A 72,089-nucleotide genomic window follows, 5' to 3' on the forward strand; every position below is an offset into this window, starting at 1 on the left:
ATATAATCAAGAAAATTAGACTTGATAATGCTGGTGAATTTACTTCCCAAACTTTCAATGATTATTGTATGTCATTGTGAATCACTTTTGAGCATCATGTTGCTCATGTACATACACAAAATAGATTAGCCGAATCATTGATTAAACGTCTACAGCTGATTGCTAGACCAATGATTATGAAAACAAAACTCCCTGTTTCTATATGGAGACATGCAATTTTACATGTTGCTGCATTAATTCGCATCAGACCAAGTGCATATCATAAATACTCCCCATTGCAGCTTGCCTTTGGTAAAGAACCAAACATTTCTCATCTGAGAATTTTTGGATGTATAATATATGTGCCTATTGCACCGCCTCAAAGAACAAAAATGGGACCTCAAAGAAAGATCGGAATTTATGTTGGTTATGATAGCCCATCAATCATTTGATATCTTGAGCCTCAGACAGGCGACTTGTTTACAGCACGTTTTGCTGATTGTCATTTTAATGAGGAAATCTTCCCAATGTTAAGGGGAGAAAAGAAACATATCGAAAAAGAAATTACATGGTATTCATCATCATTGTTACATCTGGATCCAAGAACTAAACAATGTGAAAAGGATGCACAGCAAATTGTGCACATGCAAAGAATAGCAAATCAAATACCAGATGCATTTGCAGACACAAAAAGGGTAACTAAATCATATATACATGCTGTAAATGCTCTTGCTCAAATTGAAATTCTAAATAAACAAATTGAAGACACTCATGATGTCATTAAACGCCTGAAGAGTTGAAGGTCAATCGATTCTAAAGATAAAAATCCTTGAAAAAGAAAAAGCACAGAGAAACACGATGATCACAAAATAGAGGATGATATTCCGGCATAAATACATGATGATGAAAATGTTCCATCAGAACCACAAACTGATGAGAATCGTGAAATCTCTATCAATTATATTAATAATGGAAAAATATGGAATCGAAAAGATATAAAAGAAATTGATGAGATATTTTCTTACAATGTGGCATTTGATATCATAAATAACAATGAAAAACATGAACCAAAATCTTTTGGTGAATGTAAAAATCGACATGACTGGATAAAATGGAAAGATGTCATCTAAGTTGAATTGGATTCGGTAATAAACGCAACGTTTTTGGGCCTATATTCCTTACACTTGAAGGTGTAAAACCTGTTGGGTACAAATGGGTCTTTATTCGAAAGCGAAATGAGAAAAATGAAATAGTAAGATATAAAGCTCGACTTGTTGCACAAGGTTTTTCTCAAAGGTCTGAAATTGATTATGAAGAAATGTATTCTCCTGTTATAGATGCAATTACGTTTCGATATTTGATTAGTTTGGCGGTATCTGAAAATTATATATATATATATATGAAAATCCCTGACGGATTTAAGATGCATGAAGCACAAAGTTCAAAACCCAGAGAATGTTATTCTGTGAAATTGCAAAGATCATTATATGGGTTAAAGCAATCCGGTCGAATGTGTTATAATCGGCTAAGTGAACATTTAATGAAAAAGAGATATATAAACAATTGTTACGAGTATTTGATCCACACAAGGCCATTCTCAAACCGAATATGTATTTACTCGTGGAGGCACTGCAATTTCTTGGCGTTCACAGAAACAAATACTCGTAACAACTTCATCAAATCATGCCGAGATTATTGCACTACATGAAGCAAGTCGTGAATGTGTGTGACTAAAATCAATGACCGAACATATCCAAATCTCATGCGGATTATCATTTGACAAGAAGCTTGTGATACTATATGAAGATAATGATGCATGTGTTGCTCAAATGAAAGAAGGATACATAAAAAGCGACAGAACTAAACATATTCCCTCTAAGTTCTTCGCATTCATACAAGAGCTTGAGAAGAATAAAGATATTGATTTTCGTTACATTTAATCAAGTAAAAATTCATAAGATCTCTTCACAAAGGCACTTCCTATGACAATAGTCAGAAAACATATATATAACATTGGGATGCGGAAGCTACGAAATTTGTGAAGAATCGTTCGTGTTAACATGAGAGGGAGTTTACGTGACTGCACTTTTTTTCCTTACTATGATTTTTATCCCAAAAAGTTTTTCCTAGTAAGATTTTTAACGAAGAAGTATAAAAACACGTAATTAAGACAATCATTTTATCATGATCATCATCACAAGGAGGAGTGTTGAAAATAAAAAAGTTGAATGTTGAAAATAAGAGTTGTAAATATTGAAAATTAGTTTGTGATGATATATTTATTTTTGGATTATTTCCAAAGAAATTCTATAAATAGATCTCTAAATATATGAAGAAAATCACAATTGAGTAATGAAAAATTTTTATAAAATACTTAATTTAATATATTTTGAAAATTTGATATTTTTATTTTTTATCGTAAATTTTTACTCTTAAAACAATAACCTAATTGATAACATTTTCTTTTTTTTTAAAATTTAATAACTATTTATATACAAAAAAAATATTTTAAATATTAAAGATATGACTAACATTTATTTTAATATAATAATTATTTGTTAACGAAAACATCACTTTTTTATTTAAAATTTATATATTCTTTTCTCGTTTTCCTTTTTTGGTTGGTTTTTATTACAAAAAAACTGAACCATACAAGATACACCAAATACTCATATCAATTAGCTTTTTAATACACTACATTAATGATTTTTTTATGTCTTGATTTGAAGAAAATATTATTTATTATACCAAATAACAACAAAAGCGACAACTTTTTTTNAACAGCTCGAGCACTTGGCATTAAAGACTACTAAAAAAATTAATGTTTTTGGGAAAAAATATTTAATTTTAATACCACTCTATAAGTAGAGATTTATTAAATATAATACTATTAAAAAGTATAGTTATAACAATTAATACTACTCACGAATTTTTATCTGTGAAACGTGTCAACCCTACCAATATTCACAATAAAAAGTAATACTCTTAGCATAAAATGTAATACTTTTTCATGGATGACCCAAATAAGAGATCTGTCTCATAAAATACGACCCGTGAAACCGTCTCACACAAGTTTTTGTCTAAAATAATATATATTTTTTGTTATAGATTTCTTGGGCATGTAGTAAGAAAAGCATTCATTAATTAATTCAAGAATATATACTATCAGGTCTCGTTCGATACAGTATATCGGATTTTCCAAAAAATACAGTATATCATACAAAAAATATTTTGGTATCGAAAAATGAATGTTGATGTCGTACCGAAATTTCGGTATGTCATAAATATCATACCGTTCTTACCCAAAAAATTCGGTATAGCGAAATTTCGGTACAATATCAGTACAATAATGTCTATACCGAAAGTAAAAAAATTAAAAAGAAGTCCAATCAATATAGGCATATGATAAGCCCAAATCTTATAGAGATTTAGGGATTTTATTTGTGCTTATCTAGACTTTTTATCTCTAATTATGTGCTTAATTGAATTAATAATTGTAGATTTGAATAAAAGAAGAAAAATGATTAAATTTGGATATAAAATAAATTTACAAGACTTCAAAGGAAAAAATACCAAAAGAAAAGAAATAAAATATTTTATATTTTATTCCTTGATAATATTGAAGTTTTGGAAAAAATCTATGTAGATTTTGATAAAGATAAAATCTCACATTTGAAAATAAAATCTACAATTTATCTACATTTGTTATCTTGACATGGGTTTAAAAGATTTGAAGGATGAGACCCATTGAGAAGAATAAAAGGAGGCAGAAGCGTACAGAAGAGACGAGGCGCAAACAGAAAAAAAATCAGCGCGAAAGTGAACAACAGAGGAGAGAGAGGCGGAGGAGAAAAACGTACAGAAAAGGAGGTAGAGGAGAGAGAAAGAAAATATAATACTACAGTGAATACATCAACAGAGAGGAAGGAAGACAGAAGGCAGAAGCAGGAGGAATTCCTCAACACACGCAAAAAAAATCACTGAGAATTCATTTCACTCATTCTTTATTTTGTTTTCTTCTACGCACTTAAACATGAATTTTCACTTTTGTTTTGAAGTTATGGAATAATTTTATTTAGACTAAGACCACAATAGGGTCAAACAATGCTTTATTGATAGTCGGTTTCTTTTCAATATATTATTTTTCTTGATTTTAATTATTGATTGATGTTAGTTTAATATTTCTTGTTAATAGCCTGGTCAACTATTTACATGTCTGTTGATTAATCACGAATCGGAAGATGATTGGTTAAATATATCAACAAAGACGTCATCAACACATGGTTAAACTGACTAGAAATAGTATTCGGTTTCAGTGTGCGGTTTTAGGTGAAAACTGAAATTCCACGAAGATTTAATGCATTTAGATCTAATTAAATTCAACTAGAAATAATTGGACTGTTAGATTTAAATAGGTTTATTAACTCGAGAAATCGTTTAATAAATAATTTTGAGGATTTCACCGTGATTATCAAGAATTAAATAATTAATTGGATTTTAACACGTGTCAACATATTAGAATTTTGTACCGTTGTGTGTCTTAGTTATTTATTTGAATTTGAATCCCTCCAGCTTGATATTTGAATCTCTCGGTTTTAATTGATATTATTTTATTTAATATTTTAGATTAATAATCCACATATCATCTTTTTATTTATTTTGTCTAGCTTAAGTTAAGTGATAAAAATTCTAGTAATTAAATATTAGTCTCTGTGAGATCGATACTTGGACTCATCATCCATTTACTATAACTTGACCTAGTCCGCTTGCTAGATTTATTCTCAACCGAAATCGTCGGTCAGCATGTAAGTTGGTGGCATTGCGAGGTTATGGATGTTGTGGGAAGTAGCGATTGCCCATGCTAATCCTATATATTTGCTTTTTTATTTATATTACTGTCTTATAAATATATTTATTTATATTACTGTCTTATAAATATAACGTTTGAACTGTTGTATATTTTGAAAAATTTTAACTGAATTATTATCTTATGTTATATAGTCTTTGATACGATGAAAAATTGATAAATCGATAGTTGAAATGTACTAACCAATTCGACGTCATAATCAAAATGTTACGTGACTTACGTTTATATTTATTTATCGTTAAAATTATTCAAACTATATATACTGTTTCAACTAACTACAATCTTTTATGTATCAACTGACAATCTTTCTCATAAATATTGAGCGAGCGAGTAGGCCATTTTTTTCCCTTTGGACAAGTAGGACAGTTCCTTTACACAAGGGATATAAGGTTTCATTCAATAATCCATGAATTTCTTTTTACGCATAATATTTTCTATTATTGTTATAGGACCTAGCGTTTGTCGTTTTATCAAAAATTATAATTTGTGGTAATGGTGCAAATCGTATCTTTTAAATTGTATAGCAACTCAAGCGTCATTGTTCGATCGCTCTACCCACAAGGACAAGTATTGCACACCAACAATCTCTCTTTCAAAAATTACACGCTTTGCTATCAATAAGAATTGAAATCATGATATTGGCTTTGATATCAATAGTAGAATCGAGCGTTTGTCGTTTTAACAAAAGATATAGCTAGTGGTAATAGTACAACTCAATTCTTTTAAACTACAAAACAACATAAGCGTAATAGTTCGATCACTTTATCCGACAGTGATAATTATTGTATCTCAATAATTATTATTATTTAATAAAAAAAAAATCTTGATGGGCATTAATGGTGAATATAATTGGGGATGAGCTGGATGAAATCTTGGTAAATTCGAGGACCCCGTATCTTGTTGTTAAATTGTGAATCAGATTCACTTGTGCTTGCTTCCAAAACGTCCTTTAACTAAGAGACACCAAGTATAGTAGAGGTGTTTTTGCATGCATTCTCTATCTTAGGTTTTATTATTGATAGGTCTTCTAAGTGGCGGAGTCAGAAATATAGTTTTCTCCGAACTGAAATTTTAAAATCTAAAATTTTTTAATATTTTAAATTGATCTACCCGAACTAATATCATATTATTCCAAAATTATACAAAATTTACGTATATATTTTAAAAAAAACAAATTGAGCCACCCGGGCTAGGAGCATGTGGCTCCGCCCCTGGGTCTTCTTCTACAAGTATGAGCCAAAAACTATTTGGTGTCATGGATTTCTTTAGAGACCATCTCAAAATTCTCAATTATTTCTTTGGTACCAAATGTTGTCGACGATATCGACCAAATCTTTCGCTCTCTTGTTTCCTACAATATTTACGTCATCTTCGATTTCATTTTCGAAAAATAAGCTTTAAAATTAAAATAAATTTTGATTTACATCCCTCCGAGGACGACCCAATTATTATATCATGTTTTAAAATTTGGCATGTTCAAAAAATGTATATGTAGTGTAAATTGCTATAAATTTAATGGAAAGTTTAATCTACAACTCGACCTTAGGGTTCCCCATATCTTCCACCTACTAAAAAAAAATGACCAATTTTGTTTCACATTAATTATTAGTATAGTACATCGCCACATTTCAAGAAAGATATGAAATACACGTAGTTGATCCATCTTTATTATATACACACACACACACACAAAGTCAACATATTTTCAGTCTAAAGATTTCAAATTCTATAAGAAGATCGAGTGAGAAAATGATCCATGCAATTTTTCGATCATTGAAATGATAATTCTTTCGTTCTCTCATTGTGGATCCATCCTTAAAGAATTACTCCGAAGGGAGTTTTCATAGTCTATCTAGGGATTCAACAAATTGAACATCATCGATTTTAAACTTGATTCGGTATATTTTGAGAAAATTATAATCTTGATCTTCTTGTTTTTTCTTTTGTAGTTTTTGTTTCTATATTGTAAAATTTTGGTTTTGGTTCTATACATTTTAAATTTCTAACAATTTTATTATTTTTTAATCGAAAATATTGATAATATAAAACTGCACACGTGAACGACGTCTTAACAACAAATCAACATCACGTTGACTTCACATAAATTTTATGTCAGAATAATAATCGAAATTGCAAAACACATATATAAAATAACACTAAACTGATATTCGTCAACATCAAAAATTCAAATAGGAAGCAAGCAAATAGCAAATCTAATCAAAGAGTTGTGTTTGGGATTGATAGAGGTCACATGTGTGGGTGACATCGAGTAGTCTAAATCAACAGAGCTGTTCTTCAAGACTCTATTATTGAAATTCTTGCTACATAAAACAAGCTGGCCCACTTACTTCTTGTAGAAATAAATTCATTTGATATGTGACAATATAATTTTATTTAACGATTTATGATTTGGACCATGCTTTAATAGCAAATCTAAGGTTAGCTACCATTTATCCCCACATTTGTTAAACCAAAATGAAAAGGGAGTTTAGCATTATTTATAGTATATATACAATATAGATATTCCATATTTTATTGGGCATTTAAATGGAGTTTTAAATGAATTAATTTGATTATAGTATGTTATCATATTGGCATCACACTTTGCCTTTTTTTAATAAAGTCATTAAAGAAAGAAACCCTTTTGTTTAAAGAACAAGAACATATAATCATCTAGATTAACTTGGAGGAATCCATGTCTTATCATAAGATATTGGACTTTATATCAATACATCTATGGTCCTTGCATCATAATTGGCTTATGAAAAGTATGCAAAGTTCGAAAATATTTGTCGGAATTTATTTGAGTTTTAGATAGGTCGTATTTAGATCTGATATATGATGACTGTATTGAATTTGAAATCTAAGTACCATGATTTCATTTAAAATTCGTTATCAAATATATTTACCTAAATAATCAAATGGATCTGCTCATGAATTTGGAATCGATAACAGCCTTATAAATATTTCTCCTGATATAGATTAGATAGATAATTTTGATAATCATCATCTATTATCAGTCTCTTTTTAAGGAAATCCAAATTGCCTTCTAATAGGATAATCAGAATCATTGCTCTCTCAAGCTTGCTTCTGACCGAGTTCAAGCCGAGTTCAAATGATAGACTACTCAAGTTCGAATCAAGTCGAGCTCGGATATACATAAGTGTACAACATAAAACTTGTTATTTAAAGTGCTAAGAATCATTGCTCTCTCAAGCTTTGCTTCTGACCGAGTTCAAGCCGAGTTCAAATGATAGACTACTCAAGTTCGAATCAAGTCGAGCTCGGATATACATAAGTGTACGACATAAAACTTGTTATCTAAAGTGCTGACATCCTTATACACTATTTGGTACATATGATCAAATAATTGGGAATGATCATATGATAGTTTTTTAGCGATTATTTTATATTAAGATTGATTCAACGATTAATTATTCTATTTTATTTGTTATTCTTGAAATCAAATGATTTATCATTCTTAAAGCACCTCGTAAATTACTAGTTTTAGCGATTACTTTATATTAAGATTTGATTTTAGCTTTCCACATTTTCAAGAAATTACGAAGTGTGAGGTTCGGTGTGATCCAATTTGGGCCCAAGAATAACGATTTGTTAAAGATGTTGTTAAAGATAAGGCAAGTATGTAGTCTATGGCCCATTGTTTCTGAAATTGATGGGATGGCCCAAATCATTTTTAGACGAAAGCGTAAGATGGAAAGAGGAAATTGAAAATTGACAAGCGTTGAAAATAAGAATGTTGAAAATAAGAAAGTTGAATGTTGAAAATAAGAGTTGTAAATATTGAAAATTAGTGTGTGATAATGTATATAATGATGTATTTATTTTTGGATTATTTCCAAAAAAATTCTATAAATAGGTCTCTCAATGTATGAAGAAAATCACAATTGAGTAGAGAGAAAATATTATAAAGTGTGTAGTTTAATATATTTTGAGATTTTGATATTTTTATTTTTTACCGTAAATTTTTACTTTTAACACGTTACCAGCACGATACTCGAAGGTTCGGCTCTCCATATTTTTCCAAGCTCCAAAACACAAGAAAAAGATAATAATATTCCAAAGTAAGAATATTTATTTTACTGTTTATTTATTTTTATTATATATATTTAATGTATAATATCATGTTATTATATAAAAGGTATCTTTGATACCTTATTATAATAACGTGATGTGATTACACTGCTTATATAATTTTATTTTGTTACTGTTTAATTATTGTATATAAATACTTGAATAATATTATGTTATTATATAAAAGAAATCTATGACACCTCATTATAATAACGCGATGTGATTATTTCACTATTTATATATTTTTATTGTGTTATATAATAATTATATATATATTTGTATAATGTCACAGTATTATATAAAAGAAGTCCCTGACACCTCATTATAATATTGTAATATGATATACATAATCATTTATACATGATTAACATTATATACATCGTTAACATTATATACATCATATTATTACCATAAAATTTACAAACACATACATTATTTTTTTTTATTTTGTAACGGTCATAAAACGGCTAGTTTTTACCTTATAAATATGACTTCACAAATACATTCAATCACTCCAAACTTATTCTTCCTCCCTAAAAAATTTTCTTCATCAAAATTTTCGAAGAAGAAGGCTCTTTCAAGGTTATTTTGTATAATTATTATGGTTATTATCGGAGAATATCCGCAACGCGTTTTTTCTTTATTTTTAAGCATGCTTGTACTTATAATTTATCTGTTACTTTGTATTGTCATTTTAATAAATTTATAACTTGACTAATAAAATGTATTGTTATTTTTATAATACCATCATGTCAAATTTGGCAAAGCTTGAATTTGTTGCACTCGATATTACGAAAAAAAATTATATGCCATGGACTCTCGATGTAGAAATGCATCTTGAGTAATTGGGTCAAAGCGAGACCATTAAAGAAAATAGTATATCTTCATCACAAGAAAAAAGCAAAAGCTATAATTTTTTTGCATCGAGATCTTGATGAAGGTTTAAAATGTGAATATCTCATCGAAAAAGATCACATGACTCTGTGGAAAGGATTAAAAGAAAGATTTGAATATATAAGATAAATTATACTTCCGACCGCCCGTGATGAATAGAATATGTTAAGATTCCAAGATTTTAAGAAAGTCAGTTATTACAATTTGGCGATGTATCGAATAATCTCGCAATTAAAATTTTGTGGACATGAGGTTACGGAATCAGAAATGTTTGAAAAAACATTTTCCACGTTCACATCAAATATAACTCTACATCAACAATATGGAGTGCGTGGATTTACGAGATATTCTAAACTTATCGTCTGTCTTCTTGTGGCGGAAAAGAACAACGAGCTGCTAATGAGAAATCATCAGTCCCGACCCACTGGATCAACAGCATTTCCAGAAGTAAATGCTGTAAATAAAAATGAATTTAAACCTGGAAATCAAAATCAAATTTAGAGACAAGGTTTTGGTCGTGGTCGTGGTCGCGTCCGTGGTTTTGAAAACAATCGAGATAGTTACTTCTATAACTCATCTCAAAAGGCGTCACGTACCACCCACTGAAAAGACATCATGAGAACATGACGATTTGAAAGTTCTTGTTTCAGATGTGGCACTCCAGGAAATTGGTCTCGTATTGGTCGAGCCCCCGAGCACATTTGCAAGCTCTATAAAGAATCGATAAAGGGGAAAGAAAAAGTGACCAACTTCCCTAAACGCAGTGACCGTTTGCGTGATTCAACTCATTTTGATGCTATAGATTTTCTAAATGATTTCTCTAGAAATGATAAACATGCTGGTGGAATAGAAATAAAAAAATATTGATGATACAGATTTTCTCAACGATTTCTCAGAAAATGAACAATATATTGATGGAATATAAATGTAAAATAATTTAATTTTCATGTACTCATATGTAATTTTTTTCACTGCATGTTTTTTGAAGTTCAAATATGGAAACTGCTGTGAACAAAGCTAAACAAGGAACTAATCCCATGAAAGTTTGCATACCTAATAGTGATACAACACACACTATTCTCCAAGATAAAAGATATTTCTTGGAACTAAAACCAACAAAAACAATTATGAATACAATATCTAGTCCTGTAGACTTGATAAAAATTTGTGGTAAAGAACATTTTTTTTTACCAAATGGTACAAAATTTCTGATAAATGATGATTTATATTAACCATAATCGAAAAGAAATTTGTTGATTTTTAATGACATATATTCCCATGGGTATGATACTCAGACAATAAATGAAGAAAATGAGAAATATATGTGTCTTACCACATATAAATCAGGAAATAAATATGTAGTTGAAAAACTATCAATGCTCCCTACTGGATTAAATTATACATATATAAGTCCAATTGAATCAAACATGGTAGTTGAGAATTCTTCAATACTGATCAATTGACATAATCGATTAGGACATCCTGGTTCAACAATGATGTGAAAAATTATAGAAAGTACACATGGTCATCCGCTGAAAGACCTGAAGATTTTTCAAAATAATAAGTTTCAATGCAAAGCATGTTCTGTTGGAAAACTTATTATAAGACCATCACCAGCTAAAATCCAAATTGAATCACCCATGTTTTTGAACGTATTCAGGGTGATATTTGTGGACCAATTCATTCATCATGTGGACCATTTAGATATTTTATGGTATTGATCGATGCCTCCAGCACATGGTCATATGTATGTTTATTATCAACTCGGAATGTGGCATTTGCAAGATTACTTGCTCAAATAATAAAATTGCGGAATCAATTTCCTGATCATATAATCAAGAAAATTAGACTTGATAATGCTGGTGAATTTACTTCCCAAACTTTCAATGATTATTGTATGTCATTGTGAATCACTTTTGAGCATCATGTTGCTCATGTACATACACAAAATAGATTAGCCGAATCATTGATTAAACGTCTACAGCTGATTGCTAGACCAATGATTATGAAAACAAAACTCCCTGTTTCTATATGGAGACATGCAATTTTACATGTTGCTGCATTAATTCGCATCAGACCAAGTGCATATCATAAATACTCCCCATTGCAGCTTGCCTTTGGTAAAGAACCAAACATTTCTCATCTGAGAATTTTTGGATGTATAATATATGTGCCTATTGCACCGCCTCAAAGAACAAAAATGGGACCTCAAAGAAAGATCGGAATTTATGTTGGTTATGATAGCCCATCAATCATTTGATATCTTGAGCCTCAGACAGGCGACTTGTTTACAGCACGTTTTGCTGATTGTCATTTTAATGAGGAAATCTTCCCAATGTTAAGGGGAGAAAAGAAACATATCGAAAAAGAAATTACATGGTATTCATCATCATTGTTACATCTGGATCCAAGAACTAAACAATGTGAAAAGGATGCACAGCAAATTGTGCACATGCAAAGAATAGCAAATCAAATACCAGATGCATTTGCAGACACAAAAAGGGTAACTAAATCATATATACATGCTGTAAATGCTCTTGCTCAAATTGAAATTCTAAATAAACAAATTGAAGACACTCATGATGTCATTAAACGCCTGAAGAGTTGAAGGTCAATCGATTCTAAAGATAAAAATCCTTGAAAAAGAAAAAGCACAGAGAAACACGATGATCACAAAATAGAGGATGATATTCCGGCATAAATACATGATGATGAAAATGTTCCATCAGAACCACAAACTGATGAGAATCGTGAAATCTCTATCAATTATATTAATAATGGAAAAATATGGAATCGAAAAGATATAAAAGAAATTGATGAGATATTTTCTTACAATGTGGCATTTGATATCATAAATAACAATGAAAAACATGAACCAAAATCTTTTGGTGAATGTAAAAATCGACATGACTGGATAAAATGGAAAGATGTCATCTAAGTTGAATTGGATTCGGTAATAAACGCAACGTTTTTGGGCCTATATTCCTTACACTTGAAGGTGTAAAACCTGTTGGGTACAAATGGGTCTTTATTCGAAAGCGAAATGAGAAAAATGAAATAGTAAGATATAAAGCTCGACTTGTTGCACAAGGTTTTTCTCAAAGGTCTGGAATTGATTATGAAGAAATGTATTCTCCTGTTATAGATGCAATTACGTTTCGATATTTGATTAGTTTAGCGGTATCTGAAAATTATATATATATATATGAAAATCCCTGACGGATTTAAGATGCATGAAGCACAAAGTTCAAAACCCAGAGAATGCTATTCTGTGAAATTGCAAAGATCATTATATGGGTTAAAACAATCCGGTTGAATGTGTTATAATCGGCTAAGTGAACATTTAATGAAAAAGAGATATATAAACAATTGTTACGAGTATTTGATCCACACAAGGCCATTCTCAAACCGAATATGTATTTACTCGTGGAGGCACTGCAATTTCTTGGCGTTCACAGAAACACATACTCGTAACAACTTCATCAAATCATGCCGAGATTATTGCACTACATGAAGCAAGTCGTGAATGTGTGTGACTAAAATCAATGACCGAACATATCCAAATCTCATGCGGATTATCATTTGACTAGAAGCTTGTGATACTATATGAAGATAATGATGCATGTGTTGCTCAAATGAAAGAAGGATACATAAAAAGCGACAGAACTAAACATATTCCCTCTAAGTTCTTCGCATTCATACAAGAGCTTGAGAAGAATAAAGATATTGATTTTCGTTACATTTAATCAAGTAAAAATTCATAAGATCTCTTCACAAAGGCACTTCCTATGACAATAGTCAGAAAACATATATATAACATTGGGATGCGGAAGCTACGAAATTTGTGAAGAATCGTTCGTGTTAACATGAGAGGGAGTTTACGTGACTGCACTTTTTTTCCTTACTATGATTTTTATCCCAAAAAGTTTTTCCTAGTAAGATTTTTAACGAAGAAGTATAAAAACACGTAATTAAGACAATCATTTTATCATGATCATCATCACAAGGAGGAGTGTTGAAAATAAAAAAGTTGAATGTTGAAAATAAGAGTTGTAAATATTGAAAATTAGTTTGTGATGATATATTTATTTTTGGATTATTTCCAAAGAAATTCTATAAATAGATCTCTAAATATATGAAGAAAATCACAATTGAGTAATGAAAAATTTTTATAAAATACTTAATTTAATATATTTTGAAAATTTGATATTTTTATTTTTTATCGTAAATTTTTACTCTTAAAACAATAACCTAATTGATAACATTTTCTTTTTTTTTAAAATTTAATAACTATTTATATACAAAAAAAAATATTTTAAATATTAAAGATATGACTAACATTTATTTTAATATAATAATTATTTGTTAACGAAAACATCACTTTTTTATTTAAAATTTATATATTCTTTTCTCGTTTTCCTTTTTTGGTTGGTTTTTATTACAAAAAAACTGAACCATACAAGATACACCAAATACTCATATCAATTAGCTTTTTAATACACTACATTAATGATTTTTTTATGTCTTGATTTGAAGAAAATATTATTTATTATACCAAATAACAACAAAAGCGACAACTTTTTTTAAAAAAAAAAGAAAAAAAGGAAATTGGTTATTATCTTCTTTGAATTTCATATTTGACAAACCAATCATAAAATTCACCTAAATCTAAAGGGTATGAAAATAAATAAATTTGAAACAACCATAAAAAATTAGAAAGTTGGTTTCGGAAATACGAAATCTAAAGTTCGAGTTACATCCTATTCCAAGCATTTCGCAAAGTAGGAGACAGAATTTTGAACATTAGAACTAGAAAATCTGCAGCTAATCCATTCGAATTCATCTAACAAATTTAACAAAGAGACTACAGTACCCTTGAATGCTGGGTTTTGTCAAGTCTTGGCGCACTCAATGACATGGTCCTTGAACTGTTGAAGCTCTTCCAGAACTTCGTCCTTGGGTCGGTATAATAAATCTATCATTCGCCACAGCTACGATAAAACAACATAAAACCATAAAACACAAAACCAACCGCAGGTCAGCGAAAAACTGCAGCATCGGAAAAGAAATTGAAACATCACCTGCAAGGTACCACCACCACCAGAGAATTCCCCATCATCCGATACACTAACAATTGTCCATGGATCATTGGCGTTCCAGTGGAAGTCAACAACCTTGTCCCTGGAATGACGATAACGGCTTTAGCGGAAATCCATCATTGAAACAAAATTTCATTTTCTCTATGACATAAATTGTACAATATCAAACAGCCCACTTACTATAACACTACAATCATTAGATTATCGGTTATGCATACGACAATTTTGGGGAAAATATAGCCAAAAAACAGAATGCAGACTTTTTTTCCAAGTATCTTGCTTATATTAAATAGGACAAGTTTGATTTTCAACATCCTGCAGGCATCTGCATATAGCCATGGTATCGAGTCTAACGGTTTTTCTTTTATCAATTTATTCTCCAACCACAATCACATTCGTCCTTGATTACTAGGATGTACCACCTTAAATTGAAAAGTTTACCGATCGTCTTCTAACACTTAAATTTAGTTTCTCACACAATGTTTATGCTATTACACAGCTAGATACTACCCCCAAATTTAGACCAAACAAAGTCATCCGAGAGGAACATTTTTAAAAGCGCTTCCAAATAATTTGAAAATAAGATCCGGTGAGATTGTAAACAATACTTCACATCCATTGTAGCAAAGCATAAAATAATTATTATTGAGAAAAAAGGTTGCCAAAATACTTCACATATTGTTGCAACGCATTAACAGAAGAAATTGGGGGAAAGGGTCATGGAACTAATTTACATTATAATACATGGAAATAAATATACATCTACCATATAAATATAACTGCAAAATGATTGACAGGTTCAATTTTCATTTTCTAAGAAGAGAAAGGGTCTAACCTGTGTCCAGCATGTTGGAAAAACAGCCCTGATGGGGTATTAGGAGATTTGGACGCAGCGTCTTCCTGGTTACCAACCTGCAGCAACATTAATAAAAAAATATAAAAAGAGCCCGTAAAGATCCATCTGTGAGCAGATTTGTGTGCTCCAGGCTGCAGGGCAGGTAGGAAGTTGATCTAATAATGGTGCTTCGCGGTCAATAATATACTTACATCAACATTGTTCACATATAAAAATTATTTTTCTAAAGATAGTGCCCAAAATCCTTTGAATAGAAGTTTAGACCACATTGAATTTAACAAAGAGCATGAGCTTCGTCACCTTCTCATAGTCCCAAATGTTCAACAATCCATCGTCCGCTGAACTCCCAAAAACTGAGTGCTTGTCAGGTGACCACTAAAATTTGAATTATACATCAGGGATTCAGGGTTAAAAATATATCGATAAACCATGTATTAGATATGCATCATAGAAAAGGTTATTTACAATATGAAAACACAAAAGAAATACCTGGACACAAAGAACAGCAGCAGTATGACCTTCAAATTTATGGACAGGCAATCCAACTCCATCAGAGGTTAAACTACGGCGATCAAACATGCAAACTGTATGATCCGCGGACCTGAAATTATGAGAAAGTGGAATAACAATCTTTTAATGAATCAAGTTGCTAATGACTGGAAATATTGATATTCACAATCATGGGATAGACAAACACATACCCAGTTAATATATAATTTTCATCTTGAGAATTCCAATCTACACAATGAAGATCAGCATTATGTGCCTTCTCAACCTAATAATTCAAGAACGATTCCAGTTGAGTGAAATACTGAAACAAACTCTTAACAGTAGAAATTAGTCAAATTACTATTAAAGGAACACAATTCAAAGGACAAAAAATTAGAGAGAAGAAAAACATGCATCATAACAAAGTGAATTTTCAAATCTTGAACTTCTCTAACCGGTAATTTTCAACCAACATAAAGTTTTCATATTTCACAATTCACACTAAGATCAACATAAGACAACACCAAAGAGCTCTGCCTTCTAGCAAAGTTCAAATACCATGTATGAATAATTGCAAAAAAAAATAAAAAAAATAAAAAAAATAATTGAAGTTGACTGATGAGACATGGACAAACGACGACATTATAAACAAAAAAAAAGATATTAAAATAAGTTCTACTGGATGTAAGATCAAGCCAAATATAAAATCTAGGTAGCAACTATGCTTATAAAAATATAAACATCTAAATGAGGTGGTCTATGGTAATTAAGGAAAGTGAATTAGTTCATTTCTTAGGCTCAGGGAATCCAGACCATTCAAGATTGGCGCAGTTCAAATTAAGGAAAACTAGTCATTAAGATGACACCAAATAACCTATTTCCAAAACCTCAAAACATCCTGATGTTGCATGCAGCATGCTCCAACAATCTTGAAGTCTAATATCCAAAAGGAAGTAAAGCAAGTCCAATTAACAAATGAAGAAAAAGATCTGCCTAACCTTAACAACTGGACTGTTACCAATCCTCGCATCCCACAGTATCAAGCAGGAATCATCTCCAACACTACAAAATTGCTGCGAACTTCACAATGCAACAAATATGTCAGGCACACAAGGACAGAACCAGAAGCTGTATTAGGATATTCAGAAAAAAGAGAAGTACGAAGACAAACTTTTCATGGTGGAAAGCAATGGCAAATAAAATAAGTTTAATAGAAAGAAAATCGCCAAGTTATAAGAGAAAATTTATTTTGAAGTTTGAGATTTTGCAGCTGTTTAACTCAACCCAACTATGTTTGCAAGATTAAAATTACATCACCCGTCCAATTCAGGAGATCGATAAATAAAGTAAACCTAGAAAAAAGTTGATGCATTCAACATTATCAATGATCCAAGAACAAGAGTAAGCAACCTTGATGGGCAAAATTGAACGTCCTCAACTGTATCAGTGTGCCCCTGAAAAATTCCACGTGGACCAACGGGAGAATTATCAGCAGCTTTCACAATTGAACTGGTAGATTCAGCAGACTGGGTTAAATCTGTGGCCAGAGATGAAACATGATCCTGAATACTCCACAGTACCACAGTTTTATCCTTCCCTGTTAGAAACCTCATCATCATAAAACTTTACTAAAAAACCTAGACAAAGCTCAGAGGAGAGACATAGATTAAAAAAAGTCAAGTTCAAACCTCCAGAAAGTACGAAAGGTTCAGCAGGGCACATTGCAAGAGCAAATTCTGCATTATCTTGGTGTCCAGACAATACCTAGTGAAAACAATAGTTCATGTTTGATGCTCCTAATCTCAAAAAATGAGCAATAAAAGTCAACTTCAATAACCAAACTGTATGGTCTTGTGCCTACCAATTTTCAAGAGGCTTAAATGGAAAAGGAATAAATGTTCAATCTATGCGTCACTAGGAATTATATAGATGTAAGAGGCTCATCTATTTTGGGAATTACGGAAAAATTAGAGGTAGCTTTTTGCCATAGAGTAGAGGATTATATATTAAGAATATAAACATATCTGGCTTAGTAACACGGTATGTCCCAAGAAAAGCTCAAAAATAAATTTTGTTGTGATTAATTTAATTTCCACCGACAAATTTTCTGGCAATTCAACTTTGTACGTTAAAATTAGCAGAAACATGCAATCACAGAGTTTGAAGTTTTCCACAACTTAAGCAAGAACACAGCACATGGTGTTCTACCAAAAAGCATTAGATGCACAACGCAGAGAGAGAGTAAATAGATTAAAATAAAATTCAAGAAACAAAAAATGCACCAAATCCGGACGAGATTCAGCAGCTCCAAGGACAGCATGTCGATTAGGTTGGGATTCAACATCCCAAATAAGAACCTGATATGAAACAAAAGAACCAACAATTTTTAAATGTTCAAACAAAATATAAAGCATGTTCAAATAAATTAAAAGTAACATAAAACCTTGAACAAACACTTACTTCAGGACAATCAGTGTGCGTTGCTACTATATTTTTATTCTGAGGCAGTTCTCTGATTCTGTTCACCTGATAAGTAACCATTTATGTGAACCGATTGTCAAGGTTGATGATGAACACAATGACAAAAACTTCTATAGTCACCATAAAAACAATCAATGCGATAAAATAATTAAAATCTTCAGAGGTTTTCATGGAATATCATCTTCAAGTGTCAAATAAGATGACATGGACTTCCCATGAAGAGAATCTAAGAACCAGGATTGATCATTATCTCAAAACAATGAATATAAATAAATAAGCATGTCATGCAGGCACATAGTTTTAGGGAATTCAGATAGTTGATACCTCTCCTGGATGTAAGATAGTTTTGTACTTCTTGACGTACGGCGAACGCGCATCTTCATTGAACTAGTAATTCAGAATAAAATAAACCAAATCAACATGAAACCTTACGCTAAAAACATTACAACATAAAACAGTAAATAAAGTACATACATTAGCAATGTGATTTTCTGAAGCAACTCGGGGCTTGACAACCTCACAATTTGCTATAATCAAAGTGTTTGGTTGTGTGTGATCGGTCTGATCAAGACAGAAACAAGGTAGAAGCAATTAGCTCGATGATGTCAAATAAAGGAAAGCAAAGCAAAAGCTGTAAATTTAAAATAGTCACATTCATTCAGCTATTAAAAATGCTCCAGAAATTTCATTGGGAAGGAAAATCAATGCGCCAGTAATTTTTCATTTATTTAGACAACAAAAAACAAATGAAACCATCAAACAAAAAACAAATGAAACCATCAAGCTCCAAAAGTGGAACTTTAAGAATGAGGATGTAGCACCGGCTAGAAAATAAAAACATAAATTACCAATTTTTTTAGCTCCAAATGCCCATGAAGCATTGGAACTCTATGGATTATGCATCCACGGTGAAATAAAATTAATGGTAATCCATATTTTTAGTATTTGATATACATTCTTGTTCAATAGATTGTAAAGTATCTACTGAACTTCATACGATATAATTTTCTTCATATACCTAAACTTTAGAATATTGAGCGTTATTAAGCCTCATCAAGAATAAGAATAATACATTACCCCCACATTAACGGCTATATATATAGTTATTATATAAGACAAACATTTTTTTAATAAGTTTTATTTTTAAATTCCATGAACCAAATCGCTCGTGAGCTATTCGGAGCTCAACTCAGTATAAAGCTCCTTTAAGATCATTCAATAATCTTATCGAGTCGAGCTTCAGAATGTTAGACTCGTGAGCTTGCGAACATTCTCATTCTCGTTTATAAAATCGTGATCCTGTTCGCGAGCTCCAGTTCGGCTCGTTTTTGTGTCTCGCGAGCTTAAGCTCGACTCGTTTATAGTTTAGTTTATGTTTTTTTAGTTGTTAAGTTTGTCGTTTTAGTTATATATGAAAGAATTTAAACTTTTACATTTAGTGTATGCTCGAGCTCGATTATATATTTAACGAGCTCGAATCAAGTTCGAACTCGAGCTCTATTGTAGGCTTAAAGCTCAAAAACGAGCCAAACTCGAGTAAGGCTCGTTCAACATGATATATGTACTAGAACTGAACCGAGCTATTCACGAGCTTAATAATTTCAAAACAAACCAAGCTTGAATCTCATAATAAAAGCTTGAATCGATCTTGAGCCTAGATAAATCTTTAACGAGCCGAGCTCAAGCCTCACACCGTTCGGCTCGGTTTGGTTCATCTGTATCCCTAATAGTATACCACGTATTTAGGAAAAAAAGATTGTACAGTTATAATATAGCCAGCATTCGTCGAAGGAAAAATAGCCAAAAAGATATTACAGGAATAAAATGACATCTTTCTTGGAAAATCTTGTAGAACCACACTAAAAGCAGGCTAAATATTTCCCCCAAACAACTCCAAACTGAACCGTATGCAATTTTTGCAAACAAGTCCACCGCATATACAAGTGACCGCCAACATAAATGTAAGATATAAACCAATCATATGGTCAGATCAGTTGTAACGGTTGACAGTCGTATATAAATTCAGTTCAAACATTCACAGGGTAGAAGGTATCCTTGTCTCTTTCAAAATATTTAGTCTGGGAAACAGCCATTTGTCAACTGCACAATCAATAGCAATTCAACACGATATAACCTTTAACTAAAGGCACCAACAACAAATCAAAGGCATTAGTACTACAAAATTGTCGTGGAACTAATTTTATTTTCAAAAAAAAAAAAAACATTCATGGACAAGATGAGAATGCTTACTTGTTCAGATAGATAAAGACGCTGTTTAGTCTTGTAGTTTCCTTGCTCAAGAACTGGGCCCCAACTGTGACCATGAAAAACCATCGTAGTAAACCATCATTACATTGTTTTCACGTGTAATTGTTAATCATAAATTGGAAAACAATAAGCACAAACTGAACAATACAGCCTACGGACATTACAGATATTCAAGCCAACAAGAAAAAAGTCCACAGTTATAACTTGGGCCCGCATTTCTATCAGATGTAGAGAAATCAAGTTACTGCTTATTGGAGGCAAGAGAATGTGGGAATCACCACACCGCAACCAAATATGAATTCAACATCGCTAGTTGCAAAAAATAAAGTTCCCAAAACCCAATCACATGGTATGAGCACCATATAATCCTTTTGTCCATAGAAAATTCAAAACCATTTCACCAGTTTAACCCCAAGCAACACTAATCATCCACGCACACACTTTTCCACATAGAACCACATCATGAAGTATTCCAAACAACACATACACTCGCTTTTCGATAAACCTTTGACTGCAAACGAAGACCTCACAAAACCCTAACCAAAAGAATAAAACTCCAGAAAGCTATACCGGCAAGAGAGAGACGGCCAAACTAGGTTATGATGCGCGAGCCAGTCGTACAGCACCGGCACCAGCAGCTTCCAGTGCGCGTAGCTCTCTTCGGCGGCGGCATTTCTCTTTTCACCGCCCGAGCCTCTCATTCTCGGCTGAGCCGCCCCTCCTCCACCGCCGGAGTCTTTCTCCTTGTCTCCTTTGGATTTGGTGGAACCCTTGGGCCTCCCACGCTTCTTCGGCTCAGTAGTCGGCGTAGCCTCCATTTGTCCCTCCCTCTCCGGTTTGGTGTTATTTCCACAGTTAGTGAGAATTTAAAAAAGGAGCACGATGAAAAGAGTACGGAGGTGACGTCATCAAGGCTTTGTTTGGCGCATTCCCTCATGAAAGAAATTGGGGGAATAAAAAATTTGACTTAAAAAACTTTTCTTTTTTGTAATTAATTGTTTTTAAGCAAACTTTTACCCAATTACCAAAAATCAACATTTAATCATGTGATTGTTTATATAATTTGAAATTTTTTATTTTTTTTTATGAATAAAACTGAAATAGATTTCAAATCATTTTCATAAAAAAAATTTGAGTAGGTCTCTTGTTAGACGGTCTCACGAATATTTATCTGTGAGACGGGTCAACCCTACCGATATTCAAAATAAAAAGTAATACTCTTAGCATACAAAGTAATACTTTTTCATGAATGAATCAAATAAAACATATGTCTCACAAAATACGACCCGTAAAACCGTCTCACCCAAGTTTTTGCCAAAAAAATTATATTATTTCAATAATAGTAATTGCACAGAATTTCAATAAATTTCAAATACATCTATGATGATTGTCATTTGAAATCTATTATTTAAAATCCTTCCAAAAATAAAAATATTTCTTTAAATAAAATACATTTATCCGAGTTCAATCCAAAAGTTTTCGCAAAATAAGAATTTTTCTTGTTTCTTTTTGGGAAACATATTGCTATTGTAGAGATTGTTAGTTGTCCCACATTGGTTGGATAAATAACTTGAGAATTACATATATGGACTTGGACAATCCTCCCCCCTTGAGCTAGCTTTTGGGGTTGAGTTAGGTCCAAGTCTCAATCTAATTAAAATGGTATCAGAGCTCAGGTTCCACCGATATGTGTTGGACTGTCCATAATTGGGTCATTTGTAAACTTCACGCTCCAGATGTTCATTCATGGGCGTGAGAGGGGTGTGTTAGTTGTCCCACATCGGTTGGATAAATAACCTGGGAGTTACATATATGGACTTGGACAATCCTCCTCCCTTGAGCTAGCTTTTGGGTTTGAGTTAGGTCCTAGTCTCAATCTAATTAACAGAGATCAAGTTATATAATTAATTATTTATGTTTCAGAAATGAGAATAAAAATATATTTGTTCGTCAGATACTGAAAACACAAACTTGATTGAAAAACAATAAAAATCTGATTTCTAAAAAATCGAACAGCAACGAGTTATTGATTTGATTGTTAGTTTTAATTTTCTAAGCTAAAATACGGTGAATTGAAATGAAAAAGATGATGAAATTGAAAGACGAAACACGATGAATAATTTCCAAACATGATTTATATATTTACAAAACCAAGATGAATCAAAATAGACATTAAAAAAAACCGAACAAAGTTGATTAAAAAAATGTTGTGCATTTGTCGTCCGATCTATTTTATCGGGTTTGAGCTAATTTAATTGAACCAAATAATTTAGGTCAAACAAACCATTTTTATAAAATTAATAATAATAATAATTTTCTATAACCATATGTTTGAAAAATAAGGCGTAAAACATGTTACAATTTGAATAAATGTCACTCATATATGCTTTAGTTTTAAATAAGATGATTCTATCTGGACAAGTATTTTAAAAATATTTTTATAGTTTAAAAGTGAAAAAAATTAAAATATTTGTTTGGATAAGATTTTTGTAAAATGTTTTTGAAAAATATTTTTTTTAAAATTGTTCTCCAAGTATAGTTTTTAAGGAAAAATTGAGAGATGTTATTTTATATATTTAAATTAAAACAACAGGAGTTAACAATAATTAAAAGATTTTTATAGAATGATTCTACAAACACATTTTTAATTATAAAATCTTTTTTATTAAATAGTCGTCCAAACATTTTTTTCAAATCTAAAACGTCATTATAAAATAGTTGTCAAGACACGTATTTATTATAAAAACAACCTTTACAACATTTTTATAACAATTTTGTAAAAAACACTTTATAAAAATGTTTTACAACGACTTATTTATATTCTATACGAGTGATAAATATAATTTACTCAAGATAAAAAGAGAAAAAATTGAGTTATTGTGATTATGTTATTTTCTAATAATGTATCATACAAACTTGAAGTTTCATAGTGAAAGAAAAATCTCGATATAATTTTCAAATGGTTAACTGTTGTGAAAAAGTAAAAATTTACGGTAAAAAGTAAAAATCTCAAGCTCTCAAAATTATCGCACTACACACTTTATAATATTTTTCTCTCAACTCAATTGTGATTTTCTTCACAAATTAGAGATCTATTTATAGAAAATGTTTACAAATAATCCAAAAATAAATTACATCATTACCTTCATCATCACACACAAATTTCAATATTCAACACCTAATTTTACCTAATTTTCAACATTCAAATATTCAACATTCAATATTCAAATATTCAATATTAAAATATTAATTTTCAACGCTCTCTCTTGTGATGATGATCATAATGATTGTCTTCATTACGTGTTTTTATACTGCCTCGTTAAAAACCTTACTAGGAAAAACCCATTGGGATAAAAACCATAGTAAGGGAAAAAGAGTGCAGTCACGTAAACTCCCCCTCATGTTGACACGAACAATTCTTCACAGATTTCGTAGATTGCGCATCCCAATATTATATATGTGCTTTCTGAATATTGTCGTAGGAAGTGCCTTTGTGAAGAGATCTGATGAGTTTTCACTTGATTGAATGTGACGAACATCAATATATTTATTCTTCTCAAGCTCCTTGGTGAATGCGAAGAACTTAGGAGGAATATGTTTAGTTCTATCGCTTTTTATGTATCTTTCTTTCATTTGAGCAACACATGCAGCATTATCTTCATATAGTATCACAGGCTTCTCGTCAAATGATAATCCGCATGAGATTTGAATATGTTGGGTCATTGATTTAACCATACACATTCACGGCTTGCTTCATGTAGTGCGATAATCTCGGCATGATTTGATGAAGTTGTTACTAGCGTTTGTTTCTGTGAACGCCAAGAAATTGCAGTACCTCCACGAGTAAATACATATCCAGTTTGGGAACGTGCCTTGTGTGGATCAGATAAGTATCCAGCATCGGCATAACCAATTATACTTGGATTAGCAACTTTTGAATACAAAAGTCCCAAGACTGTCGTTCCTCGTAGATAACGGAATATATGTTTAATTCCGTTCCAATGTCTCTTTGTTGGATATGTGCTAAATCTTGCCAATAAATTTACGGCAAAAGATATATCAGGCCTTGTACAATTTGTAATATACATAAGGGCACCGATAGCACTTAGATATGGTACTTCTGGATCAAGAATATCTTCATCATCTTCACATGGACGGAATGGATCCTTTTCTATGTTTAATGATCTAACAACCATTGGAGTACTTAAAGGATTTGATTTATCCATATTAAAACGTTTAAGGATCTTTTCTGTATAATTTGTGTGGTGAACAAATATTCCACATTCTTTTTGTTCAATTTGTAAACCCAGACAATACTTGGTTTTTCCAAGATCCTTCATTTCAAATTCTTCTTTCAAGTATGACACAACTTCTTGAATTTCCTTATTTGTTCCAATGATGTTTAAATCATCAACATATACAGCAATAATTACGCATCCGGATGTTGTTTTCTTAATGAAAACACAAGGGCATATTGAATTATTTACATATCCCTTTTTCATCAAGTGATCACTTAGCCTATTATACCACATTCTGCCGGATTGCTTCAACCCATATAATGATCTTAGTAATTTCACAGAATAACATTCTCTGGGTTTTGAACTTTGTGCTTCAGGCATCTTAAATCCTTCAGGGATTTTCATATATATATTACTATCAAGTGATCCATATAAGTAGGCTGTAACAACATCCATAAGACGCATTTCTAAATTTTCAGATACTGCCAAGCTAATCAAATACCGAAACGTAATTGCATCCATCACAGGAGAATACGTTTCTTCATAATCAATTCCAGGCCTTTGAGAAAAACCTTGTGCAACAAGTCGAGCTTTATATCTTACTATTTCATTTTTCTCATTTCGCTTTCGAATAAAAACCCATTTGTATCCAACAGGTTTTACACCTTCAGGTGTAAGGACTATAGGTCCAAAAACATTACGTTTATTTAGCGAATCCAATTCAACCTGGATGGCATCTTTCCATTTTATCCAATCCTGCCGATTTTTACATTCACCAAAAGATTTTGGTTCATGATCTTCATTATCATTTATGATGTCGATTGCCACATTATAAGAAAATATATCATCAATTTCTTCTATATCTTTTCGGTTCCATATTTTTCCAGTATTAATATAATTGATAGAGATTTCATGATTCTCGTCAGTTTGTGGTTCTGACAAAACATTTTCATCATCATGTGTTTCTTCAGGAACATCATTCTCTATTTTGTGATCATTATGTGTTTCTTCAGGAACATCATTCTCTATTTTGTGATCATTGTGTTTCTCTATGAATTTTCTTTTTCGAGGATTTTTATCCTTGGAACCAACTGGCCTTCCACGCTTCAGGCGTTTAATGACATCATGACTATCTTCAATTTGTTTCTTCGGAATTTCAATTCGAGCAGGGGCATTTGCAGCATGTATATATGATTTAGTTACCCCTTTTGTGTCTGCAAATGCATCTGGTATTTGATTTGCTATTCTTTGCAAGTGCACAATTTGCTGTACATCTTTTTCACATTGTTTTGTTCTTGGATCCAGATGTAACAATGATGATACATACCATGTAATTTCTTTTTCGGTATGTTTCTGTTCTCCCCCTAACATTGGGAAGATTTCCTCATTAAAATGACAATCAGCAAAACGTGCTGTGAACACGTCGCCTGTCTGTGGTTCAAGATATCGAATGATCGATGGACTATCATAACCAATATAAATTCCAATCTTTCTTTGAGGTCCCATTTTCTTTCGTTGAGGTGGTGCAATAGGCACATACACCATACATCCAAAAATTCTCAGATGAGAAATGTCTGGTTCTTTACCAAATGCAAGCTGCAATGGGGAGTATTTATGATATGCACTTGGTCTGATGCGAATTAATGCAGCAGCATGTAAAATTGCATGTCTCCATATAGAAATAGGGAGCTTTGTTTTCATAATCATTGGTCTAAAAATCATTTGCAGACGTTTAATCAATGATTCAGCCAATCCATTCTGTGTATGTACATGAGCAACATGATGCTCAACAATGATTCCCATAGATATACAATAATCATTGAAAGTCTGTGAAGTAAATTCACCAGCATTATCAAGTCTAATTTTCTTGATTGTCTAATCGGGAAATTGATTCCTCAATTTTATTATTTGAGCAAGTAATCTTGCAAATGTAACATTTCGAGTTGACAATAAATATACATGTGACCATCTGCTGGAGGCATCAATCAATACCATAAAGTATATGAATGGTCCACATGATGGATGAATTGGTCCACAAATATCACCATGAATACATTCAAGAAACATTGGTGATTCAGTTTGGATTTTGGCTGGTGATGGTCTTATAAAAGTTTTCCAAGAAAACATGCTTTACATTGAAACTTATTATTCTGAAAGATCTTCTGGTCTTTCAGCGGATGACCATGTGTATTTTCTATAATTCTTCGCATCATTGTTGAACCGGGATGTCCTAATCGATCATTTCAATTGGTTAATATTGAAGAATTATCAACTATCATGTTTGATTCAATGAGACTTATATGTGTATAATTCAATCCAGTAGGGAGCATTGGTAGTTTTTCAATCACATATTTCTTTTCTGATTTATATGTGGTAAGACACATATATTTCTCATTCCCTTCATTCATTGTTTGAGTATCATATCCATGGGAATATATATCATTAAAACTCAACAAATTTCTTTTCGATTGTGGTGAATACAAAGTATCATTGATCAAAATTTTTGTTATTTTGTACCATTAGGTAACAAAAATTGTGCTTTGCCACATGCTTTAATCAAGTCTACAGGACTTGATATTGTATTCACTATTGTTTTTGTTGGTTTTAGTTCCAAGAAATATCTTTTATTTCGGAGGATAGTGTGCGTTGTACCACTATCAGGTATGCAAACTTCAGCTTGGTTCATAACATTTTCCATATTTGAACTTCAAAAAAATATGCAATGAAATAAAATTACTGACAATAAAATACAATATAATACATATTTAAAAATATAACACACTTTAAAACATTATCATACGAGTACATGGAAAAATATTTTACATATTTATTCCACCAGCAAATTGATCATTATCTGAGAAATCAATCAGAAAATCTCCAGCATCAAAATGAGTTGAACCACTCAAAAGTTCACTGTGTTCAGTAAAGTTGGTCTCCTTTTCTTTCCCCTTTATTGATTCTTTATAAAGTTTACAAAGGTGCTCATGGGCTCGACAAATATGAGACCAATGTCCTGGAGTACCACATCTGAAACAAGAACTTTCAAATCTTTTTGAGTGATTTTCATTAATACTCATATTCTCATGATGCCTTTTCNTCATGAGATCTTTTTCGATGAGATATTCACATTTCAAACTTTCATCAAGAAAAAAAAAAAAAAATATTATAGCTTTTGCTTTTTCTTGTGATGAAGATATACCATTTTCTTTAATAGTCTCGCTTAGACCCAATGACTCAAGATGCATTTCTATATCGAGAGTCCATGACATATAATTTTTTTCCCGTAATGTCGAGTGCAACAAATTCGAGCTTTGTCAAGTTTGACATGGTGGTACTAAAAAAAATTATGATGCATTTTATTAGTTAATTAATATTGCAATACAAAGTAATGGATAAACAACAAATAAAAGCATTCGTAAAAATAAAGAAAACACAAGAGGAGTATGTTCTCCGATAAGTACAAGATTCGTGAGTATTATAATCAAAATAATTAAAAATAACTTTGTGAAAGTCATCTTCTTTTTTTTCAAAAATTTGATGAAGAATAATTTTAGAGAAGAAGAAAAAGTTGGAGTGATTGAATGTGTTTGTGAGATCATATTTATAGGGCAAAAACTAGCCGTTTTGTTACCGTTTATGACCGTTGGTGTACAAGAAAATAAATGTATGTATTTGTATAATTTTATGGTAATAATATGATGTATATAATATTAGTAATGTTTTAAATAATTATGTATATCATATCACAATATTATAATGAGGTGTCATAAGATATTTTATTTAAAAACCTTATAGACTTTTATACTTGTCGTATCCCTTACCGGGAGTGTGGAATGTCGTCTTAACATACTCTCAGGATTTATAACAAGTTTTTGAAAAATTTATTTTATTAACATTATATTATATATTAAATATATACACAATAAAGAAATAAACAGTAAAATAAATATTATTACTTTCGTTACCTTTTTCTTCTGTTTTGGAGCTTGGAAAATATGGAGGACTTTTAGAGCTTCGTGCTGATAACGTGTTGTGAAAAATTAAAAATTTATGGTAAAAAGTAAAAATCTCAAACTCTCAAAATTATCATACTACACACTTTATAATATTTTTCTCTCAACTCAATTGTGATTTTCTTTACAAATGAGAAATCTATTTATAAAAAATCTTTACAAATAATCCAAAAATAAATTACATCATTACCTTCATCATCACACACAAATTTCAATATTCAACACCTAATTTTACCTAATTTTCAACATTCAAATATTCAACATTCAAATATTCAACATTCAATATTCAAATATTCAATATTAAAATATTAATTTTCAACATTAACAAATTATTTTAGCTTTCTTACAAGAACTCTCCGGTATTCTAACAAGAACTTAGATATTGGATTTGATTAATTCAGAAATTCGATTTTAATTAAAAAAATATCGCTCAATTTCAATTTTTTATTTAAAAGATAAGGTAATCAATTTAACCTATATAATAAAATTTTTATATTACCTAAATAATATTCATAATATATTTTTTTTTGTAGACAGTAGACTTCAACATTTTATATTCTAGTTGACTTCATTTAACCTATTTTTTCCCGAAACATGGGTTAATTATATCACTTAACCGATTTTAAATATGTTTAGTTTATTCAGTTTTCGGTTTTATAAAAAAATCTACGTTTCAATTCGATTTTAGAAAACTCGTTTCAATCCGTACCGAACTGACCTTTAAAAAAAATTAAAACGTGCTGTGCTGCAACTTGAAGCAACCTATTGAATTGTATAGAACGTGCTGTAAGTAACAGAGAATTGATATTTTAATTTCTTCTAGTATCAAAATGGGAGGAAATGTGAATTAATTCATAAATATTGGCATTAACATTCACCAACATATGGTTTTTTTTTCTCGCAAGCTCGACGTTCTGAAATCAAACATAGACTCCACTAGAAAGTAGCAAGAACAAAGATCCGAACCCCTGCCCAAGGACGGTAAACTTGATATCAGCAGCGAACGGAAAAGTTAAAAATATAACGGTGATAATAAGATGAGTCTTATAGACGTACCAAGAAGACAGATGCGACAGCACCGGCAGTGAGTTCTTTTGCAAGACTACGGTTCTTCCTCGAGGATGTGGCCTCGTAGCTGCACGTAAATGCCAAATAAGACCATTACTAAGACGAGGTGATCATATAGCTTTGCCATATTTATTAAAGGCACATTGATATCCTGGAGCCTAGGTGCATGTCACAAGGCAAGACATGCGTCTTATATAAACTACTCCACTAAAGTGTTATATTCTAAAATCTGAAATCATGATATTAATTATTTTAGATAGCATGTAACGTTCATCAGTTTCTGTGCAAATATGATGGCCTTCTACGTCACATTTCAACTTGAATTAACAATATGTTCATCATAGAAACTACGAATCGTGGCCTTCAGCCTATGGCAAGCCAAGAAACATGCACTAGAACAATAGGGTTAATCAAAGGACAAAGGAGCACATAATCAAAAGACATTACTTCACTAATGAAATAGCTTTATACACTAGAAAAATAATTGATGATTGAGATTGCTCCTAGATCCCGCGTGCCTACAGGTAATGTTTCATTTTGTCAAGTGACAGATTTCTTCCCAAAAGTAATACAAAAAAATAAAAAGGCGATTTCACAACCTAACCACCACTATTTTTGAAGGTGTGAAAAATAAATCCATCACTTCTTCAGGCCTGTTTTAATATCCGCAAGATCCAGCTCCAATTCAAGGTAGAATACCATCAACACTTGGGACATTTTATTAAGGACTGGAAGGCTACATTCATTTCCAAAGGTTGGAGGATTCTGCTATATGTTTCGATTCTAATGTATTACTGTGTTGGCCTGGGATGGGATCGACATTTATGCCAATGACAACGTAAAAATTGAAACTTGTCCACTCAGAAAAGTTCCTAAACTCAATAATATCACAACTCTCCGCTAATATTCATCGTGGTTTACTTAAATGTTAGCCGAAAGTTTCTACCCATTTAATATATAACAGATAAAAACTATCAAGTGACAACAACCCTCACAAAGCTTAATGAATACAGTCAATGCTTAACATAAAATTGTAATTTATTCAAAAAAAAAAAAGAACAAATCCAGATGCTGTATAACGCCCAAGCTATGGATCTTAAAAGAAAGAGATACTGCGTGAAGTAAGAATGAACAATGAAACCATCAAACAGAATGAATTCTGGTGGTGCATAACACACAAGGTACGAATGTTAAAAGAAAGATAAATTGCATGCAGAAACTATCATGCACCAAAACTATCAACCCCATTAGATCCATAATACTGTCGAGATCATCCACAAGATTAGGCATAATTCCACACAGATACACATGAAGGGTAGACAGTGTCATTATAGCTTCAAAATCATGTAAAATTTTAACAAAATGTAGATTTTGTCACTGCTAACGCGCAAATTTCTCATCAGCCACTGCTATTACGGTGGAATTCTACTATTATCATCAATTATGGAAATTTAACAAGCTCCACACCAAACAGCCCAAAATAAACACTAAATTAGTTTTTTTTAAGAAAAACACAAATAAGCCATTAAAAAAACACTTGTACACTTCTTATTATCATAAACTAAAGAATGCAACTTTTTCTACAAAATCGTACAAGAAGGTGTAGACAAATAAATTTGTGACTGCGATCCCATGCATACAACAGCTATATAAATGATATGCATCAAGCGCATGGATCCCAGACAAAATAAACAGAAAATGCCACCGAAAACAAGCTGTGCTAAAATTCAGATCCAAACCCCGCAACTAATTTTTTTTTTTTTTTAAAAAAACAAACATTCTGTAAAAATTCAAACTCAACCCACCAAATTACAACAGAATACAGAATCAAGTGAATAAACCCTTACATGAAGAAAGAGGCGGTAACAACGAGGCCAATGGCGAGCATAAAAACGGAGAGCGTTGGGTACCAAGCGTCCGGGACGGGGCTTGAGATCGGTTTCGCTGATTGAGCCTTTTTTGAGAAAATCAAATCCAAATTAGCTTCACAACATTCCGAAAAAACATAAAATCAATATAAAAAAAACAGTGGAAATTAATGCTGATGAGTTCAAGATTACCATTTCTTGTTCGGAGGGTTTAAGGCTGCACTACTATTACTAATATTATATTATATGGAAAAGAAATATGTTGACTTTAGAGAGAGTGCTGAAGTCGCTTCTTAATAACGAAAAACGCGCTTCTAAATAGCAATTTTTATAAGCATCCATAATTATTTCAGTTGGATACAAAAATAACTCAAACTAATTTCAGTTTTCTTTGTTTTCATTTGATTGATAACTAGAATAAAATCAGATAATTTAATTCGTGATAAAATTATTAGTTTGATGCTAAGCAAGCATGTGTAGCACAAACATCGAGATTATTGAATTTGAACAAAAACTCGAACATATTCGAGATTAATTTGAACTTAAATTATTTTATTCGATAATTTGCTATTATGTCATGAACTTTAATATTTTTTTAATTTTTTAATATAATATAATTATGTATATTATATATATTAAATAAATTTATTTCGAGCTTTTATTTTTTAGTAGCTTGCGAACATTCTCGAGTACTTTGAGTTGAATTAAAATTCGAGTCTTGATTCGAAATGAATTGAGCAAAAAGTGGACCAAAATTTAACTAATTACTTGCACCAAAACATTCAGAAATCAGGAGCTATAGACATCAGAATGATTCAATGAAACACTAATGAGATCCCGGCCACAGTCGATGGAACATCCTATGCTCGCTCATGCTCCCCCCTGATAGTCGCCTCATCGTCCTCCAAACATGACCAGCTCTGCTTGTTCTCAAAGGCCCGGAGCTCGGATTCCACCTAAAAGATTCTGAATCATCTCTCCCCGCGGGTTTTGTAGATGTACTCAAAAGCTCCGACATGGAAAGATCCTTGTCGGCATCGAGTCTATATTCATAATCAGAAACAGGGGACTGATCGAGTAAAAGATGGGGCAATCTATCCGAGTTACTACTTTTCCTAGCTTCCATATCTATGGACAAGTCTTCTTCTTTCGTCTCATCGCACTCGTTGTACACCAGTTTTAAGGCTTGAACAACTTCTCCCATAAAGGGTCTGTGTGATACCTCTGGTTGGACACACATCGAAGCAATAGCAGCAACTTTCGCTATGCTGTCGAATGGAAAATCGGGCCCCAAGGATGGGTCGATGATCGACTCTAAACCTTCTCGACTAGTTAGGAGTGGGCGGGACCAAGAAACTAGATTTTCTTGACCGGGTGGCTGAGACAAGTCTATGGGTTTTTTCCCCGTGAGGAGCTCTAGAAGGACTACGCCGTAACTGTAAACGTCACTTTTTACAAGAAGATGCCCTGTCATTGCGTACTCAGGAGCTACATACCTGGTATGACGCATAAAGGGCGGTTAAAATTCAAAACATTGATACGAAAACAAAAAAAATGCAAAAAGAAAAAAAAAATGATGTTACAATTTCTCCCCAACAGGACGATGCGTGCTCGCAAGGATATTATGTTTTCCATAAAAATGAGTGCTAAGGAGGTGGGTTCATCATTTCTAATTAAGGATCACATCAGTTTTTTTCAACAAGAGATATAAGAAACGAGTTATACCCGAAGGTTCCCATTACACGGGTCGAAATATGTCTGTTTTCCTCTTCCAATGCAGTACGAGCTAAACCAAAATCAGATACTTTTGGGGTATAATCATCTTCCAGTAAGATGTTGCTGGCCTTGAAATCCCTGTGTATGACTCGGGGGCTTGAATCTTCGTGCAGATATGCTAAAGCTCGAGCAGCTCCAAGGGCAATTCTAAGCCGGGCACTCCAGTCAAGTGGAGCACTTTCCTTGTCAATGCCTGAAAACAAGTATGGGAATAAAATATTCAACATCTAATGGAAAGAAATAGAAATTGACGAGATATCAAAAGTTCATACCATGTAAATGAGATTCCACACTGCCATTTGGTATTAATTCATATATTAAACATCTAGTACGATCCTCAACACATATACCAATAAGCTTGACCAAGTTCCTATGATGAAGCCGGCTGAGCATTTCAACTTCCGCTAAGAATTCACGGCCGCCCTGCTGATCGTATCTCTTGAGTATCTTCATCGCAACTTTGGTCCCATCTTCAAGCATGCCACTGTAAACCATTCCAAAGCCACCTTCGCCAAGTATTCTCTTTTCGTCGAAGTGATCAGTTGCTCTCTCTATATCACTTAAACTAAATGTTTTCGCAGTGGCAGTATAAGCTGCAATACTTGAACTCAAGGACAAAGAAGGAGAACTGGGGCCACTTCCGATCATAGATACTGCCCTGCCTATATCATATGCATTATATATTCTCCTCAGCTAATTTTTTTAAATATTTTTTTAGAAATTCATAGAAAAATTTCAGATGGAATTAGTGTCACTATGATGCTTACAACCACTGATGAATGTATGCCAGAGGAAGGGAAAAAAAAATACTCTACCTGATGATTTTGCGAGGGAACGGATGGTAGTTGGTGGAGTTGGATTAGATAGGTAGCCAAGCTTTCTGTGTTTGAACATGAAAACCCATGCAATAACACAAAATAAGACAAAACTTATGAAGGCAGATACAATGATTGATGCCAGAATGCCTCTTTTTGGTCCATCGTTATGCTGATTTCTCCTTACGTCCACCCCAAAGGGATGCACTGTTCTTGCATTATTGTCATGACCAGGGTATGGGTTACTTCCTACAATCCCAATGGTTGATGGAGGCAAAGGCGGAGAAGGGGGAAGACCTAAGATTTGTAAGGTGGCAACTCAAATGGTAAGGTCAAACCACAAACACGTAACCCATTCAAGAAAACTAGGTCCACATCTTTTCAAAAAAAAAAAAATCTAGGTCCACGTCATTACCTGGATATCGCACATATAGTACATCATAATCACCAAACAGTGACATACTTATAACCACTTGCTTGTGCCAAAATCTTTGAAATATTAAATATGCTGTTGTGTCATCAAATTTTGCTCTGAGAGGTATCAAATCAATAAGAACAATGGTCTTTTGTGGATTAACTGCATTTGCATTTGCTCCCATGATGCGAACTTGGCTTAGCTTCATGTATACTCCGGTAGCAATTTCTTTTGCGAGTTCTGAAACTAAAGGAAAGAAGGTGTACAGAGCTACAGTAAGGCTGAGCCCCACTTGTATTGGCAGCACACAGATGCAGGGAGAGTCAGGAGGACCATATGTTAATGGCTCGGTGCAGGTCAGAGGAGCACAAGCTGTGAAATCAAATAAATGATTGAGTTCGTTGACAGATAATAACTAAAGCACCAGAGAAAATTGACTACGTTTACGCAGAGAATTTTTTTGAAAAAGGATTCACAAAAAAGTTACTTTTTTTCTTCCCAAGAAAAATGAAGTTTGGTGAAAAAACTTACCTATATGAGGAGGTGGAGGTGGCAGTTCTTGCAACGGGGACGGTGGCGGCATGTTTGGACCTTTTGTTGTTGACCGAGAGGGGGGCATTATAGGAGAAATGAACGGAACTTCAACACGATGACAACACTCGTTCAAGCACTCATAGTAAAGTGAAAACAAAACACAAAGGCAGCTTTTCAACCAAGTGGAAGGGCAAAAACAGACAAAATTACCTTTGGCAGGCTCGGGTGGAGGTTTTGGAGGTAAAGAAAATATAGGAGGAGGATGATTCCCTGAGGAAGGAATTGGGGCAAGAATCGGAGATGCATATTGAGAAGAGCCTGTCATTTGACATTATTAGACTTACAAGCACAACAACAGTAACATCATGGTAAGCTGTGGTCAGACAGAGTATGAACAACCTGCAGTTGTGGGTGGTGGAGCATAATGCCGGAAATCTGCCATTGGACCTGAGCTTGGAGCTGAATGGAGAAACAATATGCATCAGAAATAAAGTATGAAGGTAATATCATCAGAAAAAACTTTGGGAGTATGAACAAACCTTGTGTGCTTGAAGTAGGAGGGATTATATGGAACAATGGAGCAGGAGCGGTGTTATAAGCCCTTGAATGATTCGGCTTTTTCATTGGATAAGGCCCTGGAGCCAACTCGGAATATGGATGAGGAGGAGCACTAATAGAATGTCGACGCAGTTTACTTGCCGAAGGAGCTGAACCAGAAGAGGTGCACATAACTTAAACTTAAAGAGTCCATTTACTAGATGTCCAGATTATCATTAGAAAAATTGAAATTTTTTACGAACCTTCCGATGGGGAATGGGTTATAGGTGCATAATGGATGGCCGGATCATTTTCGGGTGATGCAATTGGTATAGCACCTGTTACACTTGGAGGAGTAGCTGATATAGGAGAGGCACTTTGTTCTGCCAGAAAAGGACAGTAAAACAATTAAACTAATAATATCCTCAATAGAGATGTTAGTAATATCATAGACTGGAAAGCATTTTTTTCAAGAAATATAACTCTACCAACTGTGACTAAAAATTGTTTCTTATTCAAAACAGAATTCATAAATACTGATAAAAGTGAACTTTTTGTTCTTTATCCATGGAAGTGCATTTTTTTTTTTTTTTTTTNTTTGCAACCCTTGAAGCAATTTTCAATTCGCCAAGATACTCAAGCGATATCAAATTTAAACTTCAATGAATTTTTGCTTACTCCACAAGTTTTATGACTCATTCCAGCATGGAATTTACCCAAAGAAGAGACTCAAGGTTTTTTTTAAAATGATCAAGGCAACATTCAGCCATTTAGCTCAACTTAGCTATATAGTAGCAAATTGATGAACAATGCAGCTGAACTGGAAGAGTCAATAGCAACTGTGCTGATAAACTCAAAAAAAATACACAAGTGTCACCTGGTGGAATGGACGGTGATTCTTCAGGCAATATTGGATCAGTAGCTGGGGAATTTCCAGGAGAAGGTGGAGGTGAAGACATGTCTGGCACTACGTGATCAACTCGTCAGACAATCATCTTCAAGAATGATTTGGTTGAGATTTACTCAAAGGGTTTTTTCAACAATAATGTAAGTGGACAAAACTCATACCAGGCGGAAGGGAAGGTGGTTCTTCAGGCAAAATGGAGTGTGAGGGTGGCGGACTGCCTAAGATACTCGTTGGAGCTGATGCATTTGATACTGCATTTCAAAATACCCAATATTAAGTGAATTTAACTGCAGGGTAAAGAATGATGAGATCAGAACAAATCCTCAGCTTTGAACAACCTGGAGCTACTGGTGAGTGGGGAGCATTATTTTCAGGAGCTATTGGTGAGTGGGGTGCATTATTTTCAGGTGCTATAGCTGGACGAGAATTTGGCGGCGGAGATCTTGGTTCCAACGGCAAACTACTAGAAGGTGGCATCCTCGGTACTGCATAATGAAAATCTAAATCATATTGAACCAATACAAATTGACAAGATTTTATATTATTACTAGTTATAACTAGTTACCCGGATTATCAGACATAGAGGGAGAGGGAGGGTGTTCTGTGTGCGGAGGATTCTCTGGAGGAGGTACTGGTGGCATGGCTGGGACAGCATGCTGAATAGATGCGGTGGGAGGAACAAGAATATTAGGAGGTGGTGTTGAAGGAGAACTTGGGCTTGGGGAAAAGTCAAGACCTTTTGTTGATTGAGGTACCGGTCCAGAGCTGCGAGGAGGAATTATGACTGGAGGTTGGAAACCTGTCCCTGAAATGGTGATTCATCTGCAGGTTAATTTAATATCGAACGACGTATTGAAAATGATAGTACATTTATGAATACGAATGCTACCATAGGATGGAGGATCTGCAACAGGTGCTATGCTGATTAAGATATTTTCGTCATACAAAAGGCCAGGCGTTCGTTCCCCAATTTGAAAACCTTCAGAAAATAAGGAAAGATGCAAAATTATGAATGTGCAAAACAAAAGCAATATAAACTAAAAATAACTAACATAAGGAATTCTTCCATTAGAATTTATAAAAAGAGCAGATATCATACATTGCATGGCCAATAGTCCAGAATTCTATTTTCTCAAGAATGGAGTCGCAACCAAATTTTTATGCACTCCAGGAGATGGAACAAACGAATTGTGTATAGATACAAGCCAGGTCTTTGAAATTTAATATGCACATATCTGCTAGTGGATGGATAGATTTGGAAAATATGCATTGAACTTCAATAAGCCTATGGCCGATGTAGCTTAGCAGAATCTTTCAAATGTCAAAAGGGCCAAGCTTACAAAATTAGAAGAATGGCCACTAAAAATTTGAAAGCATTTGTTACTACATCAAGAGATTTGAGGCAATTCAAAGGTCTGCATCCTTCACAATTCACCGACAAAATCTTTTAGCGGTGGTAGACTGAAATTCCAATTCGGTGCAACGAATCTATCTACATAAATTACAGAACTGGTCTTGGCAAACAAACTTGAGAACATGGAAAAGTTCAGGAAAGAAAAATAGGTGAAGATTTTGAGCAATGTGTGAAATTCATAATTCACAAATCATATTTGATATCCACTTTCCAACCTTTACTTCTAAAGAAATTTAAATAATAAATACCAAAAACAACTAATTCCTCTAAATCATGAAATACATTAGTAGTTTGATGTTGCCAAAACCAAATCAAAGTAGCGGCAAGCCTCCAAACCAGAACAATCAAATAATTTGTTCCAAACACTGAGGAAAACTAAAGCTTCTCGGATCTTTGGAAAAAATATCAAGCAGAACAAATTGAAAGAATTACCAGCAAGTGCGTGAATCACCATAAAAAAAGAAAAGGCACAGGCTTTCAGCACCAATCCAAGAACTTGAAGCATCACCACCCCCATCTCACCGAAAAATCCAAACAAGAGAAAGGGAAACCCCTCCACTCAATCTCAATGAAAATCCATTCATCAAGAAGCTACATAACACCAAAATAAGGGAAGCCCAGAAAACTGATCTTCCTCACAAAGAACAATTCATCTTCAGAAATTAGTGCAAGAAAGATAGATGTCTTCAAGCAAAAACAAAAGTGGTTAGATTAAAGATGGAGACCCACTGGCAGAAAGAGTGAGAGGTAAGCAAGATACGAAATAAGGAGGGTCAGTTCCTAGCAAAACGCAATCCAAACACTCGATGATGCCATGAAAATAAACCACAAAAAAAAAAAACAATCTTTTCTCGTTCTTGATTAAATGGGTATTACAGAAATTGGAACCAGATAATAACAAGATTTGGCAGCTGTGAATGAAAGATTCAAAAATTTCCGGGCAGAACAATCAAACAAGTGAGAAACAACCGTTTCCACTGACATATGTGCACTTAAAGAATAGTGCGTACAAAAAGCTACCAATATTTAAACCTTTCTGGTAAAGAAAAAAGAAAAAAATTGAACAGTCTTATTGCTAACGAGTGTTGGTAGCTGGTAAAACAGCGACAGCCATGTTTTGTTTTTGTTCAAGATTTTATGAATTTCTCCCTCCTCACTCACATGCACACATGAGAGACAGAGATGGTATATCTGAGAGTGATTCTGTCAAATTTATTTATATATTTTCAGTTTACGGATGAAGAAATAGTGTATATTATTTATTCTGTTCTTGACTAGAAAGAGAGGAGATTTTCTTTGATATTGATTGCAATTAATAGCCAATTAATGAGATAGTTGCATGAAAAGAAAGAAAGATATGTCATAATTAGAGCCTCATTGAAATATTTCACAAACTTTTTTGTTAAGATTATTTACATTTAAGTAGCTTACAATAATAGTTTAGTTCATTTATTCAACTAATTATTCAATTGTGTTAATAAAAACTCAAGTATTCATATTTTTAACAAATTATATATCATAAAATAACAAATAAATAAGATGTGAGATCGAGTTTTCGTCGTTTTTCAAAAGTTACAGTTTTTAGCATATTAATAGCGTTCTGTATCCTATAAACATAATGCTTATAAATATTTATCATAAATGATGAAATAATAAAATAAGTACTTTAGTTAGTTATTAAGAACTAAACAAATGAATTTAATTAGTTACACATTCATCAAATTAATTATTTGGGCTAGTTTTAAAATTATGGACATAATTAAAAACATAAATTAATAAAATACCTCAATGCTGCATCGGTGAGTGAAAATTCAGAGAGGAACTAAATTTTATTTTTTTTTAAAAATTTACTTATTAAATAAATGAATTCAAGTAGTGAATAACACATTTATTTAATAATTCAATCAAATCATTTTTAAATTTATTTAAATGTTTTAAAATAATAAAACAGGTGAATACGACGTCGTTGGCGCTATGCGACACCATTTTCGACGTCCACAATGACGTTGGATTGGAGATGGTCTAAAAATAGAAAGAACTATTAAAGTTTATTGTTTAGATGAATAGTTTAAGATATACTTAACTAAGTCTTGCATATTGGAACAAAAATTCTTCATTTACTTTTTTTTTAAAAATCAAGAAAGATGGAATAATAAGAAAGTTAGCCTTTTCTAGTTGGGAATGTGTCACTTTGGAAAAATAATTATTAGTACTTAAACTAACAATTAGTTGGTCAAAACTTGTAAGGTAAAGATGCATATTTAATTATATTTTTAAAAAATAATTATTTATTTTATTGACTCACTTCTTTTTTGTGTATGGGATTTGAGATATTGATGTGTGCACGTGTGAATTGGCATTTGACACCTCACCAATACTCAATTGAGTAGGTCTTTTGTGAGACGGTCTCACGGATCTTTATCTGTGAGACGGGTCAACCCTACCGATATTCACAATAAAAAGTAATACTCTAAGAATAAAAAGTAATATTTTTTCATAGATGACCCAAATAAGAAATCCGTCTCACAAAATACTATCCGTGAGACCGTCTCACATAAGTTTCTGTCTACTTAATCCTAGCTACCACAGTTGTAGATCAATAAATAAGTGAGGCAAATCAATTAATTGTTGAACTGCATTCACTAGCTTAGGTTGTAATTTGAAATTAAAATGTACTAATCAAATCAAGTCACCTTTTGTTAAGGATTGATCTTTTTGGATTGTTAAAAACTTCATATGAAAAAAATTATTTAAATTTTGGTGCTTTCTTGAACACACACGTCCTCATATTTTCAAATCTCGAACACATGTGTTGTTGTTCGTATGTGTTTTCAGGGATATGTGCGTTCAATATTTGGAAACACGAGAAATTAATAGTTACATGAGATTTCAGTAATATCGAGATTTCACAAAAATAGTTTATCTAATATAACTCTTTATTACGTCGTGTCCTTGTACAATCATTTATTTTTAAAATATTCTATGAATTTTCATCAATTTTTTGTAATTATTTTGATTTGTATTATAAAATGGGAGCATAGTCGTGGGATCCCCGACTCTCACCGGTAATTATTAAGTCATATTTATTTACATTATTGTTTAAAATCTGCAATAAAAATTGTGATTTAAAAATTTACGAGCACATGAATCCAAAATTTTCATTTCAAAAGATACTCTAGAATATTTTATATAATATCAAAACCATATAAATTATAATAGTCGAGACCACATCATTCAAATTTTTAGGGTAACAACCAAAATTATATATACACACAACGCTTGGAGAGGCATATACACTGACCATATAACTCTCATTGAGAAGTACGATAGATTGGGTTATATCCTTATCTCTTCTATTATCATCAGTACTTCATATATGAACATCACAGTATAAGTGCTATTCTCAGACCACTCATCACCCAGTAAGACTATGGACGTAATGCTGCCATGATTACCATCCACACACAAAACAGTAATTGCCTCAGAGAGGGTGACCGACGATTTCGGTTGGGAATAAATCTAGCAAGCGGACTAGGTCAAGTAATAGTATTTGGAGATGAGTCCAGGTATCGTACCCACATAGATCGATGTTTAATTACTAGAATATTAATTATTTTTCCTAATTTAGGCTAATAAAATCCAACTGAGAGAAGATTAATTAATTAAAACTAAATAAAACAATTTAAATAAATTAACTAAAGCAAAAATAATCCAAATTATTAATTTAGATAGAAATTCAAATTATTTAAAGACGACTAAGGCGCACAACGGTACCGAGACAACTTATAATCTACGTGTCAAATTTAAATTCAATAAATTAATTACTTTATTCACGACGGAATTCCCAAAATTATTTATTAAACGATTCCTCGAATTAATAAACTCAATTAAATCTAACAGTCCAATTATTTCTAACTGAATTTAATTAGATTCAACCGCATTAAATCGCTGTGAAATTCCAGTTTTTCAACTTAAAGTCGCACACTGAAACCGAATACTATTTCTAGTCAATTTAACCATGTGTTGATTGATGTGTGAAGCAAATATTAATCTATCGCCTTCCGGTTTTAGATTAACCAACAAATATTCTATTTAATTGGCCAGATTAAAAGAACACATGATAAACGACATCAATCAATGAATAAAATAAATAATATACTTGAATCAAACTTAAAACATCAAAAATAATCTGTCTCGACCTTATCGTAGCCTTAGTCTATAAAAATCTACTCCATAAATTTAAAATAAAAGTGTAAGTCTCTGTTTGAATCCAATGAAGAAAACATAATTAAGAAGGGATGAAAGAAATCTCAGTGATTAGTAGCGTATGTGCGGAATTCCTCCTGCTTCTGCTCTTCCATCTTCCTCTCTTCCTCTCTTCCTCTCTGATACTACTTCACAGTAGCTATCTCTTCTTTTCTTCCGTCTTCTTTTACGGCTCTTCTGCGCCCTTCCTTCCGTCTATATGCTGCTGTACGCTTTTCTCTTCCTCTCTTTCTTTACGCTACTGCCTCCCCTTTTATTCTTCTCAATGGGCCTCCTCCTTCAATTATTTTTAAAGCTCATCTCCAACTTAACCCTTGTAGAAAATATTGTAGATTTTATTTTCAAAGATTTTGCTCCATCTTTATCAAGAATTTCAATAATATCAAGATAATAAAAAAAATATTTTATTACCTTTCTTTTCGTATTTTTCCTTTTGAAGTCTTGTAAATTTATTTTATTTCCAAATTTAATCATTTTTCTTCTTTTATTTAAATCTACAATTATTAATTCAATTAAGCACATAATTAGGGATAAAATATTAGATAAGGACAAATATTATTAAATCAAATCCCTAAAATCTTTGCAAGATTTGGCCTTATCAATCCCCCCACACTTAGCCTTTGTTCGTCCTCGAACAAATCAGAGAATAAAAATATAACCATGGAATATTCAATGATTCACCACAAAAATGACACAATCAACACTTTTCAACTTACCAAAATTCCGTCACACTCAATCAAAAGATCACACTTCGAAGATCATAAAATTCACTTTCGTTGCAACCTTAAAACTCAAGCATTCACTAGAAAAGATCAACATAATGAGACGTGTGTAGTGTGAAAGTCAAAACTCATATTTCTCAAAGGTGTTTTAGTTCAAGGATTGCTCATATTTTCTGAATTTTTTTTTTATAAAGAAAACTGTCCATAAGCTTGTCCTTCATATCTTTCTCCACTAAATGTTGGAAGAATATGACCCGATCAATAGGTCTTTTAAGCTTATAATGTTAGGCCACGGCTCACGGCTACAATAAAGGTTGGGAGATTCAAAATGAGAAAAAATAAACCATTATTCCTTCAGCACATTCCTTCATCTCTTATCTTCCTCCCTTTATTGAATTTCATCATTTCTCCACCTAACTTTTCCATCTTCCTTGTATTTTTGTTCATATTCCTCCATATTTTTTTCTTCCTCCAGCTTTTTTTCAATCTTCAACAACATTCTTTTTTAGTTTTTTCAATCACCACATCATACAACATTCATCCTTCCTCTTTTTCTTTTATAATTATATACCTCTTTTCATTAATCCCCTTCCCTTTCTTCATGATTTTTTTTCAAACTCCTCCATTTTTTTTTATCAATTATCAAGCCATTGGAGTTATTGAAAATTTTAAAGCGCTTATTTCTCTCAAAATTAAGGTAGAAGAATAGTGTATAAGCTAAAATTGAGTAGTTGATGTGGGATTTTGAATGAATACGAATGGGGGCTAATTGTATGTCTTTGACACATTCCATTCGATTTTTTATAGGCTCGAAAGGGGATACAAGGGATATAATGATGCATAAGGTAGGCTCGAAAGGCTCAAACGGTCCAAAGATCGCCTAAATCATCCCTAAGTCATTCTCCTCCGTATTTTCGCCTCGAAAAATAATCAGACAAGTTCTAGATTGTTTCTTTTCTTTTATTTTTATTTTTTATTTAATTTTTTTTCTTTTCATTTTTTTTTCATGAGCACACCTCTTGCCAATTCACAATTAATTCATATAAGTATGACTTAAAGTGCATAGATGATGTCTCAAAACATGATACAAAACTAGTTTGTGTTCAAATCTTTCGGCTACAACTACAGCTCATTTTAATCAATTCTAGGTGTGATGTAATTTCTTGAGTGTTCAAAAATCTAGAAAGTCAATTAGTGTGTCATGTAATCACAAGTGCAGTTTCTCAAAGAATAACCAGAAAAAAATTTTCATGCCCGAGGATTAACCATTGAAGCACATGCTAAGTGTTGTTTTGTAATTGCCCCCCCCCCCCCCCCCACACTTTAGATTTACACTGTCCTCGGTGTCATGCTATTCGAAAAGAATATAAAATTTTGATGTAGAATAGTAAGAGGAACTTCCCTGAAAATGTTGCTTTGAGATGAATGAAGTGCTCTATGGGGCTGGTAGAATTCCTCAATGTTTGTAATCTCTTCTTTAAATAGTTTGACAATTTTCAGTAGCTAAATCATCTTGTTTTATTCCAACATTCCCTGTACACACCAAAATCACCGAGGATTAACCTAACAAAATGAAAAAATAAAAATAAAGCAAAATAAATTAAATCACTGGGTTGCCTCCCAGCAAGCGCTAAATTTATTATCTATAGCTAGACAACTCCCTTTATAAATTAGGTTGGATCGTGCAAAGGAATACTCGGCTCCTCTTGCTCCACAATTCCTTCATGAAAAATGTTCAGTCGATGTCCATTCACCTTAAAGGGAATTCCAGAATCTCCACGGATTTCTACAACACCAAATGGAAAAACTTCAGTAACAGTAAAAGGCCCAGACCATTTGGAACGAAGTTTACCGGGCATGAGTTTCAAACGAGAGTTATAAAGAAGAACTTTTTGTCCAGTCTCAAATTGCTTGTGCACAATCCTTGCATCATGCCACTTCTTTGTCTTTTCCTTGNCCTTGTGCACAATCCTTGCATCATGCCACTTATTTGTCTTTTCCTTGTAGATTTTCGCATTCTCATATGCATCAAGACGAAATTCCTCCAGCTCATTGAGTTTTAAGAAGACACTGATCACCTGTAGCTTGCACATCAAAGTTCAAAAATTTAGTAGCCCATAATGCCCTATGCTCTAGTTCAACAGGAAGGTGACAAGCTTTTCCATAGACCAAGCAAAAAGGGGAAGTTCCTATAGGGGTTTTGAATGCTGTTCTATATGCCCACAATGCATCATCCAATTTACTAGCCCATTCCTTCCTCGAAGATCCAACGGTCTTCTCCAGAATTTTCTTAATCTCCCTATTTGACACTTCTACTTGACCACTAGCTTGAGGATGATAAGGTGTTGCCACCTTGTGCGTGACCCCATACTTAGCCAAAAGAGATTCAAAATGGCGATTACAAAAATGTGTTCCTCCGTCGCTAATAATGGCTCTAGGTGTGCCAAATCTTGCAAAAATATTTTTCTTTAAAAATTAGATCACAACCTTAGAGTCATTGGTTCTACAAGCACTTGCTTCCACCCACTTGGATACGTAATCCACAGCCACCAAAATATATTTATTTCCTAAGAAATTTGGAAAAGGCCCCATGAAATCAATTCCCCACACATCAAACAATTCACAGACTAAAATATTATTCAATGGCATTTCGTGTCTCCTTGAAATATAACCAACACGTTGGCATTCATTGCAATTCAAAACATAAGTGTGTGCATCCTTGAATAGTGTAGGTCAGTAGAATCCAACTTGGAGGATTTTTGTGGCTGTTTTACTTGCCCCAAAATGTCCTCCAGTTGGACCACTATGACAATGAGAAAGTATAGAACTTACCTCTTCCGCTAGAATACACTTACGAATAATGCCATCTGCACAGATTCTAAACAAAAGAGGATCTTCCCAAAGATAAAATTTTAAATCCGAAATGAACTTCTTTTTCTGCTGATATATAAGGTGAGAAGGAATAAATTTGCATGACAAATAATTGACAAAATCAGCATACCATGATAAATTAGAGATGGCATAAAGTTTCTCGTCAGGAAATTCATCTTTAATTACATACTTTCCTTCCTCGGGCTTCTCCAATCTCGATAGATGATCAGCAACTTGGTTTTCAGTTCCCTTGCGATCCACGATCTCTATGTCAAATTCTTGCAGTAGAAGGATCCATCTTATCAATCTTGGCTTGGCATCCTTCTTGTTTAATAGATACTTCAAAGCTGAATGATCCGTGTGGACTATCACTTTACTCCCTACAAGTATGGCCGAAACTTGTCCAAAGAAAAAAAAACAGCCAACAACTCTTTTTCTGTGGTGGAGTAGTTCAATTGAGCTCCTGAAAGTGTCATGCTTGCATAGTAGATTACATGCAAGAATTTGTCCCTCTTTTGCCCCAAAACAGCCCCTAAAGCAATATCACTTGCGTCACATATTAGTTCAAAAGGCAGATTCCAATCTGGTGCAACAATGATCGGGGTGGTGGTCAACTTTTGCTTTAATACCTGAAAAGCTTGTAAACAATTTCAGAAAAAACAAAAGGAACATCTTTCATTAGCAAATTAGTTAAAGGCCTAGCAATACTCGAGAAATCCTTGATAAATCGCCTATAAAAACCTGCATGCCCAATAAAACTACGAATTCCTTTGACATTAGTAGGGGGAGGAAGCTTTTCTATGATCTCCACCTTAGCTCTATCCACTTCAATACCTTTTTCAGAAATTTTGTGACCAAGAACAATTCCTTCCCTTACCATGAAATGACATTTCTCCCAGTTAAGTACAAGATTCGTTTCTTCACATCTCTTAAGCACTTTTGACAAATTAACCAAACAAGAGTCGAAGGAAGAACCAAAAACAGAAAAGTCATCCAAGAAGACCTCAATATACTTTTCAACCATATCATGAAAAATAGACATCATACAACGTTGAAAAGTAGCAGGACATTGCACAAACCAAATGGCATTCTTTTATAAGCAAATGTACGATAAGGACAAGTAAAAGTCGTCTTATGTTGATCTTCGGGGTCTATTGGGATTTGCATATATCCAGAATAACCATCTAAAAAACAATAAAAATCATGACCTGCCAAACGCTCTAACATTTGATCAACAAAAGGTAAGGGGAAGTGATCCTTTCTTGTGGCATCATTCAATTTGTGATAATCAATATAAACACGCCACCCAATCACAGTTCGAGTAGGGATTAACTCGTTATTTTCATTTTCAACAACAGTGATTCCCCCTTTCTTAGGAACAACATGCACAGGACTTACCCACTTGCTATCGGATATAGGAAAGATCATACCTGCATCAAGGAGTTTGATTACCTCCTTTTTGACGACCTCTTGCATAGCTGGATTCAGTCTCCTTTGAGGTTGAGTAGTGGGGGAGTGCTCCTTCTCCATTAAAATTTTGTGCATGCACATGGATGGACTAATCCCCTTGATGTCAGCTATGCTCCATCCAATGGCACATATGTGATCATTCAGCACTCTCAAGAGCTTATCTTTCTCATCACCTGTCAAGGAAGAAGAAACAATTACTGGCAGTTTATCTTCTTCCTTCAAAAATAAATATTTTAAATGAGGAGGAAGTGGTTTGAGTTCGAGGAATGAGGGTTCTTCTATGGAAGGTTTAAGTGATTTTGGAATATGTCCAAGCTCCCCAATCTTCAAATTCACCGATCTTGGCAAAGGCTTTGATCCCTCCAAATAGTTCATACATTCCTCCACCTCTTCTCTGTTGGATTCCGTGGACTTTGGGTTAACCAAAAGCTTTTCCAGTGGGTGTTCAATCAAAGTATCCTGCACACTACACTCAACAATATCATCAATATCATCAATTCTATAGCAATCAGAAGATCCAACAGGATATTTCATACTACGAAAAACATTAAAAGTTACCTTCTCATCGTTCAACCTCAAAACTAACTCACCTTTTTGCACATCTATGAGAGCTCTTCCAGTATCTAAGAAAGGATGACCTAAAATAAGGGGGATCTCACGATCCTCCTCCATGTCTAGCACAACAAAGCCAACTGGAAATATAAATTTATCAACTTTAACCAAAACATCCTCTATCACCCCTCTAGGATATTTAATAGACCTATCAGCAAGTTGAAGGGAAATAGTGGTTGGTTTAACTTCTCCAATCCCCAATTTCTCAAAACAAGAATAAGACATAAGATTTATGCTAGCACCAAGATCACACAATGCCTTGTTAAAATTAGAATTACCTATGGTGCAAGGAATGGAGAAACTACCTGGATCCTTAAGTTTTGGAGGAAGTTTATTTTGCAAAATAGCTGAACACTCCTCAGAAAAGCGTAACAGTTTCAAAATCAACAAGTTTCCTCTTTTTAGTAAAAATATCTTTCAAGAATTTAGCATAAGAAGGCATTTGAGCCAAAGCCTCTGCAAAAGGAATATTTATGTGCAATTTCTTAAAAACTTCAAGAAGTTTTGAAAATTGTCGATCCAATTGTAGTTGCCTTGCTCTTTGAGGAAAAGGAAGTGTATTAATGTCAATATTATCATTAGAGTCAAATTCCTTACCTTTCTTACCTGTCTTGCGTGGAGGGGTGGTGTGAGTGTTCTGTTCCTTTGCATCTTCTGTCTTTGATTTCACTCCTCCATTCTTTTCCACATCTGTAGAATTCTGCTTCTTTGATTTCTCCTCCTCGGCCTAGATCACTGTACTCACTGCATTAACTCTTTTTGAATTTTTCTCAGTATCACTTGGTAGTGTTCCAAGGGGTCGATTTGCTAACGATTTGCTATTTGACCCATTTGAGCATCCAACCTGCGTAAGATAGCATCATGATTTTGCAGTCTTGTCTCCATCCCCACAACATGTTTCATCATAAAATCCTCATAAATTGATTTTTGATCTTCTTGCTTGAATCCTGGAGGTGCTACAGGTGCCAATAATCCTTGTTGTCTCACTTGTTGATGAATGGGCAGTGGAGGAATATGTGTTGGATTAAGGGAATTCTCTGTATTCTTCCAAGACAAATTAGGGTGATGCTTCCATCCTGGATTGTATGTGGAACTGTATGGATTGGATTGTGGCCTCCATTGATTCCCCACAAAATTCACTGCTTCTTCATCAAAAATGGGTTGTTCCTCCATGACTATTCCTTGGACTTGATTTGCTTGATTTGATTGCAGCTGAGAAAATTTATGTGTCAACCCATCAATCTTAGCAGTAAGTGCATTCAAGACATCCATTTCAAGAACTCCAGCCTTCTTTTTTCGTTTAATGTCTGGCCAACCCGCACTATTTTCGGACATATTTGAAATTATTTCCAATGCAACTCGTGGAGTCTTCCTGTATAAGCTACAATTGGCTGCCGCATCTAGCATGGAACTCACGGAAGGATCAACTCCGTTATAGAAAATCTGAACTTGCTCAGATNTTCGTTTAATGTCTGGCCAACCCGCACTATTTTCGGACATATTTGAAATTATTTCCAATGCAACTCGTGGAGTCTTCCTGTATAAGCTATCATTGGCTGCCGCATCTAGCATGGAACGCACGGAAGGATCAACTCCGTTATCGAAAATCTGAACTTGCTCAGATGAAGAGAAACCATGTTGAGGACACCTCATCAACATCTTCCTAAATCTTCCCCAAGCTGTATGAAGTGTCTCCCCATCCTTCTGGCGAAAAGATGAAATATCCATACGCAGTTGTGCTAGCTTGGTGGGTGGAAAATATTGATTCATGAACATTTCTACCAAACCATTCCACGTAGTAATAGAACCAACTGGTAGATCTCTAAGCCATTCTGCTGCTTCACCATGCAAAGAGAAAGGGAATAGTCTCAATCTTATGGCATCAGTGCTCACTCCATTAAATTTGATTGTGTCACAGATAAATAAAAATCCTTCCAGATGTGCATTAGGATCCTCAGTCTGCGATCCTCCAAATCTCACTTGATATTGTATCATTTGAATAATGGATGGCTTTAACTCAAAATTATTTGCTTCCACAGTAGGGCGAGTGATGCTAGAACCATAACCTCCAATGGTTAGTCTAGTGAGATCATAGACAGTGCGATCATCCTCCTCGTTCTCCATTGCTTCAATCCCTGCTGTTTCAACTTTCTCCTCTTGTTTTAATTGTTCTTCCACGTCAAAATCTGAGGATTTCTCCCTTTGTGCTCTACGTCTCCGTCGAAAAGTATTCTCAATCTCTGGATCAAATGGCTCCAATTCTGTCCTTCCTTTAGCACGGCTCATGCACAATAAGATAATTCCTGAAAATAAATAAACAAACTTTAAACGTACGAATATGCGCAGAATCAACAAAATGAAATAAAAACCTAATCTCAAGAAAATAATAAATCCTAATATTAAACAATTCAATCCCCGGCAACGGCGCCAAAAACTTGACCGACGATTTCGGTTGGGAATAAATCTAGCAAGCGGACTAGGTCAAGTAATAGTATTTGGAGATGAGTCCAGGTATCGTACCCACAGAGATCGATGTTTAATTACTAGAATATTAATTATTTTTCCTAATTTAGGCTAATAAAATCCAACTGAGAGAAGATTAATTAATTAAAACTAAATAAAACAATTTAAATAAATTAACTAAAGCAAAAATAATCCGAATTATTAATTTAGACAGAAATTCAAATTATTTAAAGACGACTAAGGCGCACAACGGTACCGAGACAACTTATAATCTACGTGTCAAATTTAAATTCAATAAATTAATTACTTTATTCACGACGGAATTCCCAAAATTATTTATTAAACGATTCCTCGAATTAATAAACCCAATTAAATCTAACAGTCCAATTATTTCTAACTGAATTTAATTAGATTCAACCGCATTAAATCGCTGTGAAATTCCAGTTTTTCAACCTAAAGTCGCACACTGAAACCGAATACTATTTCTAGTCAATTTAACCATGTGTTGATTGATGTGTGAAGCAAATATTAATCTATCACCTTCTGATTTTAGATTAACCAACAAATATTCTATTTAATTGGCCAGATTAAAAGAACACATGATAAACGACATCAATCAATGAATAAAATAAATAATCTACTTGAATCAAACTTAAAACATCAAAAATAATCTGTCTCGGCCTTATCGTGGCCTTAGTCTATAAAAATCTACTCCATAAATTTAAAATAAAAGTGTAAGTCTCTGTTTGAATTCAATGAAGAAAACATAATTAAGAAGGGATGAAAGAAATCTCAGTGATTAGTAGCGTGTGTGCGGAATTCCTCCTGCTTCTGCTCTTCACTCTTCCTCTCTTCCTCTCTGATACTACTTCACATTAGCTATCTCTTCTTTTCTTCCGTCTTCTGTTACGGCTCTTCTGCGCCCTTCCTTCCGTCTATATGCTGTTGTACGCTTTTCTCTTCCTCTCTTTCTTTACGCTACTGCCTCCCCTTTTATACTTCTCAATGGGCCTCCTCCTTCAATTATTTTTAAAGCCCATCTCCAACTTAACCCTTGTAGAAAATATTGTAGATTTTATTTTCAAAGATTTTTGTAATGCCCGAGATTTAATTACTGTAATCAGAAGTGGATTAATTAGCAATATTGAGACTGTAGGAGCTCAAGTGGAGAAGTCAGGCGTCGGTGCAATACAAGCCAAGATGGTGGACAGAACATCTAGCGCCCCAGCGGTATAAGATGGCCGCCCGAGCGCCAATGCATCACAAAAGAAGAATTCAGACAGAACGTCTGNATCGGTGCAATACAATCCAAGATGGTGGACAGAACATCTGGCGCCCCAGCGGTATAAGATGACCGCCCGAGCGCCAATGCATCACAAAAGAAGAATTCAGAAAGAACGTCTGGCGCCCGAGCGGCTGAAAGTTACCGCCCGAGCGCTAGAGTAGAACAAGTTAAACACTCGGGCAGAAGGTTCCGCGGGCAGAGTGGTCCGCGCCCGAGCGGTGACTCATAACCGCTCGAGCGCCACCTAAGTTTGGTGTAAGTGTGCCACGTTTCAATTTCATGCAACATGATATATATAAATGAAATTCCTTCAGTTTAGTCACAAACAAGAAACGAGAAAAGGTTGAGGAATTTGAAGTTTAGTTTAGAAATTTGAAGTTTGTGAAAGATCCGCCCGTCCGATTTTCAATCCGACTTCAGTACTGAGTTTCTATTGATGAGAGCTTCGACTGGACGTAAGTTTTATTACGTTTGGATATGATTTGAAATTATGATATTGTATATGTACTTGTTATGATGTTCGGAGTTGATTTGATTGAGATTCGATATCAGATTTGTATTATCGTTGAGATTATGAGTTGTACCGTTATTGATTTTGAGTTATGATATTATATCTATGATGTTGAGATTGACGGAGTTATCGAGAATGTATTGTTATACAGTCGACATCAGTAGATTGATATTGATCAGATTCAGTATTGATTGAGATGGTATTGTTGTATCGTTGACATTGATCAGATTATGTTTTGATTTGAGTATTGATCAGAACAGATTTTGAATTGAGTTATATATTGATATTGTGCCTGTTCGATATTGTCATTGCCAGATTGGGTATGGATAGAGTTGAATTCGAGACTTCGACTTCGTCAAACGGAGAAGATAAAGGTATAAATTAATGTTGAGTTGGGATTGCACAACTCGAGTGAGGTTTGACTCGAGTTTCCCTAAATCACATACTTTATTTTATTGCATTGATATTTGCAATTAATGAATGAATTGATATGTTTGTTCTATGATTTATAGATAGCAGGTATTAAATGATTGGTCTTGTGACAGAAGGGCCGGATAGTGAGGAATCGTCATTGGCCCATTGCACTTTGTCACAGGATAGTGTATGGCGGAAGTGTCATAGTCTTTGACGGATAGGTCAGGACATCGGACGTTTGGTCATATCGAAGTGGATAGAATTGGAGTTGCTTCTATTACTGATGTTCGATATGGAAAGGGCCAAAGTCCGTGAATAAGAACGTACCACCACCCCGATCGGGAGTGTAAGTGGGTGTATGTTCTTATTCAGATCGGGATGCCTAGATTAAGACTGAGTCGAGTCTGAGTCTGAGAATCACGGAGAGTGATTCATTGCTTGATATTGAATTATGTTCCTGATTATGGTACATCTTTAGAATATGATTTATTATTGCTATTGATTCATGTTTCGGATTTTGATACATGCGATGAATATTTGATTCATGTTTCTGATTTTGATACATGTTATGAATGCCTGTTATATGCTTTTATATTGTCGGTATGATTGCATGTATACATGATTTATACTGGGAATGTAATTCTCACTGGAGTTATTCGGCTGTTGTCTTGTTTGTATGTGTGCATGACAACAGGTGGGACATGATCGGGAGCAAGAAGAGAACGAGTCAGGGCTAGTTAGTGTGGAGATCCGGGCTCATAAATAGATTAGGATTTAGCACTGATATGTCGTTGAACCTAGTAAATGTATTTAGTACAGGACTTGTACTTGTAGATTGATATGTACATTACGTTTCCGCATTGCATTTTAAAAAAAAAAAATTTATGTCCCACATTACTTAATTGTGTATTTGATATTAATAACGATTAAGGAAATGAATTAGCGTCCGGGTCCCCACAATTTTGCTCCATCTTTATCAAGAATTTTAATAATATCAAGATAATAAAATATAAAAATATTTTATTTCCTTTCTTTTAGTATTTTTTCTTTTGAAGTCTTGTAAATTTATTTTATTTCTAAATTTAATCATTTTTCCTCTTTTATTTAAATCTACAATTATTAATTCAATTAAGCACATAATTAGGGATAAAAATATTAGATAAGGACAAATATTATTAAATCAAATCCCTAAAATCTTTGCAAGATTTGGCCTTATCAGAGGGTGAATAATAACCCAATATTAAAACAGAAATAAAAATAATGTGTACTATATTGAATGATATGTGGATGCAATGCATGATAAGAGTAAACCCACATGCAAGGGTAAATAGAATAACGAGAACTGCACAATCGGTAATTGCAGAGTAATAATAGCTCGAGCAACATTCAAAGCTTGGCTACATTGTCGTAGTGACCACTCCACCGATCTACTATCATGTGTCGGTCAGCTCGTCAGGAACTACAGACATATTGCGTCTTATCGGCCTACAACATCTCTCGGGATAGTGACAACTCCTTATCATCTCAACAATTACCTCGATCATACACGCGATATCAAAACGGCCATCAATAGGATCGAGTCTCAAAATTCCATGCAATGCCATGACATACATCAATATATGCGTGTAAATATATTTTATTTTCATGCATCGATGTTTATAAAAATGCCACAAATATACCACGAAGGCAAGTAAATGTCACTTAATTCATGTTCAACAAATATCAAATTTTACGAGTACCTGTTGTATATTACCCGAAGTTATATTACCCAAAAATAACATACATTTTTCTTATGTGATATGGTGAACTATTGTTAAACGAATAACTGCTCCAGGTAGGAAAACGGTGAATCCAACTTCTATTGAATTAATTGGAATGTTTGTACAAGCTCTCATATATAGAAGCTTAAAGAAACGTGAGTTCGAAAGCGGTAAAACCCTAAAGCTAAGTAAGATACAACTTTATTACATGGGTACATGGACCAACGGTACATTACATGGACTAAGTACGGATGTACACTAACATATACTAACATGCCCCCTTCAAGCTTGGAACATGTTCTGGACATCAAGCTTGGACAGTAGAAAACGATGTTGATCGGTACCCAATCCTTTGGTGAAGATATTAGCGAGCTGATGCGAGGAAACAACGTAGGCAGTTTGAAAACAACCAGCTTTAATCTTGTCGCGGATGAGGCGACAAACGATATCGATGTGCTTCATGCGTTCATGAAACATGGGATTTGCAGGAACGTGTAAAGCTGCATGATTATCACAATACAACCTGGCAGGCTCTGTAAACAACACCCCCATATCAGACAACAAACCTTGTATCCAAACTATCTCACACGATGTGGTAGCCATGGCTCTATACTCTGCCTCGGCCAAAGATCTTGAAACGGTGCTCGATTTTTTAGTTCGCCACGACACCATTGAATCACCCAATTTAATGCAGAATCCTGTTAGTGATCGACGAGACATGGGGCAGGAAGCCCAATCCGAGTCACAGTAGGCAGATAACTTCAGAGCGCTGTGAGCGGACAGAAAAACGCCCATACTAGGAAATCCTTTGAGATACTTTACAAGCCACATGGCATCATCCATATGTGAGTGTTTAGGAGAGTGCATAAATTGGCTTAAACGTCGAAATACATAACATATATCGGGTCTAGTAATGATGAGATATATCAATCGGCCAACTAATCGTTTATAGGAGTCTGGATCAGTAAGTACACTATCCGAGACACCGGCTGATTGAGAGGGAAGCAAGAGATCAAAGTCATGGGAAGTGACCTTCTGATGTTGTTCAGTTGGGGTATCAAAAGATTTGGCTCCTAGAACCCATGCATCAGCAAGAAGATCCCAAACATATTTTCGTTGATTCAGAAGGATGCCACTGGTAGAATGTGCTATTTCAATCCCCAAAAAATACTTTAAAATACCAAGGTCTCGAAGCTCTAGTTTAGAGTGTAAGAACTTCTTTAAGGAAGCAATTGCATCCATATTATTATCAGTGATGACAATATCATCAACATAAACCACTAAAAGAGTAGTGGTATGAGCATCATGATGAGTAAATAAGGAATGATCATGCTGAGATTGCGCAAAGCCTGCTTCATTCATCACAGCAGCAAACTTTTGATTCCATTGTCGGGAAGCTTGTTTAAGCCCATACAAGGATTTGCGGAGTCGGAAAACTTTATTCTGCTCTTGAACGTGATAACCGAGGGGCAATTGCATAAAGATCTCCTCATCTAATTCCCCTTGGAGAAAAGAATTAGCAACATCCATTTGAAATAAACTCCAACCCCGAGTCGCTGCTATGCTGAAGAAACAATGGATGGTGGTAATTTTAACTGTAGGAGAAAATGTGCCATGGAAATCAACTCCAGCCTGTTGAGTGTAGCCCTTAGCAACCAACCGCGCTTTAAACTTATCAACATTTCCATTGGGCAAGAATTTCAGTTTATACACCCATCGACACCTTATTGGCTTGACATAGGGAGGTAAATCAACAGCATCCCGTGTATGGTTAGAGACCAGAGCTGGTAGTTCTAAATCCATTGTATGCTTCCACCTAGGATCCATGATGGCCTCATGGTAAGATCGTGGTTCGGTGATAGAGGAAAGTGCAGTTAAAAAACTTTGATAGGACGAAGAAAATGTTGAGTAGTTGATATAGTTGAAAATGGGATAGGATCAAGGAGTAGTGTAGGCGTGAGACAATGTGGGACAAGAAAAATCTTTTGTCCAAATGGGTGGCTGGACAATTCGAGAGGATCTCCTCAAGGGAATTGGCGGTGTGGGGGCTGCAATAGTTGAAGAAATGGGTTCATCTGACAAATTGAGACTTCCAGTGGGGAAGGATCAAAGAATGAAATGGATTCAGGATCCATTACTTTGTATCCCTTTTGAAGAACGGAATAGCCCAAAAACACATAAACCTTAGCTCTAGGAGAGAACTTGTGAGTGACATGCAAAGATGTGGCATGACAAAGGCAACCAAAGACTTTCAAATGCCCATATGAAGAGGTATTGCCAAAAATGACTTCAAAATGGGTTTTGTTGGTATTTATGAGGTATACTGCAGTGAGGACACAATCTCCCCAAAAATGGAGGGGAACAGACGATTGGAAGTGCAAAGCTCGAGCTAAGTCAAGAATATGGCAGTGTTTCCTTTCAACCACCCCATTTTGTTGAGGAGTATATGGGCACGAAGTTTGATGCAAAATCCCAAGTGGCATAAACAGCGAACCACACTTAAGTTTAAAGAAATCAGAAGCATTATCGGTCCGAATGGTTTTGACTGTCAAGCAGAAGTGAGTAGTAACCATGACAAGAAACTGGCTTAGAAGTCTAAGAATGTCCAATTTGTATTGCATAAGATACGCCCTACAATTGTCAAGAAATATTTTTATCCATTATAGGTTGGTGTTCGAAAAGGGCTCCAAATGCCCATATGTACTAGTTCAGTTCAAACAAAGAAGAATTTTTGGACAAACTAACTTTAGGAAAACTCAACCTTGTTTGTTTCGATTTAGGACAAATCCCACAATGAGACAAATATATACTCATTGACAGAAAAAGTAACAAATGCATTCTAGAGAGGGACATATGCCCTAATCTTTGATGCCACAAATCATGAATAACAGAGGTACAAGAAATGAAAGTATTACACTGTCGTATGCTAGATGTTATATAGTGTGCAAATTGAACTTGAGAAGGTTGGGATAGTGCTGTTGATAAGTGGTAAAGTCCATGTCATGCCCTACCAATCCAAATTATCCTCCCACTTTTGCGGTAATGAAATTTGCAATAATGAGGATAAAATGTGACATAGCAGTTATGGGATGTAGTGAATTTGGAAACGGAGAGAAGGTTGAATTGAAAGTTGGGAACATATAGCACATCGTGAGTGAGAATGTTGTCTAAAACAGCCATAGACCCTTTAGCACTAACTAGGAGTTGAGCACCATTTGGAAATCTAACAGAACTAAGGGAATAACACAAAGACTTAGTACCATGTAGCAATGAATAGTTACCATAATATGATCATTGGCCCCGGTGCCAATAATCCAATCTGCATGAGCAAATTCGGGGAATTTTCCAGCCATGTTTACAACATTGGTGTCCAATGCTTCCAGAGTTTTAGCAGCGTTAGTGTTTGATGAATGTAGAGTGGTACCTCCCAGTAGTTGTAATATCTCAGCATATTGAGCTGGGGTAAAGCTAGAGCCAGCCCCTGTAGTGGTCTTTGGTGAGGACTCATTGTCTTCTCCAGCAACATTGTGAGCTACAGCCCTCATCTTGGGCATGTCAAACTCTCGACTAAATCGTTTAAAAATTTCCTTTATCATGTTGTGGTTTGTACAACTTGTGGCCTGGAGGATAGCCTATCAACTTAAAACAATGAGCCTTGAGATGTCCATTCCATCCACGATGTTCACATGTAAGCACATCTTTCCTCCTCTCATCGCCCCATCCTTGTCTTGAGTAGAAGACTGAAGCAGGTTGATCAACCGAGGACAACAATCGATGAGATCCTTCTTGAGAAAGTAACGAAAACGCCTGACTAACTGTTGGTAGAGGCATCATCATCAAAATCTGGCTTCGAATATGCATATAGCTATCATTAAGGCCCATCAGAAACTGCAATAAATGATGTTGCTGATCATGCTCAACATATTTTCGCGCTGCAGCACACTCACACGACGTCAAGGTGACCAAGGAACTATATCCATCTCACAGTTGTTTCAGCCTACAAAAATACACTGAAATTGTGTTGTTTCCTTGTGTCAGTCTCCCAAGCTCTCGGTGAATAGAGAAAATCCTTGAGCCATTCATCTTATCGAATTGATCTTTCAAGTCTGACCAAACCGCAGAAGCATAACTAGAATATACAATTCCACTAAAAATGTCTTTCGAAACAGAATTCATATTCCAAGATAATACCAACGCATTACATCTTTCCCACTGATTTAAGGTAACACTTCCTACAGCTGGTCGGGCACACATTCCGTCAATAATCACTATCTTATTCTTAGAACGAAGTGCGATTAACATAGCACGACTTAAAATGTCATAATTCTCAACCTCTATCAATCGTTCACTAACAATAGTCATACCTCGAGCATCAGACGGGTGCAAGAACATGGGATCGTTGAAATTACTATTGTTTGCAATGGGTCTATCGACTTGGAGCTGGAAAAAAAAAGGATGTGCAAGGAGAAAATGAAGTGCTCAAGGATATCAATCGATTGAGTGCAAAATCAGCTGCGAGCCAAGATGATTGACAGAAAAATTGGCGATAAATCTCGCGAACATGATTCCTGAGCAACATGACTCTGATACCATGTTAAACGAATAATCGCTCCAGGTAGGAAAATTGTGAATCCAACTTCCACTAAATTAATTGGAAATGTTTGTACAAGCTCCCATATATAGAAGCTTAAAGAAACGTGAGTTCAAAAGCGGTAAAACCCTAAAACTAATATGGGACTTTAATACATGGGTACATGGACCAACTTCAGTACATTACACGGTCTAATTACGGATGTACACTAACATATACTAACAACTATTTCACACTATTAAAGAATATAAAATAAATTTCGTCAGTTACATGTTTATTAAATTATTATTGCCTAATTTAATTGCCCTAATATTTTGACTTTGTACACTGTAGAAATCTTATTACAAAGTCTTGTTCTCTTTCTAACTTAAGGACTAGAATCGAAATGTTTTGCTTTAGAATTTAGTTGTATGCATAACATAGTATTTCCTGAACAAAACTCGTTCTTAGCATAATTTTATGTCAGTAATAAAACAGAACTTATGAACCAATTGAATCATCTTCCATTTGATAACAAATCATTCATTACATATAGTCGAGAATCAACTTGGTAGAATTGATTGATTTAATTGTCACCAAAGGAAATAAATAAATTAAATTAACACAATAAAATTTTAGATTTTAAAATTCCAAATCTACGCTTTTGGAATAATTAATCATAATTTTATTTAAGAAACCCGCTAAGGTGATTCCTGAAATGAAAATCTTGTAGATGAAACTCATTTTGAAGATTTACCTTTATTTGAGCATTAAACCGAAACAAGAAATTTCATGTATAATAATCAAAATTAATATTAGGTAAAAATTAGAGAAAAAAAAATTTACAACTGTTTATAAATTAGATTAATATTCCTATTACGCAGTCATTATTTAACAAACATTAGTAACAGTAGCAATATAAAATATATTGCAAAGAAATATTTACGCTAATGATGCTTATTTAGACAATATAGAGCCATCTTTTCAAAAGGAAGACTTAGGAAACAAAATCTATATCTTTGTCTGTAATAAAAGCTGAGGCTGGAGAATTTGTCCGATTGTGATGACATATTGCAATGATTATCATCAGCTATAGAATGATTACAAAGGCAAGTTGCATTTCCTCTACGGATGAAATTTGCTTCACCATTTCACCTTTTTATGATGATATATTTATTATTATTATTATTATTATTATTATATATAATATTTTATAAAGTTTTTTGTCAATTTAAATACGGATGATTTGTATAATTATATGTACATTTATATATTTTTGTCACAATATATATATATATTATACAAAACTAATTATTTTTATTTCATATCATTATTTTTCGGGACCTTACAATAGCTGTGAAATTTTACTTCGGTGAGAGTATGACAATAATTTTATCTTGACGTAATTTGGTTATTCTAATACGTAGTTGTGGCTTAATAAACAATATAGATATGTGATCGAATGTTCGTGGGAAATCCAAACGAATATTGTAAATTTTATGGTGATTTGCGCCACTTTTCGGGGAATAAATGGTTGTGATTTCGACCAAATTTATGAGATTTCTGTTCTTACACGAACACCTCAATTAACACATTTCTTGCGTTGAAAGATTTATTCAATCATTATCTTTGGGATACTACTATCTTAAACTAACCGTATTGCTATACACACTTTGTGATACCTATGTCAAATATGCCACGTCATATCTTTGGAACCAAGATAAAAATAAATTTATTTCTCAATTATCAGTATATAATTTATCATGTATTATTTAATTGTGCATATGATTGAATTAATATCAGTAGGGGTGAAGATTCGGTCGGTTGGGTTACTGAGCATCCATACACCAACAACTAATACATCGTGGTACTTGAGCATCCATACTACTGTGTGAAGCTAGACTGTCCATCCAGAACTGAAGTAATAAGGGGTTCCCACGTTATGCTATGTTCACCAAACCAAAATTTACTTTAAATTAAAACAAATTACAATGAAACAATAATGAAAAGTATACTTATAGCCACCACCTGGTGGATGTTTATCTTTAACATTGGGCTAGCATAAAGCAAATAAATCGTGTACATTTGGATATATCCTTCAATATTAATAACAGAGAAAATGCCTTTCCATCTCGCTCGAGTCCAACAACTCTTTATGGTAATGAGAGGACATGGTTCGAACGCAAGTAAAAGCATAATACCCCCCACTCCCCTGTTGTAATAAATAAAACGTATATTTGTAAATGAGGTTGACTTACTTGTCTTGTATCAGTTGTTTGGATCATACTCCTCAAATCGACATTTAAAATCGTCAACCATTTTTGTTTCTTCATCTTTGCTCAGTTGGCAATTCCTCCAATCAGCCTTATCAGCTATATTCAACAACCCAGCCAGAACCTACCAATAACAAACGTTGTAAAGTTAAGATGACCAAAATTTCATGTTCGGAGATGAAGTTGAAATTATGGAAGTTCATGAAAAAGGGAAGCTGATCTCGCATCTAGGTTTGTCAAGTTGACAGAATTATGGAAGTCAATAAAAAAGGGGGGCCGACTTTGCATCTAGGTTTAGGCAAGTTGAATGAGTATGCCACTAAAAGCAACCTGATATTAGAATGCTGAAAAAATCGTCTGCATACATTTGGAGGCGAAAAAATGGAGTACCATATAGGTGGGAAAGCATGTGTTTTCACTAAAAAATAAGATCACGACGATAAGAAACTTATTGTTTTGTTACAGCGGATTTTTAAGTTGTAAGTTGGTCTACTGAACTCAATCACGCACTAGCAAGCTTGTATCACTTTTTATAGATCGGGCCCAGATTAGGATCCAGAGTAATGCGAATCATGCAATTGTGTTATACGGGATATGATATAGTACACAAAGTAAAACAGCAACATTGGATTTGTGTTCCTGCGGAAAGAGGTTGGAAAAAAGTATAGAGCATAATTTGATGGCATTACTTTTAAAGTTTTTTTAGAGTTCATAACTTTTAAAGTCGAGAAGTTGCAAACCTTGTTTTGTAGCAGTTTCAGATTCTTACCTCGCGACCAAACTGAGCAGGAAATTTTTCATTCTCCTCGATGACATGCGACATGAATGTTTCCTCAGGAGCTTCCACATAAAATAAACTCTGATTCTTATCGAGATGCATTTGCAGTAATTTACGTCCTTCAGAAGTATTATCATCTGAAAAGAAAATAAAGAAAGAGATAAAATGAAAGTGTTAATGGAAAAAAAACACAACTTTACTTTCATTCTTAGCAGCCCTGATATGTACGAACTAACATGGAAGAAAAACTATAGAAGCATCTGATAGGCAAGAGGTGTTCCATTCTTATTAAGGTCTAGAACACTTATCTTTGAGCACCAATAACTTTACAGAGCTTGTTATCCAGTTTAACATTGGATAAAGAGTATACTTGTTTTTCCAATGAAAGAATTTCTAGAGGAGTTTAAAATCACTGGGAGGGCAAGACATCCTAGTGCTGTACAAGCTTTCAAAGATTTAAGAGTCTTTATCTATCTTGTCGTGCCCAAAGTAAAATCTAGTACTCAATACTTTTCCACACTCAAGTTTTGGCTCATTGCACTCGCTTGATATCTGCTTGTTCCTTCATGTCATGACTCACTAGTAATTGCTAATACCACAGGCCATTAATTAAGAAGGTATTCTTCGTGTTGATCAACCTTAAGGGAAGCCATAATTGTAGCCACAGATAGTAGCACAGTTAGTAGTTTTCAATAATATTTCATGATACCAATAATATTTTGGAGATATAATTCGGGAATTTGAAAGAGGGGCCAACGACCAGCACACAACATCCAACTCAAGCCCCCAAATTCGAACACACCAAAGTGTCCATAATACCCAAACTCATTTACTGCACATGAGAATTATACCCAGGATCAACATGTAGAACAAGCAGCAGCAAAAAATGACAAGTATCTTAAAGATAAGACAAATAAGAAGGATGTAAATAACAAGGAATCAGGAAAACGGTGAAATGCGGATTTCAATTAACAGTTGCTAGCAAGCGTAGGCGTCTAGGCGGTTTTAAAAACAATAATGGTCATTTCAAAAATGGTATATTGCAAGTTTGAGATTTAGATGGAAAATTCTGTTCAAATATTACAGTCCAAAGGAGTATTTTTACCTCATTATTTCAGAAATCAATTACGTGAGTTGGGAGAGATCAAAGGATATGGTTGGCATCAATTCGAGGCTAGAAGGGATACACACACTCATAAAGCAAAAAGGAAAGTGTACAAAGGTTGCATTAGAGAGAAATTGGCCAGTTAACATAGAGATGTGATGGATTAGAAAGAAAGCAATCAGACACTTTAAGCCATGATGAAGTGCATGACTGCAATATTTAACTAGAATAGCTATTTATTGTTTAGTATCCTATGTTTTTCTCATATTATGAAGCTGATATTGTTAAAAACATTAAATAAGAAAAAGCATATAGCACGCTGGATACGTGCTAGAAAATTCATGGGAAACCTGCTGATTGGAAGCCAGCGCGAGAGAGACGTGCAAACACAGTTGTTGTTGATCCTTCACCTTCAGAGCAGCAACCATTCACGAAGGAACAGCTTCATGCTCTTCAGAAGTTGTTTGGACAGCCTCTTGTCACACTCCGTCTCTCAGTGGCACCGGTAATGTGGCTCATTCAGGTATTGCCTTCTTTACATCTTCACAGCATGATTTGTCATCCTATTGGATAATCGATTCATGCATCCGACCATATGACCGAGTGCCTCAGCCACTTTCATAACTTTCGGCAGTGCAACGCCCCTAATACAGTACGAATAGCCAATGGGGTCTCTATCCACCGTGACTAGTTGTAGCTCCATTCAATTAACTAAGGATATCTGCATCATTCAGTCTTATTTGTGCCCGACCTCACTTGTGATCTAATGTTAGTTAGTAAACTGAATCATGAACTTGGCTCCTCAACTAAGTTTTTGGGTAATTCATGTGTTTTCCAAGATGTGGCATAGGGAAAGACGATTGGTAGTGCTGAACTTTATGCGGGATTGTATATTCTCAAGACAGATGCTCCCTTGGACAAACTTTTTGCCCCACCATCAGTACCTCACTCCATTTATGCTTTGAGTTCGAATACGATTAGGGATATTTTAGTATGGCATTACCTTTAGGTCATCCAATTCCATTGTATCTTAAGAAGTTGTTTCCCGACTTATTTCATAATAAAATTTCTATTCATTTTCAATGTGGTGTCTGTCAGTTTTCCAAACATACTCGTGCATCTTTTAGACCCAATTGTTATAAACCATATTCGCCTTTCTCCCATATACATATTGATATTTGGGGACCATCAAATACCCCCAACCTTAGCGGGACTCGCTAATTTATCTTATTTATCGATGATCACACGCGTCTATCTTGGGTGTTCCTCATGAAAAATAAATCATAAAGTGCTCAGATCTTTAAACATTTCCATTCAGTTATCAAAACACAATTTTCTTCTCATATTCGTGTGCTACGCACTGACCGGGCCCGTGATTATTTCAACTCTATGTTGGGGAGTTATCTGCAATCACATGGGATTATTCACCAAAGCTCATGTGTGGACACTCCACAACAAAATGGGGTCCTTGAGCTGAAAAATCGCCATCCTCTTGAGGTTGTTCGTGCATTATTCTTTACCTCAAATGTTCACCGATAGCATTGGGGTGATGCAATACTAACTGCCACTTACCTGATAAATAAAATGCCCTCAAAGTTACTACAGTTTAAAACTCCCATCTAGACCTTCCTAGAAACTTATCCTTCTTCTCATTTAATTCATTAAATTCCCCTTAGCGTTTGGTTGTTCTTCCTTTGTCCATATACAATCACATCACCCCGGTAAACATGAACCACTTGCTGTCAAGTGTATTTTTTCGGCTATTCTCTACACTAGAAAGGGTACAAATGCTATTCACCCATCACGAAACAATACTACACCTCTATGGATGTTACCTTCTTTGAATCTCAACCATTCTACCCAGGTTCCTCGATTCAGGGGGAGTCAACCACCACTAAACCGAGCAGTTGGAAATCCACAATACCATCCATCCCTTACATTGAGCCTCTTATATCTAATATTACGCCACCAGATCCACCTCCGATTCCTAGAAAACTCAACCTCCATGAGCCAATTCATACCAATTCTCGAAGAAACCATCATCGTCAAGAGACTATACAAGTGCCCGCACAAATTAAAACTGTTAATGAAATCTCCCCAATAAAAATTCAGGTACACACTCACAAAAATTAATCATTACTGATACTCGTGTGATTAACATCAGTGATCTTGTTGATAGCCTTGATGAAGACCCATCGCTCTACGAAAAAGAATTTGATCATGCACACAGCACCCACCCTATAGGCAACTTCGTCTCATTTGAACGTTTTTCACCTACGTATTGTGCTTTTCTTTTCAATTTAGATCAGGTCCAGATTCCCCCCACCATAGATCATGCTTTAAATGATCTAAATGGAAAATTGTCGTCCTTGATGAAATAAAAGCATTGGAAAATAACAATACATGAAACGTCACTGATCTTCCATCAGGGAAGAAACCGGTTGGGTGCAATCGGATCTTCTCAGTCAAACATAAATCTGATGGGAGTATAGAATGACTAAAAGTGAGACTTCTAGCCAAGGGATATACTCAGTCATACGGCATTGACTACCAAGAAACATTTGCTCATGTTGCTCGTCTCAACACTATCCGAGTTCTCCTATCAATTGATGTTAACTCTGACTGGCCACTGTACCAACTCGACGTCAAGAAAGCATTTCTTAACGGTGATCTTGAGGAAGAAGCATTCATGAAAATCTCATCTGGCTTTGAATCTCAGCTGACAATAAACAAAGTATGCAGATTGCGAAAGTCCCTGTATGGGCTTAAACAATCTCCTAGAGCTTGGTTTTATTGATTCATGAATGCGTTGAAGAAAGATGGCTACATTCAATGTCAGACCGACCACACCTTATTTGTGAAACACTTAGGGTATGGTAAAAGTGCAGTGCCTATTGTTTATGTGGATGACCGATGACATCGTGCTCAAGGGAATCATAAAGAAGAAATAGATCATGTGAAACTCTTCCTCAGTAGGGAATTTGATATGAAAGACCTCGGTCATCACAAATATTTTCTGAGAATGGAAATAGCAAGATCCTTCAATGGTATATTTATTTCTCAATATAAGTATGTTACTGACCTTTTGAAAGAAACAAAAATGTTAGGGTGTAAACCTGCAAACAATCCAATGGATCTGAACATCAAAATTGGTCGAAAAGGGGACTATCCCTTAGTTGACAAGGGAAGTTATCAAAGACTAGTGGGAAAACTGATATATCTGGCACATACACGACCAGATATTGGATTTGTGGTAAGTGTTATCAGTCATTTCATGAACAACCCGACCGAGGAACATATGGCTGCTACATATCGTGTGTCGAGGTACCTCAGGGCCTCCTGGTAAAGGACTTTTACTCAGGAAAACTAAATACCGAAGAATTAAAGACTACGGTGATGCTGATTGGGCTAGATCCCATACAGACCGACGTTCGACATCAGGGTATTGTACATTTGTAAGGGGAAACCTAGTGATATGGCAAAATAAGAAGCAACATGTCGTTGCTCGCAGCAGTGCGGAAGCTGAATTTTGAACATTGTGGCCCATGGGATCTGTGAGGGGATGTGGCTCAGAAGATTGCTAACCGAGTTAAAAGTGGAAGAAAATCCTCCAGTTGAATTGTTGTGTGATAATCAAGCAGCTATCAGCATATCAAAGAATCAAGTACACCATGATCGGACGAAACATGTTGATGTAGACCGTCACTTCATTAGTGAGAAGATTGAGGATGAGATTATTACTGTCACCTACATTCCTACTCAACCACAAGTGGCAGACATACTGACCAAGGCTATGTTTCGTCCAACATTTGATGAATTGTGTTCCAAGCTGGGAATGATCAATCTATACAGCCCACCTTGAGAGAGTGTTGATCTTATTTACTCAGTTGGATAAGAACTTATCTATCATTTTATCTCTCTTTATTTGTATCTTTGTATTTTAAATTCCTAGGATTAGGTTATCTTATCTCCTTAGTTGTTTATTTAATCCTTGTAGACTTTACATTTCAGAATAAGAAATACACGGTGTTTCACCAATTCTCACTTTATTCTAACTTCATATACCTTATATTTTTTAGCAAGTTTCAAGGGCATTTCAGTGTCAGGAAGCTTCGGAGCTAGTGTTGACTCGAGGGACACGCAGATCAAGGCGTCATCAATGGGAGGACGACGGACACAGGTATAATCATAAAGCCTTAAATAATGATTTAAGAATCATTAGGAATAACTTTAAATGTGTACAAATAATAAAATAGATATACTTATCAACCGGATCGGTTTATATTACGTTGAACACATTTCATTATCATTTAGATATAAAAATAGCATAGAGATCTTTCAAAATAATTAATCAATGGAATAAAAAGCACGCCTCATCTAGCCTAACATCAACCATGGCCATGGGCACAGCTCTTAAATATGAGCCAATGAAACATTAACAAATTGATATTATTGAAACATGAAATCTTATTGAGAATCAAACCAAATTCAGCCACATTTTATTAATTGAATGATCTTATCATGAAAGATTGGTTCCATCTCTTATTTAGATTTAGTTTTGTAAGTTGGACACCCAATTCTTACGTATTAACAAAGCTATTATAAATACATGAGTGTTTGTGTATATATATATATATTCCCAATTTTAATGTCTGAATTTGCAAGCGAAACACAAATTAAATTTCGTACATGAAAAAGAATCTCCGACAAAAATAGCCTACTTATTAAGTAGATTACGTTGCTAGGTTAAACAGACACAGAATATTGCATATATTCGCTTTACTATGAATATTCGGACATCATTAGCTGTTAACAAGTTGAAGTTGTCTGATGTTCTTAATTATTTAACTTTATGCTCTTCATATTGCAATTACCATATCCACAATTTCCTAATCATTTTAACAATTCAACTTGCATGGAAAATATAACGTTTAAATATTTTATATATGTAGAATTAATATTTATTCTAGCCCTAAAATAGTAGGAATAAAATTACAAACATTAAATTATAGTGGGACTAAATCCCGGAAAATACAAGTCTGAATCTTCAAGTTAATAATTCAGATTCACAATGTACATTCATCTTACTGTTAGGTTTTATTTATTAAAATTAGACAGTGAAATAGGACAGTCTTCGCGATTAAACTTGCATCTGTTTCATGATCTTATGCCTAATAACAACTCCGATTCCACTATTTAGGGTTAGTTTCATATCTCAGTTATATGTATAGGTATCTATGAGTTGATAGTAGCACTTGAGGTCAAAATAAAAGCTTACTTTCAACTGTCGTGAACTTAAAACCCAACTTCTTCGCTGCTAAATCGAAAATATCTTTGACAGAAGTTGCCCGAGATGATGGCACAGGAACAGCCTGCAAGAAGATAAACCAATGGAGTCTTAAAAATCACAAAAATACTAGAGGAATCATTCAGAGATTTTGTATAAAACTTTAAATCCAATAACCTATATAAATTGATGGCTAATGAGCAGTTGACATTCATATATATATTGCTCAATGTACATAAGGGAAAATGATATGAAGTCAAGAATATAAACTCAAAGTCAAATGGAAAAATGATATGAAGTCAAGAATATAAACTCAATGTCAAATGGAAAAACAAAACACAAGCAACAAAGACATAACACAAAGTAAACAGGACTTATTCCAGGTACATATGGGCAACAGGACAAGCCATACTACCAGTAATTGTCAGTAAAACATGCCCAGGACAAGAGTATAACTTTTCACACCTGAAGATTGGTATGTGTTCCACGTTTAGATATCCACTCAAAAAAAACTCCTACTTTCCCTTGGCTCTTAAAGTAAGCTTTAAGGCTGCTCTGGAATCTAGATATGCGTGCTTCACATTCTGGAGGTAAAGTAAGTGTGCTCGGCACATGTTCAATAGGTATTATGAGCACGTGATCTTGGACTAATGGTCCTTTGGCGAGTGCACAATAGTAGTCTTCTCCTATCGAGGCGATTAGATGAGACTCCACACTGGGGCTTGACAAACAAAACCAGCATTCTTTGGACCTGAAACACTAATATGTTTATAGTTGTTGATTTATGTCACGCCAGAAACGGAAAGAACCACAAGATAGCAATATAGCAAGCCAGTGCTCCATAAAGCTATGCAGACTTTTTAAGTCAAAAACTATGATCTATTCGGATCTTAGATCAAATTCATAAGATTCTATATTTCTGCTGGGTTTTATTAGATCAAAACCTTGTCCAATTTCACGCTTTTAATGATACTGATTCTTACAGAAATCAAAATCATGTGAAAGGGCTTAACTTAACTTCTATAATTTGCAGTAATGTTTTGATCCGCAACTAAAGAGTTTTTCATCTGACGAATTTTAAAGTCAATTGTTCATTGGCATTTAAGCTTCACGTAAATTCAAAACTAACAATAGAACGAAACTTCAACAATCTTTTACCTGTTTGAGCTTCCAGTGCCAGATTCAAATCTCCTTCCAGAAAATCCTTCACCGTCTTCTAGTAAACTGTGCTTAAAGTTGCAATCTGGACCTCTTTCACATTTTCCCTTGTTTAAAAAATAAAAACACACACCCCTGACAGATTGTTCTCTTGCCTCTGCATCATGACGAAAGTGGCACTTCTCTCCTCTTGGACACAACCCAGAGGATATAAATTTAAAACACAACTTCTCACCATCACCATCTCCATGTTTCGGTCTTTTGCGAGAGTCATCATAACGCCAATATTGTGTATCAGAACTATTGTCTCCAGATCTCTTTACTCCTTGATCAGCAGAGCTGGCATTTTCTGAAAATGAATAAGGAGACAAAGTAGTTTTTGGCGGCTTTGTGCAAATCTCAGCAGCAGACATCATGGATGCTGGCATAGGTGAAAGCGCATGAAGGAACTTCTGGAATCATAAGTAAAAATTACCAAGTGTTCGTAGCTTTAGGGGGCGTTTGGTTTGGGGGATAAGGGGGGATTATTTTTTTTATCCTACTTAGTCAGCTGTTTGGTACGCGTGATTATTTAACCAAGTCAATCCCTCCTATGAATGATTAGGTTATATTAAGTAGGTTAAAATAATACCTCCTCACCCCCTAAGATTATTTATCCAACTCTTAATACCTCCTATTTTTCCAATTTTACCCTTCTCTTATATTCAAACTCACCACCACTTCCCGCCACCGACCGCCGACGGACTGCCGGCCACCGGCCGACCGCCGGGCGGCGGTCGCCCACTTCCGGCGCCGGCCGACATTTCCGGCCGCCGCCCCCCGCCGTCTGTTTCCGGCCGGCCGCTGCCGCCACTGTCGCCGTCGCCGTCGCCGTCGCCCCCGCCGCGAAGGGGAAGGGTAATTTTGTCTTTTCATCAAAAAATTCAAAATTATCCTACATTTAAAAATCTTACCAAACATAATATTATTTTACACCATATATTACAATCCTACCACAATCAATATCTTTATCATTTATATACTAATAATTAGTTTATCCTATCCTTCCAACCAATCGTAGCCTTAGAGTCATAAAAAATATAAAAAGCATAACACTCTACATTACATTCTTCAGGTTTGCAAATCCAGAATTTATAAGTGCAGCAAGAATTTAGCAGCATACAAAGCAGAAAGTCACATGTCAGGAAATGATAGAATAAAATTTGAAAAAGAACAAAAACCTGTTTGTTTTTATTTCCAACAGACCCAAGGGCTAAAAAACGAGTCACATGGACAGCACCAACATTAACATAAGGTTCCCGATCATAGTAGACACCAACTGTCCCTGCAATATGGTAGCTACCATAAAAGTGACCTCATGTTAGAAATTATGTCAAGGCAAATATTGACGTACCATAGCTATGAAAATCATTTTCACATGTGTTTTCCAAACACCTACTCTTCGACTTCTTTCACTTTTCAGAGATTTTGCATTTCACTTTTCAGATATTTTGCGAGCACTGCTGACTGGGCTAAAACTGTCACTGCCACAATCTACCAACTAAACACTTGGACAGTAAACTTACTAAACTCTTTTAGGCCAGTTACCAGTATTATTTACACAATACTATGTGTTACCTGCATTCCACATGCTGTTTCAGAAGTTATACTTTTTTCCTCATAATATCAGCCATTCTTTTACAGGATTGATTTTTGGGAAATTCTCAATGTGGATCTCTACAAAGCTTCGAGGGAATTTTTTTCTCGAACTAAAACTATTAGTTGGTAGACCCTATCTTAATTTCTCATTTGGATACACATGGCCAAAGTCTTAGATTTGCCTTTTTGATTCGTTATGTTTCTAATTTGGTTTTCATTGGTATTAAAGTCAAAACCATAAACTTTCATGAGTTTACCAAAATCCTCTGGATAAACAATGTCACATGAGCAAC

General features: G+C 34.3%; 5 protein-coding genes and 1 pseudogene across 5 annotated transcripts in view; all 6 read right to left on the bottom strand.

Annotated features, from left to right (window-relative positions):
* Positions 1 to 14,544: 14,544 nt before the first annotated feature.
* On the bottom strand, positions 14,545 to 21,881 carry LOC140962328 (WD-40 repeat-containing protein MSI4-like). Its single transcript, XM_073421195.1, has 15 exons — positions 21,599 to 21,881; positions 21,011 to 21,074; positions 19,235 to 19,321; positions 19,085 to 19,147; positions 18,740 to 18,805; positions 18,562 to 18,636; positions 17,968 to 18,043; positions 17,690 to 17,876; positions 17,278 to 17,359; positions 16,492 to 16,565; positions 16,280 to 16,391; positions 16,091 to 16,165; positions 15,770 to 15,846; positions 14,917 to 15,016; positions 14,545 to 14,826 (listed from the first exon to the last, which is right to left on the bottom strand). The coding sequence occupies exons 1-15, from the start codon at positions 21,844 to 21,846 to the stop codon at positions 14,728 to 14,730; spliced, it is 1,485 nt and encodes a 494-aa protein (XP_073277296.1). The 5' UTR covers positions 21,847 to 21,881; the 3' UTR covers positions 14,545 to 14,727.
* An 8,139-nt stretch (positions 21,882 to 30,020) lies between these two features.
* LOC140963103 (uncharacterized) lies at positions 30,021 to 32,481 on the bottom strand. The gene is made up of 4 exons (XM_073422335.1): positions 32,408 to 32,481; positions 32,195 to 32,301; positions 30,336 to 30,414; positions 30,021 to 30,247 (listed from the first exon to the last, which is right to left on the bottom strand). Exons 1-4 carry the CDS (start codon positions 32,408 to 32,410, stop codon positions 30,200 to 30,202), a joined length of 237 nt encoding a protein of 78 aa, XP_073278436.1. The 5' UTR covers positions 32,411 to 32,481; the 3' UTR covers positions 30,021 to 30,199.
* Positions 32,482 to 32,839: 358 nt separating this feature from the next.
* Positions 32,840 to 39,801, bottom strand: LOC140962483 (uncharacterized). Its single transcript, XM_073421416.1, has 15 exons — positions 39,046 to 39,801; positions 38,089 to 38,178; positions 37,765 to 38,004; positions 37,538 to 37,684; positions 37,361 to 37,450; positions 37,170 to 37,259; positions 36,556 to 36,675; positions 36,295 to 36,462; positions 36,155 to 36,214; positions 35,753 to 36,073; positions 35,222 to 35,593; positions 34,807 to 35,103; positions 34,264 to 34,653; positions 33,941 to 34,184; positions 32,840 to 33,711 (listed from the first exon to the last, which is right to left on the bottom strand). The coding sequence occupies exons 1-15, from the start codon at positions 39,128 to 39,130 to the stop codon at positions 33,042 to 33,044; spliced, it is 3,384 nt and encodes a 1,127-aa protein (XP_073277517.1). The 5' UTR covers positions 39,131 to 39,801; the 3' UTR covers positions 32,840 to 33,041.
* A 5,408-nt stretch (positions 39,802 to 45,209) lies between these two features.
* LOC140963329 (uncharacterized) lies at positions 45,210 to 46,073 on the bottom strand (annotated as a pseudogene).
* Positions 46,074 to 58,563: 12,490 nt separating this feature from the next.
* Positions 58,564 to 59,349, bottom strand: LOC140963333 (uncharacterized). Its single transcript, XM_073422623.1, has 2 exons — positions 59,104 to 59,349; positions 58,564 to 58,875 (listed from the first exon to the last, which is right to left on the bottom strand). Exons 1-2 carry the CDS (start codon positions 59,347 to 59,349, stop codon positions 58,564 to 58,566), a joined length of 558 nt encoding a protein of 185 aa, XP_073278724.1.
* Positions 59,350 to 61,515: 2,166 nt separating this feature from the next.
* Positions 61,516 to 72,089, bottom strand: part of LOC140963117 (zinc finger CCCH domain-containing protein 64) — a 12,340-nt gene continuing 1,766 nt past the window's right edge. The window contains exons 5-10 of the mRNA XM_073422356.1: positions 71,379 to 71,496; positions 70,159 to 70,610; positions 69,466 to 69,751; positions 68,992 to 69,085; positions 62,600 to 62,745; positions 61,516 to 61,954 (exon numbers count right to left, since the gene is read on the bottom strand). Of these exons, the coding sequence (XP_073278457.1) occupies positions 61,826 to 61,954; positions 62,600 to 62,745; positions 68,992 to 69,085; positions 69,466 to 69,751; positions 70,159 to 70,610; positions 71,379 to 71,496 (1,225 nt within the window). The 3' untranslated portion in view covers positions 61,516 to 61,825. The remainder of the gene's footprint in view (positions 61,955 to 62,599; positions 62,746 to 68,991; positions 69,086 to 69,465; positions 69,752 to 70,158; positions 70,611 to 71,378; positions 71,497 to 72,089) is intronic.

Source organism: Primulina huaijiensis, chromosome 17 (genome assembly GCF_012295235.1).
Source record: "Primulina huaijiensis isolate GDHJ02 chromosome 17, ASM1229523v2, whole genome shotgun sequence".
In the NCBI taxonomy this organism is placed as follows: Eukaryota; Viridiplantae; Streptophyta; class Magnoliopsida; order Lamiales; family Gesneriaceae; genus Primulina; species Primulina huaijiensis.

What these genes read in the sequence shown, in the direction of transcription:
- LOC140962328 (XM_073421195.1), bottom strand. Translation starts at nt 21,846, where the DNA reads ATGGAGGCTACGCCGACTACTGAGCCGAAGAAGCGTGGGAGGCCCAAG. An exon ending in GTCTTTATCTATCTGAACAA is followed by an intron (nt 19,322 to 21,010) that starts GTAAGCATTCTC and finishes TGTCTTGATCAG; the next exon opens with ACCGATCACACACAACCAAA. An exon ending in ACCTTTCGTACTTTCTGGAG is followed by an intron (nt 17,877 to 17,967) that starts GTTTGAACTTGA and finishes GGTTTCTAACAG; the next exon opens with GGAAGGATAAAACTGTGGTA.
- LOC140963103 (XM_073422335.1), bottom strand. An exon ending in GTTACCGCCTCTTTCTTCAT is followed by an intron (nt 30,415 to 32,194) that starts GTAAGGGTTTAT and finishes ATTTACGTGCAG; the next exon opens with CTACGAGGCCACATCCTCGA. An exon ending in CTGTCGCATCTGTCTTCTTG is followed by an intron (nt 30,248 to 30,335) that starts GTACGTCTATAA and finishes GTCCTTGGGCAG; the next exon opens with GGGTTCGGATCTTTGTTCTT.
- LOC140962483 (XM_073421416.1), bottom strand. Translation starts at nt 39,130, where the DNA reads ATGGGGGTGGTGATGCTTCAAGTTCTTGGATTGGTGCTGAAAGCCTGT. An exon ending in TCCACCACCCACAACTGCAG is followed by an intron (nt 36,074 to 36,154) that starts GTTGTTCATACT and finishes GTCAAATGACAG; the next exon opens with GCTCTTCTCAATATGCATCT. An exon ending in ACTATATGTGCGATATCCAG is followed by an intron (nt 35,104 to 35,221) that starts GTAATGACGTGG and finishes TACAAATCTTAG; the next exon opens with GTCTTCCCCCTTCTCCGCCT.
- LOC140963333 (XM_073422623.1), bottom strand. Translation starts at nt 59,349, where the DNA reads ATGACTATTGTTAGTGAACGATTGATAGAGGTTGAGAATTATGACATT. An exon ending in ATTCTAGTTATGCTTCTGCG is followed by an intron (nt 58,876 to 59,103) that starts GTTTGGTCAGAC and finishes CATTTATTGCAG; the next exon opens with TTTCTGATGGGCCTTAATGA.